The following is a 72,089-nucleotide window of genomic DNA, read 5'->3' as shown; positions in this document are numbered from 1 at the left end:
ATGCTGAGTGTGTGTGTGTGCAATAATGGTTTTGCTACCTCGTTAAGGAAGGCGGCTCAGACGGTGATATGGGTTTTCCCAAGGTTGATTACTTAAATAAAACTAAAATTACTTAAAACTAAATGTTTGGTGTGTTAGACTTGACCTGGAGGGGCTGGAATGCTTCTATAAATGTAAGTATATTTACAAATTACAAATTAATTAAACACTAATAACCAATGAACATTATACCCATCCCCCTCCCCCCGCTAAAATAAATTAATCGGAAGGTATTCGTCTCTTAACGTTAACATTGATTCGTTCAGAAACCTTTTAAGTAATTCTGCAGAAGACAAAAGAGGTAATTATTATGCAATGATGGACAATCTTAAATGATTTTGAGAGGAACTCAATCAGGACCCTTGTTAAGAGATCTTATTTTCTTTGCTCAGTTTGGTATAACTTCGATGTGGAAATGAAGCTTTTGCCAGAGTAAAGTTTTAAAAGACTTTAAAAGACTAAAAACAAGGTATGTTTTTATTACCTTTTCCTCTTGGTATTCCATAAAATAATGTAGAGCACATTTTGTCTCTCCCCTCAAATTTTTACTGTTAAGAAAGATATTAGAAATATTAAATTACTGTACTGTGGGTTCTTGAGGTTATCTTGAGGTAATCTTGAGATGATTTCGGGGCTTTAGTGTCCCCGCGGCCCGGTCCTCGACCAGGCCTCCACCCCCAGGAAGCAGCCCGTGACAGCTGACTAACTCCCAGGTACCTATTTACTGCTAGGTAACAGGGGCATTCAGGGTGAAAGAAACTTTGCCCATTTGTTTCTGCCTCGTGCGGGAATCGAACCCGCGCCACAGAATTACGAGTCCTGCGCGCTATCCACCAGGCTACGAGGCCCCCTTGGGTTAATTAACTTCTTGGTCTGAAATCAACTCGGGTAATTGTATCAACATTACTCTCTCCAGAGAGGCCGTAGGTTTATTTTAACAAGTGCTCTTGTTAAATCAGTTAAACAATCTTGTCTAACAAGATTGTTAACGGAACAATCAGCTCTTATTTTTAAGGATACTTCCCACGCCTGTGAATTCCAGCATCGTTTCCTCCTGCGAGTGTTCCAGTATTGGCAGTTCCAGTTGGAACTTGAAGATAAGGATGCTGGAACAATGGGGTGTACTCACAGAAATCACAATAGCGTGATATATCAAATGAATAAATCCACAAGAGCCGAGTGATCATCCTGGACGTAAGTTCGAACCATCATCACGGACCTTGTGGATTTATTCAATGGGGGTGAACTTTTAGAACTGGTTTACCCCTGTTGTAAACCTTCATTCTCTGACATTAGAAAGTATACTCGCTCAGCAGATCATATCCTCTCTTATGATTCATGCTTTGGCATTGTAAATAATTGAGATCTTTGGTATTAGATTGATGAAGTGGTTGGGCATTAGTGAAGTTCCGTCCTGAGTTGGATAAGAAAAATGTCTCGTCTGTGTAACTTTACATTATTTTGATTCAAGACGATTTTCTTTAACTTTCCCCCTATTTAATGTCTTGGGAATTGATATGTATATATATATATATATATATATATATATATATATATATATATATATATATATATATATATATATATATATATATATATATATATATACGAGCACATATGTAACATTGTATACAAAAGAATTTATTAAACTAAAATTATTTTTTTTCCAGGTAAGGAAACTCCTTATATTGCCAACTGATAATTAATGTAAGTATTGCTGCTTTTACCTTTTAGACAGATGTTTGTTTACACACACACACACACACACACACACACACACACACACACACACACACACACACACACACACACACACACACACACACACACACACACACACACACACAAGCCATGGTTGCTCTCATCATTTATTCTGTAAATATACATTGAAATTTATATATTTTAAACTATTAATTTTGCATATTTCCTGAAGATTGAACTGTAGTCTAGTGTTCAAATTATTATTTTGTATAAAGAGATCGTGTATTTGTTTGCGCAACATTTGATGCAGAGCAAAAGTACTTTTTCGTGTCCATTTTGTATAAAAAGTGAACTTGACAGCAAATATCAGAGCAATAGGCGCAAAATTTTATCTCTATGGAGACCTCGGGCAATATCTGATGGGGGCAACACCCCGGGAGTCGGGACCAAAGAGCTAGAGCTCAACCCCCGCAAGCACAATTAGGTGTACTAGTGGCATAAAATGGCATAAAAGGCCTCCTCGCTGATATTGGAGAGTACGAAGTTTGAAGTGACAATGTGTGTGTGTGTGTGTGTGTGTGTGTGGACTCAACTAGTTGGGCATGCTGGAGTTGAGCTCTGGCTCTTTGGTCCCGACTAGGACCAAAGTGTGTGTGTGTGTTAAGGACCAGTCAACCGCTGCTCTCTCTTCCATCTCCAGACCCTCCCTCCATCCCTTTTCCAGACCCTTCTTCTCTTCACCCGAACCCTTCCCATCCCACAGGCCGGATGTCCGAGCCATCCCTTCCTGCAGGCCACACCCTCCGTGTTGATAACTCTTTAATTTCCTCTCTCTCTCTCTCTCTCTCTCTCTCTCTCTCTCTCTCTCTCTCTCTCTCTCTCTCTCTCTCTCTCTCTCTCTCTCTCTCTCTCTCTCTCTCTCTCAACGTTGTTTAAGATTCAGCTACTGGGAACAACAAGTTCCAAGTAGCACGGGCTATGGTGACCCCGTAGTGGACTTACCTGGCACAGGAGCGGGGCAAGTAGCACGGGCTATGGTGAGCCCGTAGTGGACTTACCTGCCACAGGAGCGGGGCTGTAACTGAACTCTCAACCTAACTCTTATATCTTAATATTTCAGTTATGTTTGAAGATGGCTTCTACAACTTGTTCGTTTGGTTCATTACTTTTTTGTCTTTTGTTTTCATGCTAAAAGAAATTTGTTTATATATTTATATATATATATATATATATATATATATATATATATATATATATATATATATATATATATATATATATATATATATTTTGCTCATCTTTCTCTCGATCTGCTACCCAGGTCCCTCTTGTTAAATTTCTAATCCTTGCGAACATTACACTCTCATTCCCCGGGTAATGCATTTGAGTATTTTATAGGTCTGGGTCATGTCTCTGTTCGCGCTCCACTTTTGCTGGGAGCGTTAGGTCCAGGGCGATCAGTTTCGCTTGTCAAGCCCCATATAATCGAACGAGCCTCGGGCCAGATTCACGAAAGCACTTACGCAAGCACTTACGAACGTGTACATCTTTCCTCAATCTTTGACGGCTTTGGTTACATTTATTAAATATTTTACGAGCATGAAAACTTCCCATTTAACTGTTGGTATTGTTATAAACAGCCTCCTGGTGCTTCGGAGCTCATTAACTGTTTAATAATTGGAAACAAAGCCGCCAAAGATTGAGAAAAGATGTACAGGTTCGTAAATGCTTGCGTAAGTGCTTTCGTGAATCTGGCCCCTCGTTCCCAACCTCTGTACTTTGTCAGGTTTCCGTGTTGAATTTTTAAGGTCTCCACGATGGGGACTGCATACTGTAAGCCTGGTCTCACGTAGATGGTGTACAGCTATCTGATTGTCTCCTTACTGACGTTCGCCAGTTAACAGTATGCAGCTGACATTATCTTTATTTGTTTGTGTTTTTGGAGGTATATAGATAGGGGCTCACCATAGCCCGTGCTACTTGGAACTTTGTTCCAGGTAGCGAATCTTTAACAACATATTACTCCTGGGTATTGTTGCCTAATCGTTAAAGGGAGGTAGTCCTTCACAGTACTGTACGTTTGGTCCCTCATCTCTGCTCTGTTGTATCACCTTACACTGGCTGGTGTTGAAATTTAGTAGCCATTTCTCTCCGACCAATTCTGCGGCTGGTTGAGTCTTCGTGTATTTTGTAAATTCCATCTGTCCCAACTCTTCCTGTCAATGTTGCTTCAGTGGCGTCTGTCAACACGTGGGACTCCCCCCCCCTCCCCCCTCCCACATGTGTGTGTCCTCTCCTAGTTGTAGTAATTGTGCTTGCGGGAGTTGAGCTTCGGCTCTTTGGTCCCGCCTCTCAACTGTCAGTTAACTGGTGCACAGGTTCCTGAGCCTACTGGGTTGAATCATATCTACATGTGAAGCTGTGTATGGAGTCTGCCTTCACCGCGTCACTTCCTAGTGATGTGTGGAGGGTGGAGACCTTCCTATTATATATATTAATTACTCTCACTGAAAAGGTTCCTTCTAATGTCTCTATGGCTCATTTGGGTACTCAATTTCCACCCGTGGCCTCTTGTGTGTGTGTGTGTGTGTGTGTGTGTGTGTGTGTGTGTGTGTGTGTGTGTGTGTGTGTGTGTGTGTGTGTGTGTGTGTGTGTGTGTATTCACCTATTTGTGCTTGCGGGGGTTGAGCTTTGGCTCTTTGGTCCCGTCTTTCAACTGTCAATCAACTAATGTACAGGTTCCTGAGCCTTCTGGGCTCTATCATATCTACATTTGAAACTGTGTATGGAGTCAGCCTCCATATACATACATGTGTGTGTGTGTGTGTGTGTGTGTGTGTGGATGACGAGAAGCCAACATATCCAAGCTGGGGTGGTAATGAGGGGAGGAGGGTTCTGGGTGTAATCAGAGGGCGGATGTAGATGGCTTGTGTCAGACGAGGCCAGTGCCAAGAGTCTGCAGAACACGCATTATCAAAGGCTGCTCCCCCCACCCCCCTGGCGCACTTGTGGCCTTGTCTGCCTTCCTCCCTACCTTCCCCTGCCTTCCCCTGCCTTCCCCTGCCTTCCCCTGCCTTCCCCTGCCTTCCCTTGCCTTCTCCTGCCTTCCCCTGCCTTCCCTTGCCTTCCCTTGCCTTCTCCTGCCTTCCCCTGCCTTCCCCTGCCTTCCCCTGCCTTCTTCTGCCTTCCCCTGCCCTCTCCTGCCTTCCCCTGCCCTCTCCTGCCTTCCCCTGCCTTCCCCTGCCTTCTCCTACCTCCCTCCACCACCCCTCGTCCCGTATACTCTCTCAAATACACTTCGGTATTTTAATGTCATGTCAGGGAAAAAATAATGAGCTTGAACCGTCAACAGAAATTAAGATGATAATCTCGGCAATTTTGGTGAAATTAACTTTAATTTAGCTCTGTTGTGTTGGTAAATATGTGTTGAGGGTCTTGTGGTCCCCGTCAATCCTCCTCAAGCTAAGCCGGTTCCTGCCACTCCGTAACAAAATGCAGCTGTTTTGCCTGACACAAGGAAGGTTCGAACCCTGGCACCCTACCCTAACCTATCGAGGTCTGTGTATAGAAAACGGAAATATTACGATGATTTAATCTGTGTTCTTACGTCGGATTTTCAATGGATTGGTTGATTTCGTACAAATAATCGCCACAATTGACTAGAACCCAACACTGGCCATAACCCACCACTGGCCACAACCCACCACTGGCCATAACCCACCACTGGCCACAACCCACCACTGGCCACAACCCACCACTGGCCACAACCCACCACTGGCCACAACCCACCACTGGCCACAACCCACCACTGGCCACAACCCACCACTGGCCACAACCCACCACTGGCCATAACCCACCACTGGCCACAACCCACCACTGGCCACAACCCACCACTGGCCACAACCCACCACTGGCCACAACCCACCACTGGCCACAACCCACCTCTGGCCATAACCCACCACTGGCCACAACCCACCACTGGCCACAACGTTGTACAGAAATACCTTCAGTTGTCCCATGACGAAGCCGGCAAAGCCCACATCAATACTTCTATATGTGGCCAAAAAATATAGCTGCGAAATTTCAAAAAGCGAAAAATCCTTCATTCTGGAAATACGGAGAGTCGAGTGTAGCATAGTGTCGGGCAGGCAGACGTCTCCCTATGGTACCCTATGGTACCCCTATGGTACCGTACCATGTCCCTATGGTACCTGGTCAACTGAGAAGGATGTTGATTCATTCATATGTCCATTAAGAAAAATATATAATCCCTATTCTTATTTGCGATAAAAAACAGAAAAGCGGTTTCCCCCTAATACCTTGGAAAATATATATATATATATATATATATTTTTGATAGTGCCTCACATTGTATTTTGAGAACACTTCTTTTGACAGACCCTGTATTATTTAACTCACAACATCTGACAGACACTGTATTTTATATATGGCGTTGTCCTGATGCGTTTTAGGGTTAAGTTGTCATTCACAATATATGATGTTAGTGTTATAATTTGTTCTCGTGAACAGTTACTGACCCGAAGCCATTGTTCTGGTGTTCAGCTACATTTTAAATGTGATATTTTCTTCCAATCATAAAGATGAACATTCTTACCTTCTTCAAATTATATATTTTAAGTTCATCAATTATATATTATATATTTTAAGCTCATCAATTATATATTTTAAGTTCATCAATTATATATTATATATTTTAAGTTCATCAATTATATATTATATATTTTAAGTTCATCAATTATATATTATATATTTTAAGTTCATCAATTATATATTATATATTTTAAGCTCATCAATTATATATTTTAAGTTCATCAATTATATATTATATATTTTAAGTTCATCAATTATATATTATATATTTTAAGTTCATCAATTATATATTATATATTTTAAGTTCATCAATTATATATTATATATTTTAAGTTCATCAATTATATATTATATATTTTAAAGATCAAGTTCTGTATACAATAATTGTATAAATTATGACTAATGTTATGAATTTTAGACGTATAACATAAACATAGAAGTATAATTGTACGAATATTATGTAAATTAGGCGTCTTATCCTTAACAGTTAATGGTTGAACAATTTGGAAGCGATGAGCCGTTATCTTTTCTATATATTTATCACTTTTCTATACATAGACTATCAGCATGGGTTACAGTGTCTGAAACAAGGCTCCAGCATGGGTTACAGTGTCTGAAACAAGGCTCCAGCATGGGTTACAGTGTCTGAAACAGTGCGCCAGGATGGGTTACAGTGTCTGAAACAAGGCTCCAGCATGGGTTACAGTGTCTGAAACAGTGCGCCAGGATGGGTTACAGTGTCTGAAACAAGGCTCCAGCATGGGTTACAGTGTCTAAAACAATGCTCCAGCATGGGTTACAGTGTCTGAAACAATGCTCCAGCATGGGTTACAGTGTCTGAAACAATGCTCCAGCATGGGTTACAGTGTCTGAAACAATGCTCCAGCATGGGTTACAGTGTCTAAAACAATGCTCCAGCATGGGTTACAGTGTCTGAAACAATGCTCCAGCATGGGTTACAGTGTCTGAAACAAGGCTCCAGCATGGGTTACAGTGTCTGAAACAAGGCTCCAGCATGGGTTACAGTGTCTGAAACAATGCTCCAGCATGGGTTACAGTGTCTAAAACAATGCTCCAGCATGGGTTACAGTGTCTGAAACAATGCTCCAGCATGGTTTACAGTGTCTGAAACAATGCTCCAGCATGGGTTACAGTGTCTGAAACAATGCTCCAGCATGGGTTACAGTGTCTGAAACAATGCTCCAGCATGGGTTACAGTGTCTGAAACAATGCGCCAGGATGAGTTACAGTGTCTGAAACAATGCTCCAGCATGGGTTACAGTGTCTGAAACAGTGCGCCAGGATGAGTTACAGTGTCTAAAACAATGCTCCAGCATGGGTTACAGTGTCTGAAACAGTGCGCCAGGATGAGTTACAGTGTCTGAAACAATGCTCCAGCATGGCGTTACAGTGACTGAAACAATGCTCCAGCATGAGTTACAGTGACTGAAACAATGCTCCAGCATGAGTTACAGTGTCTGAAACAATGCTCCAGTATGGCGTTACAGTGTCTGAAACAATGCTCCAGTATGGCGTTACAGTGACTGAAACAATGCTCCAGCATGAATTACAGTATCTGAAACAATGCTCCAGCATGGCGTTACAGTGTCTGAAACAATGCTCCAGTATGGCGTTACAATGACTGAAACAATGCTCCAGCATGAGTTACAGTGACTGAAACAATGCTCCAGCATGGATTACAGTGACTAAAACAATGCTTCAGCATGGCGTTACAGTGTCTGAAACAATGCTCCAGCATGGCGTTACAGTGTCTGAAACAATGCTCCAGCATGGATTACAGTGACTAAAACAATGCTCCAGCATGAGTTACAGTGAATAAAAAATGCTCCAGCATGGATTACAGTATCTAAAACAATGCTCCAGCATGAGTTACAGAGTCTGAAACAGTGCTCCAGCATGGATTACAGTGACTAAAACAATGCTCCAGCATGGATTACAGTGACTAAAAGAATGCTCCAGCATGGGTTACAGTGTCTGAAACAGTGCTCCAGCATGGGGTTACAGTGGCTAAACAACTACAGACCTGGACACGAAAATAGTCCCCGCATCACGGAGATCAAAACTCAAGACGTTCTGGCTCCTTTTTGCCCTGTGAGCCGAAGTTATCATTGAATGTGATACCTTTGAAAGACACCGTAATTTCCTCCGTCACCCGAGGCTTTTAAACTTTCCGTAAGAAAACTTCAACTTTTCCTCCATTTATTCTCTCCACGGGCTCGAAGAACGCGTCGAGACGCTTCAAACTCTTATTGACTAAGTAGGGCACTTGTTGCGTAGTCTGGAGCCAGATTCACGAAGCTGTTTCTCAAGTACTTACGAAGCTGTTACTCAAGTACTTACGAACATGTACATCTTTTCTCAATCTTTGACGGCTTTGGTTACATTTATTAAACAGTTTACAAGGGGGAAAACTTACCAATCAACTGTTGTTATTGTTATAAACAGCCTCCTGGTGCTTCGGAGCTCATTAACTGTTTAATAATTGTAAACAAAGCCGCCAAAGATTGAGAAAAGATGTACAGGTTCGTAAGTGCTTGCGTAACTGCTTCGTGAGTCTGGCCCCCAGGTTCGCAAGTGCTTGCGTAACTACTTCGTGAATCTGGCCCTCAGGGTCGTAAGTGCTTGCGTAACTACTTCGTGAATCTGGGCCCCTGAAATTGAAGCAACCTTGGCAAGACTTTAATCGTCCATTTAAATATTAGACAACATAAGAAAATCTCTCAATAGTCTATAAGTAGCTTTATATATCAACAATATATATATTTTTAATATACGGACGAGAGCCTCTTTTATACTGATGATAATTTTATATCGCGAATTCTATTTGGAATTCATTTTTACGACTAATGAACAATAACTATAATTCTAAAATGTGTTCAATAACTTATCAAACGCGACATTATACAAACATTTGCTAAAGACTTTTGAACATTAAGTCAATACAAATGCTGGTGATATTCACCCAGGTTAATTGTCAAGCGTAAATATCACTTTTCACTCCATGGGTTTTTTTTGTAGTTTGAAATGTCAGTTATGCTTTAATTGTGAAGCTAATATGTGCAGTTATTATCATATTCGGCGACTAATTACCTGAGATTAGATAATTATCCATGTTACAGAGATGTGACCTCTGAATTTGTCTGTGGGTGACCTCTGATTTTTGTCTGTGGGTGAGCTCTGATTTTTGTCTGTGGGTGAGCTCTGATTTTTGTCTGTGGGTGAGCCCTGATTTTTGTCTGTGGGTGAGCTCTGATTTTTGTCTGTGGGTGAGCTCTGATTTTATCTGTGGGTGACCCCTGATTTGTCTGTGGGTGACCCCTGACTTTGTCTGTGGGTGACCACTGATTTTGTCTGTGGGTGACCTTTGACCTTGTCTCTGGCGTGACCTCTGACCTTGTCTGTGGGTAACAACCCAACTATGGGTGGCCCCCTGGAAGCCTTTGACGTCATATAAATGTTACAGTGGAATATATTGTAATTTCCTTGTTTCCACACGCACACAATTCAAACGGCTATGAACTAGGTTGTTCGTATTGATTCGAAATAGCTCAGGTTCATTTACATACGTGAATTTGCATACTAGGTAAGTAGAGAGTAATTACAGCTGTTTTTTTTTGCATGCGGGTTATGCAAATGTGTTCAGGGTTCAGGATACTCACTGGTTCACTGGAGGGGGTAGATGTAGAAGGTAGATGTAGAAGAAGGAGGAGGGGAAGGAGGTGGCCATGGAGTCTAAGAAAGATAGGAGTTAAACACGGATGGTTGGTGTAGAGGAGATGGCGGCCTGTGGGGTGTGTAAGTGGATTATGGAGCCCATTTCCCAACAGCTTCCCTTCTCCCCCCCATCACTGCAACACCCACCACACCCATCACCACAGTCAAGCCCACTACCCACCTCCTCATCAACACCGCCAAATCCCCCATCACCACCACTTTTATCATCTATTCAACCCCAGATCTCATAACACAGTCCCAGACCTCATAACACAGTCCTAGATCTCATAACACAGTCCTAGACCTCACAACACAGCTCCAGACCTCACAACACAGCCCTCAGACCTCATAACACAGCCCCCAGACCTCGCCAACACAGCCCCCAGACCTCACAACACAGCCCCCAGGCCTCACAACACAGCCCCCAGACCTCACAACACAGCCCCCAGACCTCACAACACAGCCCCAGACCTCACAACACAGCCCCAGACCTCATAACACAGTCCTAGACCTCACAACACAGCTCCCAGACCTCACAACACAGCCCCCAAACCTCACAACACAGCCCCAGACCTCATAACACAGTCCTAGACCTTACAACACAGCCCCCAGACCTCACAACACAGCCTCCAGACCTCACAACACAGCCCTCAGACCTCACAACACAGCGCCAGACCTCACAACACAGCGCCAGACCTCACAACACAGCCCCAGACGTCACAACACAGCCCCCAGACCTCACAACACAGTCCCAGACCTCACAACACAGCCCCCAGACCTCACAACACAGTCCCAGACCTCACAACACAGCCCCAGACTTCACAACACAGCTCCCAGACCTCACAACACAGTCCCAGACCTCACAACACAGCCCCAGACCTCACAACACAGCCCCCAGACCTCACAACACAGCCCCAGACCTCACAACACAGCCCCGACCTCACAACACAGCCCCCAGACCTCACAACACAGCCCCAGACCTCACAACACAGCTCCCAGACCTCACAACACAGCCCCAGACCTCACAACACTGCTCCCAGACCTCACAACACAGCCCCAGACCTCACAACACAGCTCCCAGACCTCACAACATAGTCCTAGACCTCACAACACAGTCCCAAACGTCACGACACAGCCCCAGACCTCACAACACAGCCCCCAGACCTCACAACACAGCCCCCAGACCTCACAACACAGCCCCAGACCTCTCAACACAGCCCCCATACCTCACAACACAGCCCTCCAGACCTCACAACACAGCCCCCAGACCTCACAACACAGCCCCAGACCTCACAACACAGCCCCAGACCTCATAACACAGTCCTAGACCTCACAACACAGCTCCCAGACCTCACAACACAGCCCCCAAACCTCACAACACAGCCCCAGACCTCATAACACAGTCCTAGACCTTACAACACAGCCCCCAGACCTCACAACACAGCCTCCAGACCTCACAACACAGCCCTCAGACCTCACAACACAGCGCCAGACCTCACAACACAGCGCCAGACCTCACAACACAGCCCCAGACGTCACAACACAGCCCCCAGACCTCACAACACAGTCCCAGACCTCACAACACAGCCCCCCAGACCTCACAACACAGTCCCAGACCTCACAACACAGCCCCAGACTTCACAACACAGCTCCCAGACCTCACAACACAGTCCCAGACCTCACAACACAGCCCCAGACCTCACAACACAGCCCCCAGACCTCACAACACAGCCCCAGACCTCACAACACAGCCCCGACCTCACAACACAGCCCCCAGACCTCACAACACAGCCCCAGACCTCACAACACAGCTCCCAGACCTCACAACACAGCCCCAGACCTCACAACACTGCTCCCAGACCTCACAACACAGCCCCAGACCTCACAACACAGCTCCCAGACCTCACAACATAGTCCTAGACCTCACAACACAGTCCCAAACGTCACGACACAGCCCCAGACCTCACAACACAGCCCCCAGACCTCACAACACAGCCCCCAGACCTCACAACACAGCCCCAGACCTCTCAACACAGCCCCCATACCTCACAACACAGCCCTCCAGACCTCACAACACAGCCCCCCAGACCTCACAACACAGCCCCCAGACCTCACAACACAGCCCCCAGACCTCACAACACAGCCCCCAGACCTCACAACACAGCCCCCAGACCTCACAACACAGCCCCCAGACCTCACAACACAGCCCCCAGACCTCACAACACAGCCCCCAGACCTCACAACACAGCCCCCAGACCTCACAACACAGGAGGAGGACGGGAAGGCACCATCCGTGGCCCCATCTTGGGATTAAAGCCACACATTACCGATCATCACTTGTGCTAAAAGGTCCCCCAAGTATGTTTCTTCATCAGCAGAGCTTATGACCCATTTTGTTATCATTTTCCCCTTGATGGCCTCTCTGGACCTGACCGCCAGGGGGCTATATGTTGCTGTTAGCCATACACGGTGCCTAGCTTTATGCCCTGGGGCTCCCAGGGCCAGTGGCTCCCAGGGCCAGTGGCTCTCAGGGCCAGTGGCTCCCAGGGCCAGTGGCTCCCAGGGCCAGTGGCTCCCAGGGCCAGTGGCTCTCAGGGCCAGTGGCTCTCAGGGCCAGTGGCTCCCAGGGCCAGTGGCTCCCAGGGCCAGTGGCTCTCAGGGCCAGTGGCTCTCAGGGCCAGTGGCTCCCAGGGCCAGTGGCTCCCAGGGCCAGTGGCTCTCAGGGCCAGTGGCTCCCAGGGCCAGTGGCTCTCAGGGCCAGTGGCTCCCAGGGCCAGTGGCTCCCAGGGCCAGTGGCTCTCAGGGCCAGTGGCTCTCAGGGCCAGTGGCTCCCAGGGCCAGTGGCTCCCAGGGCCAGTGGCTCTCAGGGCCAGTGGCTCTCAGGGCCAGTGGCTCTCAGGGCCAGTGGCTCCCAGGGCCAGTGGCTCCCAGGGCCAGTGGCTCTCAGGGCCAGTGGCTCTCAGGGCCAGTAGCTCCCAGGGCCAGTGGCTCCCAGGGCCAGTGGCTCCCAGGGCCAGTGGCTCCCAGGGCCAGTGGCTCCCAGGGCCAGTGGCTCCCAGGGCCAGTGGCTCTCAGGGCCAGTGGCTCTCAGGGCCAGTGGCTCTCAGGGCCAGTGACTCCCAGGGCCAGTGACTCCCAGGGCCAGTGGCTCCCAGGGCCAGTGGCTCCCAGGGCCAGTGGCTCCCAGGGCCAGTGGCTCCCAGGGCCAACAGCAATAACATATCTCGACTTAAACAAACACATCCCCAAGCTTTTCCCTTATTTCCCTAAGCTTCATATTCTAATTTACCAAACTTCATCCCGCTGATTTACCAAGCTTATTTAACCTAATTTGTCCAAGCTCCTTACTCTAATGCACCAAACTTCTCTTCACCCTAATTTACTAAGCTTACTTTCCCTCATTGGCCAAACTACTTACTTTAATTTACCAAGTTTCTTAGCTTCATTTACCAAGCTTCTGCTCCATTAACTGCCCCCCCCCCAAGTCGAACCCTGAACACAAACTGCGTTGATCCAGATTGCGTGTGAGACCTTCAGACCGTTCTCACGCTATCAACAAACGTCACATTTGAAGCGGGTCGAAGCCTCATTGAAACGGCGAACCAACTCGCCGAATCCGAGGCTCTAGTTCGAGGCATCGTGACGATTACAGTGTCATTCGTTACCTCAAAACTCTCTAGAGTTTTAGAGTTTTCTCACAGCGGGTTTGGTGGATTAATGGAGCTTTTACGAGTTCTTGATTTGTCACTCTGGGGAAAAAAAAAAAAACACACACACACACAACTGTTTTTTTTTCTTGAATTGGTGCTGTGTGGGTTAGTTTGGTGTGGTACTCTATATATAGAGCAGTACTCTGTGTACAGCAGTACTTTGTGTACAGCAGTACTCTATTAGAGCAGCAGTCTATGTACAGCACTTTATTAGAGCAGCAGTCTATGTACAGCACTATATTAGAGCAGCACTCTGTGTACAGCAGTACTCTATTACAGCAGCACTGTGTACAGCTGTACTCAATTAGAGCAGTACGCTGTGTACAGCAGTACTCTATTAGAGCAGCAGTCTGTGTACAGCTGTACTCTATTCGAGCAGCACTCTGTGCACAGGAGTACTCTATTAGAGCAGCACTGTGTACAGCACTATATTAGAGCAGCACTCTGTGTTCAGCACTATATTAGAGCAGCACTCTGTGTAGAGGACAGTAGTCTATTAAAGCAACACACCCTTCCCATTACCTACCATCATGATCCATTCTCTCAGGCATCCTAATTGGCCACCCTCCCCATTACCCCCCCCCTACCCATTACCCACCCTCCCCATTAACAGACGGACAAACGGAAGCACTAACAGTGAGAGCGAGAGTAGGGAGGTACCCTTGACCTTTGCGGGTCAAGGGGGCTCTAAGGTAAAGAGCAATGTTTGAAGAGCCGAAGAGCCGTCGACGGCTCTATTGGGTGAAGGGGGGGGGGGTAGTGAATGGGCTCATTAGAGTCCTCTGGAACAGCGTATAGTGTATTGTATTGTCTCTATGCTTTTGGTGATGTGTTGAGTTACAAAAGAGCGCTCTAGTGTTGTTTTGTTTAATTCTCCCTTCGTGGTTATGCGTTTTCACGTTATTCGTCGTCAGAGGGGCCTGACGGCTGAGTGGGCGGCGCTCGGGATTCGCAGTCCTTAAGGTTCCGGGTTTGATCCCCCGGCGGAGGCGGAAACAAATGGGCAGGGTTTCATTTACCCCTGATGCCCTCTGTTACCTAGCAGTCAATAGGTACCTGGGAGTTAGACAGCTGTCACGAGCTGCTTCCTGGGGGGGGGGGAATAGTAGTTAGCAACAGTTGATTGACAGTTGAGAGGCGGGCCGAAAGAGCCAGAGCTCAACCCCCGCAAGCACAACTAGGTGAGTGCACACACACACACACACACATTATATGACAAAGAGTGCTGGGAAGACGGGACACCACGAGCGTAGCTCTCATCCTGTAACTACACTTAGGTAATTACACACACACACACACACACACACACACACACACACACACACACACTTACATACACACACACTTACACACACACACACACACACACACACACACACACACACACACACACACACACACACACACACACACACACTTACATACACACACACATACACACACAAATGGAATGCATTAGGAAGTGATGTGGTGGAGGCTGACTCCATACACAGTTTCAAGTGTAGATATGACAGAGCCCGATAGGCTCATGAATCTGTACACCTGTTGATTGACGGTTGAGAGGCGGGACCAAAGAGCCAGAGCTCAACCCCCGCAAACACAACTAGGTGAGTACAACTAGGTGAGTACACACACACACACCCACACACACACACCCACACACCTGAGAGAGCGTCACCTCACACACCCCGAGACTGGAGGGCGGGCCGGAGTGTTGGTAAACAAAGCCACGTGCTTGAGCCTCATCCTGTCTCATCCTCCACCTTCTGCACTTCGTCACGGCTTCCCCGCGACCCTTCACACTGAGCGCTGGACACACAGCCCGCCTCTCAGGCACGCTGGTCACTCCGCGCTCCAATGTCGGCGCATTATTCGCGCGACTCAACTTCACGGAGTGTTTTGAGTGCGTCAGGTCTTTTGAGTGTGTGGGTCCGTTGAGTGAGTGTTTGGGGAAGTCTATAATATCGGTACATCTATATATGGGTCTTAGATACACTTATCCGGTCTTATATGTCGGTTAAACAATTACACAACACTTTCCCGAGAATTTTAGATATGGGACTTAGGTCATATGTTGCCACGAAATCCTTGGTTGCATGCTGAACCGGTTGGGCTGGTTCTAGGTGGAAAATGTCTCACTTCTCTCACTTCTCTCAACCAAGACAAGACAAGGCGGCAGCGCTAAGGCTCATTGTGAAGCGCCTCCACATTGGTTGATGACCTCCTGGCTCTTAGCCAATTATAGTCCATCAAATATTATCATCTCTTTTACAATTCGTGTTTCGAGATGCGACTGGCGTGATGTCACAGCACGATTTGAAAGGCATTTATGTTCGCGAAATGAGTGCATGAGAGTGCGACTCCCACCACGGGAGAGTGCATGACACTTACAGTAGGAGAGAGTGCGACTCCCACCATGGGAGAGTGCATGACTCACATTGGGAGAGAGTGCGACTCCCACCATGGGAGAGTGCATGACTCTCACATTGGGAGAGAGTGCGACTCCCACCATGGGAGAGTGCATGACTCTCACAGTGGGAGAGAGAGTAAGACTCGACACGCTTCAGAAGCCTAACAAATATCAAGAGTGGCCATAATCTTCAGGTATCTACAGAGGTCAGTCAAGAGCGTGTTGTTAGCGTGCAAGTGCCTTGTTAAACACCACGCCTCGGCACGCTAAATGGCTCCTAGTAAATTATAATTCCGTTCAGCGACTTCCTTTCATCCAGCAGTATAGACCATGCCTCCGCCTCCACGACTTTATGGGATCTCATATACAAATATTTAATCCGGCTCAGGTCTCCTTAGTAATTATTATGTAAATAGGCAATCTTAGCTTTGTTTATGGTAATACGGCCGAATTTCTTTCTATTCCCGGCAGGAGAGGAGAGCCGCTGGGGTCATGGGTTGGTGCATCAGAGTTGGGTGTTTCACCAGTCTAACTTCTACATGCTTTCTTCTAAACAAATTATGTGGCCTTTCTCCTGCGCCACAGTCCTAGGAGCTTAGCTAAGCATCACTACTCTTGCAGGATACCTGGGGCCAGATTCACGAAGCAGTTACGCAAGCACTTACGAACCTGTACATCTTTTCTCAATCTTTGGCGGTTTTGTTTATAATTATTAAACAGTTAATGAGCTCCGAAGCACCAGGAGGCTGTTTATAACAATAACAACAGTTGATTGGCAAGTTTGCATGCTTGTAAACTGTTTAATAAATGTAACCAAAGCCGCCAAAGATTGAGAAAAGATGTACAGGTTCGTAAGTTCTTGCGTAACTGCTTCGTGAATCTGGCCCGTGGGTGTTGCACTGCCGGTCTCAATTGGTCGCCGGAAGTGGCCTGTTAAGCGCTGGAGATATGATCCGATGCCTGCAACATAACTCCTCACCCAAGTTAATAGTTTGTTGTTGTTTTAGCTACTCAGAACGAAGTGTCCATGTAGCACGGGCTATGGTGAGCCCGTAATTGAGTTCGGTTATTCGCGATAACCTTGTTACTCTGATATTTGGGTCAAAGTTTTAAATGGAGGTGGGGTTTCCTCCTTTTTCCCTGTTTCTTTTTCGCTTCTGGTTTAGTCGTGTTGAAAGTTAATAGTCTCCACCCCACGTTATATTCGCAGTGTATGCTGTGTGTAAGTCAGGTGTAGAGCTGTCAGGTGTAGAGCAGTCAGGTGTAGGGCAGTCAGGTGTAGAGCAGTCAGGTGTAGGGCAGTCAGGTGTAGAGCAGTCAGGTGTAGAACAGTCAGGTGTATGACAGTCAGGTATTCGACAGAGGCAGAGAGAGGAGTAGGGAAACAGTTTTCATATAACACATTTACTAAACTGTAAAGTAATTATTAGTCAACATTTACTAATGATTCTGAATTGAGAATCATTAAAACCTTAAGAACAGCTTCAATAGGCTACAGCAGCAACAGAATTTCAGGAGAATTACGTTGCTGAAATCACTGCTCAGAAGAGAGAATAATCTTTCATGAATATTTTACTCAATTACCTTGGCAATAACTCAGAGGCTGTAATGAAATTCAGAAATAATAATGTTACTGTAATGATGCTGTTGTACTTAATGACCAGAACGACTGTAATCCCTCTCTGGCTGCTCCTCACATCGTAACTACACGAAAATAAAATAATTAAGTAATCAGCTATCTCTCCAATACAAATATGGATACAGCAGATTAACAATAATGGAGTTCACAGCATTATGCGAACTCTCGCTTCATTTCATTATCAGCAAACCTAAGATACCATTTGCTGATGGAGGAAGCAGCCCCAGCCTACTCCATATTTAAAAGGTGTTGCTATAGCAACATTCTCCCGCGCCCTTTGGCAAAGTCCCTTTGCAGGAGCCGCGCCCCCTCCTGCAAACGTCAGCCAGCCTTTGGTGCCAAAAGTCAGCGAGATATAGATGCCTGTGTCACCCCAACACCCCAGGGCCATCCTGGCACTCCCAAGATTGCACTTTCGAGTAGCCGAATCTAAAACAACAAAGGGAAGCCGCCATTGGGCGGGGTTCAGATGGTTGTAACTAATCGCATGAGAGTCAATGTTTCAAAGGTGGTGGTAGGTAATGCCAGGATGGTTATATGAAGGGGTTATACCTGCGAGTTATTGGGTTAGCTGTGTTCCTGCAGCAGCAGATGGTGCAGCACAGGGAGCAGCTGCAGGTACATCAGGTGCAGCACAGGAAGCAGGAGCAGGTACATCAGGTGCAGCACAGGGAGCAGCTGCAGGTACAACAGGTGCAGCACAGGGAGCAGCTGCAGGTACATCAGGTGCAGCACAGGAAGCAGGAGCAGGTACATCAGGTGCAGCACAGGGAGCAGCTGCAGGTACAACAGGTGCAGCACAGGGAGCAGCTGCAGGTACATCAGGTGCAGCACAGGAAGCAGGAGCAGGTACAACAGGTGCAGCACAGGGAGCAGCAGCAGGGACAACAGGTGCAGCACAGGAAGCAACTGCAGGGACAACAGGTGCAGCACAGGAAGCAGGAGCAGGGACAACAGGTGCAGCACAGGGAGCAGCTGCAGGTACATCAGGTGCAGCACAGGAAGCAGCAGCAGGTACAACAGGTGCAGCACAGGGAGCAGCAGCAGGGACAACAGGTGCAGCACAGGAAGCAACTGCAGGGACAACAGGTGCAGCACAGGAAGCAGGAGCAGGGACAACAGGTGCAGCACAGGGAGCAGCTGCAGGTACATCAGGTGCAGCACAGGAAGCAGCAGCAGGTACAACAGGTGCAGCACAGGGAGCAGCAGCAGGGACAACAGGTGCAGCACAGGAAGCAACTGCAGGGACAACAGGTGCAGCACAGGAAGCAGGAGCAGGGACATCAGGTGCAGCACAGGAAGCAGGAGCAGGGACAACAGGTGCAGCACAGGGAGCAGCTGCAGGTACATCAGGTGCAGCACAGGAAGCAGCAGCAGGTACAACAGGTGCAGCACAGGGAGCAGCAGCAGGGACAACAGGTGCAGCACAGGAAGCAACTGCAGGGACAACAGGTGCAGCACAGGAAGCAGGAGCAGGGACATCAGGTGCAGCACAGGAAGCAGGAGCAGGGACAACAGGTGCAGCACAGGGAGCAGCAGCAGGTACAACAGGTGCAGCACAGGAAGCAGCAGCAGGGACAACAGGTGCAGCACAGGAAGCAGCAGCAGGGACAACAGGTGCAGCAAAGGGAGCAGCAGCAGGTACAACAGGTGCAGCACAGGAAGCAGCTGCAGGTACAACAGGTGCAGCTGCAGGGGACAACAGATGCAGCACAGAAAGCAGCAGCAGGGACAACAGGTGCAGCACAGGAAGCTGCTGCAGGTACAACAGGTGCAGCACAGGAAGCAGCTACAGTACAACAGGTACAACACAGGAAGCAGCTGCAGGTACAACAGGTGCAGCAGAGGAAGCAGCAGCAGGTACAACACCGAGAGCAGCTGCAGGTGCAGCACAGAAAACAGCAGCAGAGCGTAGACCCAGTCGAGAACAACAAAGCATTGCATGTTGCGTTAGATCAACTTGCAACAGTCTCTGCTTCAAGGATTGCTTCTTGTGAGGAGACTAATGTTTCCTTGGCCAAAGGAAACATCCGGCGGTGCCCCTTTGCATGCAACTGTACCTTGTTGACGGCTTTTCCTCCCCCTCACTTGTTTCATATTTCAGTAGACCGCCTTCAAGATGGTTATTCATTTACACGGAGACGGGTCTTGTCCTTGTTAGAGGGGCTTGTTGATCCAGTCAACGACGAGGAACACAAGACAATCCATGGTGGGTGAGATCCCTGCTTCCTTGGGGATCACTCTAGACCGTTATGTGTGCTTCGGCTCTTTGTTTACATGTTTTGGGGGTCCTCTTAGCCAGGAGGGCCAGATTCACGAAGGAGTTACTCAAGCACTTACGAACCTGGGGCCAGGGTTCACGAAGCAGTTACGCAAGCACTTACGAACCTGGGGCCAGATTCACGAAGCATTTACGCAAGCACTTGCGAACCTGTACATCTTTTCTCAATCTTTGGTGGCTTTGTTTACAATTATTAAACAGTTAATGAGCTCCGAAGCACCAGGAGGCTGTTTATAACAATAACAACAGTTGATTGGCAAGTTTTCATGCTTGTAAACTGTTTAATAAATGTAACCAAAGCCGTCAAAGATCGAGGAAAGATGTACACGTTCGTAAGTGCTTGCGTAACTGCTTCGTGGTGTCTAGATATATATTTATATAAAATATATGAACAATATATATAGGAAGGCTTGATGATTATGTTCATGTGTTCTCTCATTGTTAATTCTAAACATATTTATGACAATGTAGAAAACTAAGGTAGGACAGCGAACGGCAGGTGAAGCACTCCCCTCTACGTCAGGTGAAGCACTCCTCACTACGTCAGGTGAAGCACTCCCCTCTACGTCAGGTGAACCACTCCCCTTTATGTCAAGTGAAGCACTCCCCTTTACGTTAGGTGAAGCACTCTACGTCAAGTGAAGCACTCCCCTTTATGTCAAGTGAAACACTCCCTTTTACGTTAGGTGAAGCACTCTACGTCAAGTGAAGCACTCCCCTTTACGTCAGGTGAAGCACTCCCCTTTACGTCAGGTGAAGCACTCCCCTTTACGTCAGGTGAAGCACTCTCCTTTTCGTCAGGTGAAGCACTCCCCTTTACGTCAGGTGAAGCACTCCCCTTTACGTCAGGTGAAGCACTTCCCTTTACGTCAGGTGAAGCACTCCCCTTTACGTCAGGTGAAGTACTCCCCCTCTACGTCAGGTGAAGCACCCTTCATCACGTGAAGCACCCTACGTCAAGTGAAGCACCCTTCGTCAAGTGAAGCACCCTTCGTCAAGTGAAGGCCCCTTCGTCAAGTGAAGCCCCCTTCGTCAAGTGAAGGACCCTTCGTCAAGTGAAGCACCCTACGTCAAGTGAAGCACCCTACGTCAAGTTAACCACCCTATGTTAAGTGAAGCACCCTTCATCATGTGAAGCCCCCTTCGTCAAGTGAAGCACCCTTCGTCAAGTGAAGCACCCTACATCAAGTGAACCACCCTTCGTCAAGTGAACCACCCTACGTCAAGTGAAGCACCCTTCGTCAAGTGAAGCACCTTTCGTCAAGTGAACCACCCTTCGTCAAGTGAAGCACCCTTCGCCAAGTGAAGCACCCTACGACAAGTGAAGCACCCTTCGTCAAGTGAAGCACCCTACGTCAAGTGAAGCACCCTACGGCAAGTTAACCACCCTATATCAAGTGAAGCACCCTACATCAAGTGAAGCACCCTTCAAGTGAACCACCCTTCGTCAAGTGAACCACCCTACGTCAAGTGAAGCACCCTATGTCAAGTGAAGCACCTACATCAAGTGAAGCACCCTTCAAGTGAACCACCCTTCGTCAAGTGAACCACCCTACGTCAAGTGAAGCACCCTACGTCAAGTGAAGCACCCTTTATCAAGCGAAGCACCCTACGTCAAGTGAAGCACCCTTTATCAAGTGAAGCACCCTACGTCAAGTGAAGCACCTTTCAAGTGAAGCACCCTACATCAAGTGAACCACCCTTCGTCAAGTGAAGCACCCTTCGTTAAGTGAAGCACCCTTCGTCAAGTGAAGCACCCTACATCAAGTGAAGCACCCTTCGTCAAGTGAAGCACCCTACGTCAAGTGAAGCACCCTTCGTCAAGTGAAGCACCCTACGTCAAGTGAAGCACCCTACATCAAGTGAAGCACCCTTCGTCAAGTGAAGCACCCTACGTCAAGTGAAGCACTCTACATCAAGTGAAGCACCCTACGTCAAGTGAAGCACCCTTCGTCAAGTGAAGCACCCTACGTCAAGTGAAGCACCCTACATCAAGTGAAGCACCCTTCGTCAAGTGAAGCATCCTACGTCAAGTGAAGCACCCTACATCAAGTGAAGCACCCTACATCAAGTGAAGCACCCTTCGTCAAGTGAAGAATCCTACGTCAAGTGAAGCACCCTACATCAAGTGAAGCACCCTACATCAAGTGAAGCACCCTACATCAAGTGAAGCACCCTTCAAGTGAACCACCCTTCGTCAAGTGAACCACCCTACGTCAAGTGAAGCACCCTTCGTCAAGTGAAGCACCCTACGTCAAGTGAAGCACCCTACATCAAGTGAAGCACCCTTCGTCAAGTGAAGCACCCTACGTCAAGTGAAGCACTCTACATCAAGTGAAGCACCCTACGTCAAGTGAAGCACCCTTCGTCAAGTGAAGCATCCTACGTCAAGTGAAGCACCCTACATCAAGTGAAGCACCCTTCGTCAAGTGAAGCATCCTACGTCAAGTGAAGCACCCTACATCAAGTGAAGCACCCTACATCAAGTGAAGCACCCTTCGTCAAGTGAAGCACCCTACATCAAGTGAAGCACCCTACATCAAGTGAAGCACCCTTCAAGTGAACCACCCTTCGTCAAGTGAACCACCCTACGTCAAGTGAAGCACCCTATGTCAAGTGAAGCACCCTTCGTCAAGTGAAGCACCGTACGTCAAGTGATAGACAAGCAGCCAACTTCGTACAAATTTCGCCCTGATGCAATTTAATATGGGAATAGGAAGGTAATTTAGCAACCAGAGCCCGGCCAGGGGAAGTATTAGCGCCGACATTGTTATTCATGGGACGCCATGCTGAGCCATACTGCCGTAAAAAACATGTATATGCTGTCACTGTGGCATTCTTAGCAGCATACATGACACCACTAATATGATGTGGTGTTAGTGAGGCAGGCTTTGTGTTATGTGATCCCCAGGTATTTATTGTGGTAAGGGCGTTCCTCCTGCATTGAGAGAGAGAGAGAGAGAGAGAGAGGGAGAGAGAGAGAGAGAGAGAGAGAGAGAGAGAGAGAGAGAGAGAGAGAGAGAGAGAGAGAGAGTGTACTCACCTATTTGTGCCTGCAGGATCGAGTATTGACTCTTGGATCCCGCCTTTCTAGCCATCGGTTGTTTATAGCAATGACTCCTATCCCATTTCCCTATCATATCTAGTGTTAAAATTATGAAAAGAGTTGCTTTTCTGTGTATGTGTGAACTTGAGGCACAGCAAGAAGACCTATACGAGCAGTTAACTAGCCAGCCAAGACTGTGCCAAGTGCCTCACATATCGCTACATCACAAACACATAAACACATAAATAAACAAACAAACAAACACAGGCGAGGCTCACATCAAAAGTCACCCAATACAAAAAAACGTGAAATATAAGATAATTTATAACCAATAAAACGCTCGTTATAGAAGTAAAATTTCTCTCTGATGTTTCAGAATTATTTATAAATAATAATAATTTAATATTTAAGAAAATTATATTCTTTTAATTATCAAATTAACAATTGTCAGAAGATAATGGCGCATGTTAACCACAACGAGCATAAACCCAATTATCTTCCGCCAATTACGCGATCGACATCCACCAATTAGCACTAACTGTACAGTACAACCACTCGTTGCCTCACACCAGAAGATTCCAGGATAGCCAAGACAGGATAGAGATTACTCCAGAATAGTTAAGACAGGATAGAGAATACTCCAGGATAGTTAAGACAGGGTAAAGAATAATCCAAGATAGCTAAGACTGGGTAGAGAATACTCCAAGATAACTAAGGCAGGATAGAGAATACTCCAAGATAGCTAAGACAGGGTAGAGAATACTCCAAGACAACTAAGACAGGAAACAGCTATTAATACATCTATTCAAGGGAATGACTTGAGCATCAGTTGCAGACAAGAAAAAAAAACTGCACAAAATCTTTGACATTTTGAAGTAAGACGTTCTGGAAAAAGATCTTCAAAAGACTGAAGGCACAATCTGTGCCCAGAGCTGCCAAACACAGACAGCTAAATCATAAGATAAAACTGAAGCAGTCACACACACACACACACAACAAAAGCACAATCCACATCTGGATTTATACTTTACAACCTACGTCAGAGGACAAGACCATTGTGAATCTCTGGAAAGGTTAATATATGTCTGTTAGTGACTATCAGTACTATCAGGGTACTATCAGGGGGAAAGCACCAGGCCATTACGACTATATAGCACTTGGAAGGGGTCAGGATACGGATTTGGGATGGGACGAAGGGGAAGGAATGGTGCCCAACCACTTGGGGACGGTCGGGGATTGAACGCCGACCTGCATGACGCGAGACCGTCGCTCTACCGTCCAGCCCAAGTGGTTAAGTGAGGTCGATCTTGTTATGCCTCGCCTCTTGTACCTGTGGCCTTACAATTGAGGTTAAAATTCTTTGTCCAACTTAAGTGAATAATACTTAAGGGAACCTTAAGTAGTGTCCAAGAATACATCAGGACTTAAGTAAGACTTGCGAGAACCTTAGGTGTTGTCCAAGAATAGATGGAGACTTAAGTAACACTTACGAGCACCTTAAATGGTGTCCAAGAATAGATAAAGACTTAGGTAACACTTAGGAGAACCTTAAGTGGTGTTCAAGAATAGATTAAGACTTAAGTAACACTTAAGAGCACCTTAAATGGTGTCCAAGAATAGATCAAGACTTAAGTAACACTTAAGAGCACCTTAAATAGTATCCAAGGATAGACCAAGACTTAAGTAACACTTACGAGCACCTTAAGTGGTGTGTCGGGAAGCATCAGCTCCAGCACACCATCGATGTCGTAACCGCGCTAATAACCTACTCTAACTATACTGATCCACCAAGTTATTGGTATAAACGGGTTGCATGAGGTCGGGCTGAGGAGACGGGTCCTCATCCAGGCCTCACGTCGCATTTTGTTACGTATTGACCAAAACGTTCAAAATGCGACGGAGTGTCAGAGAATAAGCACGTCGCTTCAACGATGCGATCCCTTTAATAAAGATGATTACCTAGTGAAAGTTAACTAGGTAATTACTAGGAAAGTTAACTAAATAATTACTAGTTCAGTTAACTAGGTAATTACTAGCACAGTTAACTAGGTAATTACTAGGAAAGTTAACTAGGTAATTACTAGGACAGTTAACTAGGTAATTACTAGGAAAGTTAACTAGGTTATTACTAGGAAAGTTAACAAGGTAATTACTAGGACAGTTAACTAGGTAATTACTAGAAAAGTTAACCAGGTAATAACTTGGAAAGTTAACTAGATAATTAAGTTAAAAAAGATAACATTATTAAATTAGTGAGTTAATAACTTCTCATTTTCTATGATAATGCAAAATTGTATGATTTATACAGATCAAAGTGTATAACCAGTGTATAGGCGACCTACACAATTATGTGTGGTGCGGACGATGTATAATGTAGAGCAGGAGAGGGTTCGAGTCCCTCTTCTGCTCTTTGTATAGGAATGGTGATTGGGTGTATAGGAATGATGAATGGTGATTATTGAAGATTTGCTCTAAGGTACACTGCAGACTCTAGCATGCTGTCCACGCTTGGTGTCGTTGATTGGTGCAATAGGAGCCAGTTCTACTTTAGGAGGGGGCATGGGGAGCGACCCCTGCCACCCTATGGCACTCGCAACATAATTACAACTCATCATGGCAAGTTGCGTGAGGCTAAGCGCAACAATTTGGCAGCTTATACCACTTGGGGCTGGACGGTAGAGCGACGGTCTCGCTTCATGCAGGTCGGCGTTCAATCCCTGACTGAAGTGTTGGTGTCAAGCTGACATTTCCTGTGGCATTGACTTCAGGTGTCAAGGCTACCCCGAGCCCTGCCGGCCGCCTTGACAGCCTGTCAACTATGCTTGCCACTATGTTCTTGAAGCGTATGTTAAGCAGTTATGGTCCGTTTGCAGTGTACACATTAGGGCCAGATTGGTGTCAACCCGGCAGTCTCTGGCTTCCTGGGATGTATTCTCAGTTTTACATACAATATTGTATTATGCATCCCTTAAGGTTCCGCCCGTCCTCTCTGTTTCCACCTTCGTCAAAAATTCATCTGTTTTGCCTAATTAGAATCGTCAAAAATGTAACTTTTTTACCTAACCAGAAACGCACACACCCATGCAACCCACCTAACCTATCGAAGACCATTCATAGAAAACGTCAGTATTACGGTGCTTTAATTTGTACTAATACGTCGTAATTTTGACGATTCCGTAAAAAATCTGTTGGGTAATAAGGCGGGTGTCACTATACTTGAAGTTACCTTGAACAGATTTCCCAGGATCAATGTCTCTGCGGCCCGGTCATCATGGCTGTTAGGCAAACCCGTTCTCCTAATAGAGCGTCACATTTTTTACGCATATTCTAAGGCCAAAAATGGTCGTACTAGATAATGGTAGCGGCTCGCGGAAGTGACATTGTCCCGTTTTCTGTTTTGGGTCCTCTGGTAGGTTAGGATAAGGGCACTTTAGTACGACAGTTTCTTGACGTTGGGGAAACTTAGGAGGACGGGGCTCCTCTACTCTCTTCTTCCCTCTTCTCTGCTTCCTCCTTCCCTCTCCTCTGCTCCCTCCTTCTCTCTCGTCTCAAGGTGTCTGGAGAGAGATGTGAGCATCAATTAGTGGTTCGACCCTTAAGGGGAAACATTAAAGGAACCTAATTACCCCTTGACACTTGTGTTGTACAATAGATTGTACAGATAGATGTGTGCCTGTTCATGTGCTCCAGCACGAGAGAGAGAGAGAGAGAGAGAGAGAGAGAGAGAGAGAGAGAGAGAGAGAGAGAGAGAGAGAGAGAGAGAGAGAGAGAGAGAGAGAGAGAGAGAGAGACACACACACAGCATCAGCATCTCTCTGCACCGTGGAACATCTCCCTCCTCCCGACCCACGAAGATGCTTAAAGAAACTCGCATGTTTCATCTTGAGACAAAACGTGTGTTGTGTTAGAGTGATGTCCTGGCCAAAGGCCGCTGCCTCTCCCCAAACTGCTTATACACTGATTACGTTCACCTGGGTTGTAAGTGACTCGAACCGTAGACCTCAAGTGTGTGAGGCCACAGTTCTATCGACCGAGCTTATCTGCTTACACTGATGGTTCCCTACACCACCGGACCCTCCAAGGAGTGCCGGACCAACCAGGCTGTGGTGGGTATGTGGGGCCTGCGGGCCGCTCCAAGCAACAGCCTGGTGGACCAAACTCTCACAAGTCAAGCCTGGCCTCGGGCCGGGCTTGGGGGAGTAGAAGAACTCCCAGAACCCCATCAACCAGGTATCCACCATGTGCTGTGACGACGAGAGTGTAACTATAATGTGCTTGTGTCACATGCTGGGCTACCACCCGTGTTAAATAATCCATCCTTAACCTTCCCTGTCAATCCCCCCGTTGAGAATTTTGTATGTGGTGATCATGTCTCTCCGAGATCTGGTGTCTTCCAGCGACGTGAGGTGCAGTTCACGCAACCTTTCCTCGTAGCTCATGCCTCTTAGTTCTGGGACTAGTCTAGTGGCATACCTCTGAACATTTTCCAGCTTCTTGTACTTAACAAGGTACGGGCTCCATGCTAGGGCCGCATACTCCAGGATTGGTCTTACATACGTGATATACAAGTTTCTGACTGATTCCTTACACGTTTCTAAAGGCATTCTCAAGTGGGTGGTGTCAAAGGGCGGTGGATAGGGAAAAGGCCGGTCGCCGACTTGGGCAGGGACGGAAGCTTTTGGGCAGGAGGAGGTGAGCGGGCGCTCGCACGCACGCACCCCACTCACACATCTCTCTTATCAAGCGGTGTGATATCATCTATTTTCTCAAACGAAGAGCGTCAACGGCCGTCGGAGCCAGCAGTATTACGGGCTCACCATAGCCCGTGCTACTTGCCCCGCTCCTGTGCCAGGTAAGTTACGGGCTCACCATAGCCCGTGCTACTTGCCCCGCTCCTGTGCCAGGTAAGTTACGGGCTCACCATAGCCCGTGCTACTTGCCCCGCTCCTGTGCCAGGTAAGCTACGGGCTCACCATAGCCCGTGCTACTTGCCCCGCTCCTGTGCCAGGTAAGTTACGGGCTCACCATAGCCCGTGCTACTTGCCCCGCTCCTGTGCCAGGTAAGTTACGGGCTCACCATAGCCCGTGCTACTTGCCCCGCTCCTGTGCCAGGTAAGCTACGGGCTCACCATAGCCCGTGCTACTTGCCCCGCTCCTGTGCCAGGTAAGTTACGGGCTCACCATAGCCCGTGCTACTTGGAACTTGTTCCGAGTAGCTGAATCTATAACAACAACAACAGCCAGCAGTAGTGGTTGACCTTTGACCTTATGCACCTTTGTGAAGGGACTTAGTGTAACTTTCTCTACACCACAAGCAGGGATTTAATTATTCGAGCCTTAACAAGAAAACTGGTAGAGTTGTTCTTCTCTAAACCACAATAACATTGTTCTGTCCTGCAAGAAAGGATTGACATTTACTTTTTTATATGTAAAAAAGCTTCCCTGATGGCTTACCCTGTGGCTTTCTTTTACCTACACACGAGAGCAGTATTTATTTCTGTTCACAGGAGAGATCCAGAGAATTGAGCTTTTTCTAGACAATAAGAGTTATTACTGGTCGTGTCTGGCTATAAATTGCGTATTTACGGAAGCTTAACGTTTCAAAAGACAGATTGATTGCTTTACTTTGTCCTCAAACGTTGATTGGTAAATAACTTTTCTGGCGTTAAATCAGGTTCATTGGCTCAGTTTAATATGATATCTAACATCTGGGAAGAGTTAAAAGGAAAGGAACTATTAAGGGTAAGCGCCAAGCCATTACGACTATATAGCACTTGGAAGGGGTCAGGATAAGGATAGGATAGGGCCAGAGGATAGGATAGGATAGGGCCAAAGATAGGGCCAGAGGGCCCTCTGGCCCGAGGATAGGGCCAGAGGGCAAACCACCCTCAGGGTCGTTAGAGGACACCTCTCCCCAAACTGCCCACTCAGCTAATAAGGAATATTTTTTCCTATGTTATTGTAATTAACGTCACAAATACAACGTCTTAAGAAACAGTAACGGCTCACATGTACCTTGTTATGCAGACGATGAGTCACAGTAACGTGGCTGAAGTATGTTGACCAGACCACACACTAGAAGGTGAAGGGACGACGACGTTTCGGTCCGTCCTGGACCATTCTCAAGTCGATTGGAGAATGGTCCAGGACGGACCGAAACGTCGTCGTCCCTTCAACTTCTAGTGTGTGGTCTGGTCAACATCGATCTACATTGTTGTGCATCGGAATCTATTGGATCCGTTGGTCGGGCTTGTAAGTTTCCGGGTAGGCTAAATGGTTGGATTTTTAACGCAGTGGTTAATCCAGTGCTGGAACCACTGCTTCACCCGTAGATCGCCACGCCAGAGACCATCAACAAGATATCTTCTGCTACAGGTTTTAACGATAACAAGAGTGTGTTGTTATTTTGGTTCTCAGACGACAAGAACTTTTCTGTTGTTGCATAGGTTGCATGGGGGTAATTTACGGTGGTTGTTTAGTAATTTACTGTGTTAGAAATTGTGATTTATGTTGTTCTTAGTTAGACTACAAAGTGATTTACTTCTGCCAAGACTACACAGGCGGAATTAAGCTGTGTTTCTTATGATTGAAAGGCAATTGATTTAAGATTGTTTCTAAGGCTGTAAGACAATTTACTGTTTTATTTACCCATGGCAAAAAATATGATTTACTGTTGATTCTGTTGATTTACTAGATTTACTGTTGTTCTAAATAAAAGAAAGTGTCTTCATAGTTATCTTACGACATTAGTAATTTAATAAGATCCTTTCCTCTTAGAATGATTTATTTATTAATAAATTATCTATTTATTTTAAATTTCATAAGTGTTTATTTCCACAGGTGAGTGAAGTTGGTGATAGGAGACGACTGCTGACTCCTTATCAGCAAGCTGAGAGCTTCCCTATCTCACAGCTCATGGTAAGTCTTACCACTCTTGTTCAAACAGGTGAATACAGGTGTAGATGACGTCTGAGCCCTGTTAGCAGGTTAATTAAGAGCTTTCTCATAGCTCATGGTAAGCCTTACTCTACTAGTTCCCCCTGGAACACGGCCTGCCAATCGGTTTACAGCCAGGTCAACAATTACAGCTGGGTGAATAGGAGGGTGACTAGTTAGGGATTGGTGTCCATCCAGTGGTCCACGCCAGATCTCGAACCTTGACGAAATCGCTTGGTTTTTGTAAATACCAAGACTCAGATGAGACGAGGATATGAGTTGTACCATTGTTCAGACGAGGATATGAGTTGTACCATTGTCCAGGCGTTTACTGAACACCTGTACGAACATCAAGCAAGATTTTACTAAGAATATCCAGGTAAATTGTGGATATACCTTATACTTGTGGGTTTCCATTAGTTTGAATAGTTGTTCGTAGTTACTGATGAGAATGGTCTCTAAATTGACGAGCCTGACTCCATGAGTCACGTATTCAGATTTATTTTAAGTTTAGCAGACAGTAAGTTAATTTAGAATTTCTGAGTTTATAGATATAGTAAGCTTGTGACGAATTTAATTTTAACGTTATATTCTCTCTCTCTCTCTCTCTCTCTCTCTCTCTCTCTCTCTCTCTCTCTCTCTCTCTCTCTCTCTCTCTCTCTCTCTCTCTCTCTCTCTCCCCCCGACCATTGTTCATCTTCATTAAGGAACTCGTTTCTCATCCCCAGGTATGTTTCTCATCCTCTCGACGTCTTTACTCCTCCTAAAAGTACCTCTTAATATTTTATTCCAGATCCTCGCAAGGAGATATTTCCACATTTTTCTCCTCCCCTCCTCTTTACATTCCTCTCTCTCTCCTTACCTTTGTTTTAACCTAAGACGAGGGTTCGTTAGGAATGTCATTGATGCTTCAAGTGCAATGCAAGCCGAGAGCTGTTGTCTCGCTGAAGTTCAGTTGAAGTTCAGTTCAGTTCAGTTCAGCTGAAGCCCACATCAGTACACTGGCACCAATTGAGCGGCTTTTGCATTCTCTTCCATTGAAGATCACTCTTACAGACTATTCTTGAAGGAAGTTATTAAATAGCTGAAAGGAGGAGACTGAGATACCCAGTGCCTTTGCAAGTTGACAAAGGTGCCATACACGGTCAGAGACTTTGTTATTTTGTCATTTGAGAGTGATTTTTGTCCAATAGCTTCTTTACGAACGTAGTTATCAGCATCCTTTGCAAGTGAAGATTTCTAATAGTCGTTTACAAATGGTTTCATATATTCCGAGAACCAGACGAAGATTATTAGTGTGTTTCCACAGATTATTTCCTTGTGTTTCTGAAGTGTAATGTTGTTGTGGAGGTTTGGTCCCCGGGGCGTCGTCAGCCTCACGCCGCCTCAACTCTCACACTCATCACAAATTAATTGTTTTGTTCTGTTTCAAAAACCCCCGAGTGGCGTCTCTTATTGTTCCTGGGAGTTATTGATGTCCTGGCCTGGAGGTGTGTGTGTGTGTGTGTGTGTGTGTGTGTGTGTGTGTGTGTGTGTGTGTGTGTGTGTGTGTGTGTGTGTGTACTCACCTAATTGTACTCACCTAATTGTGCTTGCGGGGGTTGAGCTTTGGCTCTTTGGTCCCGCCTCTCAACTGTCAATCAACTGGTGTACAGATTCCTGAGCCTACTGGGCTCTATCATACCTACATTTGAAACTGTGTATGGAGTCAGCCTCCACCACATCACTTTCTAGTGCATTCCATTTATTAACTACTCTGACACTGAAAAAATTCTTTCTAACGTCTCTGTGGCTCATCTGGGTACTAAGTTTCCACCTGTGTCCCCTTGTTCGTGTCCCACCCGTGCTGAAGAGTTTGTCTTTGTCCACCCTGTCAATTCCCCTGAGAATTTTGTAGGTGGTTATCATGTCTCCCCTTACTCTTCTGTTTTCCAGGGATGTGAGGTTCAGCTCCTTTAGCCTTTCCTCGTAGCTCAATCCTCTCAGTTCCGGGACGAGCCTGGTGGCATACCGCTGAATCTTCTCTAACTTTGTCTTGTGTTTAACTAGGTATGGACTCCAGGCTGGAGCTGCATACTCCAGGATTGGTCTTACATAAGTGGTATACAGGGTTCTGAAAGATTCCTTACACAAGTTTCTGAAGGCAGTTCTTATGTTGGCCAGTCTAGCATATGCCGCTGATGATATTCTTTTGATGTGGGCCTCTGGGGACAGGTTCGGTGTGATATCAACCCCCAGATCCTTCTCTCTATTTGATTCTTGCAGGATTTCCCCTCCCAGATGATACCTTGTGTTCAGCCTCCTGCTCCCTTCGCCTAATTTCATCACCTTACACTTTCCAGAGTTGAACTTCAGCAGCCATTTTCTAGACCATTCCTCCAGTTTATCCAGGTCATCCTGTAGTCTCTGCCTATCTTCATCCGTCTTGATTCTTCTCATAATTTTTGCATCATCAGCAAACATCGAGAGGAATGAGTCTATACCCTCTGGAAGATCGTTCACATATATTAGATATACATATCTATACATATATACATATCTTAAGATATACATACATAAGATATACATATCTTAGATATACATATCACATATATTAGATATACACACACACACACACATATATATATGTGTGTGTGTGTGTGTGTGTGTGTGTGTGTGTGTGTGTGTGTGTGTGTGTGTGTGTGTGTGTGGGTGGGTGTTTGTGTGTGTGTGTGTTTGTGAGTGTAAGTATGAATGTGTGTGCACACGCGCTCTCGTGTCTGGAGAGAGAGGGGGAGGGGGGTCGCTATAGTGCTTAAGAGGCAAAAACAGGAAAGGAATAAGTGAAGATTGATCCCAAAATAGTCTGGAGTAGCTATGAAGGTCGGGTAGACCCGAGGGGCGGTAAACACGCAGAGAGAGAAGGACGAATCAAGACAACTTATTGGGCAGCATGGCATAAGGTCAGACCACACTACCGGGCCAGACCCCCACCACCAGGGCCAGACCCCCACCACCAGGGCCAGACCCCCACCACCAGGGCCAGACCCCCACCACCAGGGCCAGACCCCCCACCACCAGGCCAGCCCATACAAACAGGGGCACACCACACCAGAGCCAGACCACACTACCAGACCCACAACACACTACCAGACCCATACCACCAGGCCAGACCACACCACACTAGGGATTAGAACTTAGAGAAAATGGGGGGTTGAGAAGACAGCCATTAAGTAACAGAAGTTTGAGTGAAACCCTACCGGAGAAAACGTGACAAGACAAGGCTTCCTTCCCAGATGTGTCCAAGAGTTCGGTTCATCTTTAACAATAATGGAAATCTAAGAGGAGCCCAAATCAAGGCCTTGCAGTATGACCAGAACTGTAGCGAAGGCATGGACCCGTTATTGAATGATGTCCACGAGGGAACTAAGCCGTAAGTGCAGACGAGGAGTCACAATAACGTGGCTGAAATATGTTGACCAGACCACACACTAGAAAGTGAAGGGACGACGACGACGTTTCGGTCCGTCCTGGACCATTCTCACAATCGACTTGAGAATGGTCCAGGACGGACCGGAATGTCGTCGTCGTCCCTTCACCTTGTAGTGTGGGGTTTGGTCAACTTAAGCAGTAATTACTGGAAATAAGGAGATTGCTGAGGCACTGACAGGTGGGAGTGAAGGAACACACTTGTCCGACTCACGTCTAGGAGAAGAAGAAATCCTAGAATCAGTTGTGTTGTTGAACAAATGAACAAAATTTGAACAAAATCGTTACGGCCCTTGTGGATTTGTTCATTTGATGCATCACGCAATTGTTATTTCTGTGTGTAATACAGCTGTTGTTGTTGCTTTAGATTTAGCTACTCAGAACGAAGTGTCCATGTAGCACGGGCTATGGCGAGCCCGTAATTGAGTTCGGTTATTCGCGATAACCTTGTTACCGCCTAGAATTAGAGTCTAAGGCAGTATATATATATGTAATGAGATGTACAAGCAAAGACGTTATAAATGGCATATTGTTGTTAAAGATTCGCTACCTGGAACAAAGTTCCAAGTAGCACGGGCTATGGTGAGCCCGTAGAATGGCATATGTCGCAGCTGGCTAAGATAAGATACGAGATGATAATCGTATTGGGTCATAAGAGATTAGACTTTTCGTTCTTTAAAAATGAATTCTCGGGATGAACTCGCGTCTCCAAGTTTACTCCACAAAAAAGTGTGCATGTAAACAAAATATTTGTAGAGGCTTCACGCAGGAAGTAAAGTGGAGACCAAGGTCACTAGGTCACAGGTGGCCAGAACCCAATACCTAAAAATATACCTTAAAATAGAGAATACCTAAAAATAAACCAGGAGGAACCAGATGCAACAAACTCAATGGGACCAGACCTAATATATATATATATATATATATATATATATATATATATATATATATATATATATATATATATATATATATATATATATATATATATATATATATATATGTATATATATATATATATATATATATATATATATATATATATATATATATATATATATTCAATCGTCTTGAGAATGGTCCAGGACGGACCGAAACGTCGTCGTCCCTTCACCTTCTAGTGTGTGGTCTGGTTTACTTTAGCCACGTTATTGTGACTCCTCGTCTGCCTGTATACCAGTAGCTGGTGGTAAAGGCGGCAGAGATAATTATCCACACACATACTGTAGTAGTATTAGTAGTAGTGGTAGTAGTAGTAGTAGTAGTAGGCATCCATCAGTCTCAGGAGACTATGGAGTTGTGCTCTGGTTATCGGTCTGGAGTGGCCTTTCCAGAGCGTAAAGCCAGGGTAGGTTGATTCGGGGGGGGGGGGGGAGAAGCTGTTACCCATGCAGCAGGTGATATTACACAGTGATGTCGGCAAAAATTCAGGATTTCCTATCTCGGGTGATATATTGACAATTACAAATAAAACACCCGAGGTAGAACATCCTAAATTCTGGAATAAGGAAAACGTAGTCCCTCTATTAAAAAGAACGGGAAAGAGGTGTGAAATTTTGTGAAAATTTTGAAAAAAATGTGTGAAAACTGAGGCATTACATATCAATGTCCCTGACAAGTGTTTGATATCAGGTGATGGAGGTTATCTAATCTTGAGGTTATCTTGAGATGATTTCGGGGCTTAGTGTCCCCGCGGCCCGGTCCTCGACCAGACCTTCACCCCCAGGAAGCAGCCCGTGACAGCTGTCTGACTCCCAGGTACCTATTTTTACTGCTAGGTAACAGGGGCATCAGGGTAAAAGAAACATTTTGCCCATTTGTCCCCGCCTCCACCGGGGATCGAACCCGGTGATGAAACTATAGGAGAGAGTAATCAAGTTGATAATTTGCAGAGTATAAACTTTGTACAGAAATGTCAGCTCCCGCCAAACACACACCGAAACTACGACGTTGGTACAACGTTCGAACAAGTTTTAACACCTAACCAGTTATAACAACCAATATAGCAAGTTGTAACAACGTTCTAACACGTCGTAAACACGTTAAGCCAAGATGTAACAACTTTATTACAAGTTGTAACAAGCGGAAAATAAAGACAGTTACAGTTTGTGTTTCCAGGACATGGATTAGAGGAGGAAAATCACCCCTGACAAACGTCATCCAATTCTATGACAGAGGAAATGAAATAAGGGAAAAATAATTTGATATTCTTTCTCAAGACAAACTGGAGTAAAAGAAATGAACTGGGAGTGGTCAAACACTTAATTGGATAAGCATCTGAAGAATAAGAAACAGTCACAGTCAGAAACAGGGATTCGAGCTGGATAAATTTAACAAAAGGGGCTTCCCTCCCCTCCCCTCTCCCCCCCAAGACTAAATCCTAGAATCAATACTATTCCTATTTGCTGTGAATGATTTACAAGTGAGTGAGGTCGTACTTGCCAAAGATCGAAGACGGTACAGAATGGTATCGTCAAGTTTTTTCTTGGGAATTATATGTTTAACAGATCTCTAACCCTGTCCATGGAGGACAGAAGAAAATGTATGTATTCTGGTTAGCATGGTAAATGTCTGGCCACGTATGTGGTAGAAAAAAAACACACCACCATTAATGACCACTACCACTGAACACCAGTGAACACTGACCACCACCATCACCACCACCATCATCACCACCACCATCATCACCACCACCACCACCACCACCACCATCTCTGACCAGCCAGGCCAGGGGATCACTTATCAATCTCTACTACCCATTTACTTCATCTCTCACCACTGACATCATTAGTCTAAGCTCAGAGCCCCGCTCCAGGAGCTAGAGCTCCGGGAGCTCTTTCTTTGTGGTCTTCGCTAAATAATTACACTGTCAACTGTTGTAGAACAAAACGATCTTCGCTAAATACACATTAGAAATCAAGAGCCACAATAGTAAACAAAAGCCACACTGTGACAGTGGTAAACAGAGCCACACTGTGACAGTGGTAAACAGAGCCACACAAGGACACACACTTGTAAACAGTTCAGGCGAGGAGTCACAATAACGGGGCTAAAGTATGTTAACCAGACCACACACTGGAAGGTGAAGGGACGACCACGTTTCGGTCCGTCCTGGACCATTCTCAAGTCGACAATCGACTTGAGAATGGTCCAGGACGGACCGAAACGTCGTCGTCCCTTCACCTTGTAAACAGTGTAAACAGGGACACACTGATTCACAGGAGCTGCGCAGGGACACTGGTAAATAGAGCTGCCAACACTGTGACACATTGGTAAACAAGAGACACACACAGGGATAGACTCAACTGGCAGTTGTGGTGACGTGAACACACACTCACACGAGGCACTTGTGGTAAGTGCCAGAGTCGTCAAGGTTGGCTCTATTGACACTCCATGCCTCTCAACCACCCACCCCACAACCCCCACACATCCACCCCCACTCAACCCACATTTCCCAACCTCCATACACCCACTTCCACGCACCCAATTCATCAACACCTACATGACATTTACACGCACTTAACTTATATTATCTATATCTATAAATTGGAATGTTTGTCAGAGGTTTGAAGCCAGATGCTTGGCGCTAAGTTCTCCCAAATGTTAATTGCTGTTGGGTACGTGGCCAACATGGATGACTCAGGATTGGACATCAGTGAAACGAGTGCCACTTGATAATCTGCCAAAGCGATCCCCCAAATTAACATCTTGCAATACCATATTAACTCAACTCAGAAGTAATATTTTGAGTTCTTTATTTTTCCTTGCAGCATTGTAAAATATTACACAGTGATGTCCGCAAAATTAATAAAAAAATATCAGACTTTGCCTGTAATAGGTCAATATATATTCACGCCTGGGTCTCCCTACCACTACTCTCTCTTCCATCCCTTCATATCCACCCTACCGATAGTCAGCATTTTGCTTAATCATGTGTCCGGAACGAGGCGAACTACACACTGCTGGTGATACGTACGTTCAAGTCCTCCCTCTCTCCAGCCCTTTTCAAAGCAGAGACAGAGACACACACATACAGAGACCAAAATGCTGAGACAGAGAGAGACAAAGAAAGCCAATTTAGCCAAGAGACACAGAGTGTGAGAGCATCCTCCCAGGTCCTCCTGAACACGTCCTGAGCATGTCCTGAACGTGGGCTGAGTGGGGCAGCAGTGAGAGCATGTCGCCACCCACAGTCAGTTGTTCCAACAACAACTTGTTCCAACAACAACAATTGTTCCAACAACAACTTGTTCCAACTACAACAATTGTTCCAACCGAATAAATAGGAAGAAAACAAGTGAACAAGTCAAATGAAATAGCAGTAACGGAGTCACTCTCTTAAACAAACAAACAAACGGACTCTTGAAGGATGTTAACTTGAATCTCTGATCGCAAATCGTTTTAAGCTCGCGTGGTCAATCTTGCTCGGTTTATAAGAATAGAATCGGAAACTTTAAAGAAAATAACTTTCATTCTAGGTAGAATTGTAGGATTGTAAACATCTGAAATTCTAAGTTTTGTTGTTGTTGGAGGGGGTGGGAGGGCGGGTGGAAAGGACTCTTGTAAAATATTACACAGTGATGTCCGCAAAATTAAACAAAAAATGGTTTTCTCTTTATATATTTTCTGAGCGTTAACCGACGGAATGTACACATAAAGTTACACTTTGGCAACTTTTATGTCTCAAACGCCTTCCGCAAATGGGAATTTATAGCGCCCAGAAAGTGTAGAATTTATTGGCGAATACCGAGTTGTCTTGGGTCACGAAATGTCCCCCCCCCCAAACGCCATGATGTTAGTCTCTGAAATAGACTCCGGGCTCACCATAGCCCGTGCTACCTGAAACTTTTTTGTTCCAGGTAGCGAATCTTAAACAACAGTCTCTGAAATTCGTGAAAGCTGCGACCGTGTGGCATAGTAATCACGAGGTATTCAGGCCACATGAGAATGGTTTGAATTTATAATGCCCCCAAACTGAAGCTCTGGTGGCTCTTAAGAGCAGGCTCTTCATACCTGTAACTTTAATTAACTTTACTTAATCTCCCAAACTTATAAGCTCCACACACACACACACACACACACACACACACACACACACACACACACACACACACACACACACACACACACACACACACGCACACACACACACACATACACACATACACACACACACACACACACACGCACACACACACACACGCACACACACACAGACCCGTATCACTGACAAGCATCCCCTGCAAAATACTTGAAAGAATAATTAGGCTAAGACTTGTTGAGCACCTGGAGAGCATTGGGTTTGTAAACAAGCACCAACATGGGTTCTGGACAGGGAAATCATGCCTAACAAACCTTTTAGAATTCTATGATAAAGTAACAAGGATAAGGCAGGACAGAGAAGGCTGGGCAGACTGCATATTTCTTGACTGCCAAAAGGCCTTTGATACGGTACCGCACATGAGACTGCTATACAAACTTGAGAGGCAGGCAGGAGTAAGCGGAAAGGCCCTAGTATGGGTGAAGAACTACCTAACAGGAAGGAGCCAGAGGGTAATGGTAAGGGGCGAAAAGTCGGACTGGCGAACAGTAACAAGTGGAGTACCTCAAGGATCGGTGCTGGGACCAATCCTCTTTCTAATTTACGTAAATGATATGTTTACAGGAGTGGAATCATACATGTCAATGTTTGCAGATGACGCAAAATTAATGAGAAGAGTTGTGACAGACGAGGATTGTAGGATCCTCCAAGAGGACTTAAACAGGCTGCAGAGATGGTCAGGGAAATGGCTACTGGAGTTTAACACCAGTAAATGTAAAGTTATGGAAATGGGATCAGGTGACAGGAGACCAAAGGGACAGTACACAATGAAGGGGAACAGCCTACCTGTAACGATTCGAGAAAGAGACCTGGGAGTGGATGTGACACCTAATCTAACTCCTGAGGCACATATAAATAGGATAACGACAGCAGCGTACTCTACACTGGCGAAAATTAGAACTTCATTCAGAAACCTAAATGAGGAAGCTTTTAGGGCGCTTTACACTGCCTACGTGAGACCCGTCTTAGAGTATGCCGCGCCATCATGGAGCCCCCACCTGAAGAAACACATAAAGAAACTGGAGAAGGTTGAGAGGTTTGCGACGAGGCTTGTCCCAGAGCTACGAGGGATGGGATATGAAGAGCGGCTGAAGGAACTGAACCTTACGACACTAGAGAAAAGAAGGGAGAGAGGAGATATGATAGGGACATATAAAATACTCAGGGGAATTGACAAAGTGGAAATAGATGAAATGTTCACACGTAATAATAACAGAACGAGGGGACATGGGTGGAAACTGGAAACTCAGATGAGTCACAGAGATGTTAGGAAGTTTTCTTTTAGCGTGAGAGTAGTAGAAAAATGGAATGCACTTGGGGAACAGGTTGTGGAAGCAAATACTATTCATACTTTTAAAACTAGGTATGATAGGGAAATGGGACAGGAGTCATTGCTGTAAACAACCGATAGCTAGAAAGGCGGGATCCAAGAGTCAATGCTCGATCCTGCAAGCACATATAGGTGAGTACATATAGGTGAGTACACACGCACACACACACAGCAAGGATGAACAGTAACGTGTGGGAGTACCCCAGAATCCTACATGATTGGTGGCAGCGTCGCTCTGTCTAGAGACTGGAAGGAGAGAGAGAGAGACAGAGAGAGAGAGAGAGAGAGAGAGAGAGAGAGAGAGAGAGAGAGAGAGAGAGAGAGAGAGAGAGAAGGTTAAGAAGGGAAATGAGTGCTGGAGAAAATACCAAGGCATAGTGCTGCCAAGTTAGAAGGAAGGCACGTAGGAAGAGGTGATGATTACTGAACTACATTGATCTTAAGGAGGACAAGAGCTTTAGAACAACATACAAATATAGAAAGCTGCAGAAAATATTGACCCATGCGAGGCAGCTCCTATTTACACCACACCAAATTCATTCCCTGAGACTAACTACTCTTGAAAGAATTCATTTTCTTTTATTATTATTATTAAATTCCAATTACCATTTCTTGATAATTTGTTCCATAATTCAACACCCATATCATACCAGTATTTTATCCATTGTTTTGTGTTCTATTTTGTGTTCATATTGTTAATGCTTTATTAATATCCCTCATTGTTATACCGTATCATACATATGTATACTTCAGTCAAATTATTCCTCTTACCGTGAACTAAATATTCTCGATATAATATTTCCCATATCCGTGGATCAATAACAGTCCATTGTGCCTTACCTCAGCTCTTCAGTAATATCAACACCAACATTTACGTGCCTGATGTTTGCTCCCTACTCTAGGTATTATCGATTGTCAGCTAAAATAGCTTCACAAGTCTCCGCTCATCGGAGTTTTTCACTGTAGCAAGCTTGAAATATCAGACTCGGTCACTGCAAAAATATTTTCCAACTTATAGTAACATCAAAGCAGAGGTTGCATAAGTGCATGTACCTGCGTGCTGCAAAACGTGTCCACATGTGCTGCAAATCTTGTAGACAATCTTATATTCACTTTTCACTATCTCTGGCAAACGAGGGGAAGCTTAGTTTCCGCAGTCCATAATTGTGTGGACGGTGGTACAGTTCTGTTGTCTTGGTTCGTGATCCAGCACAGTGAATTGGAAATGAAACAATGCTTATGGGGGCCTTTGAGCTTTAATTGACGTGTATTTACATTCATATCAGTTGAGTCATGTAGGAATTAATGCATTACTGTCCATAATTTTCCCCCCCATATTAGGTGACCTAAAGTAGTTGGGCACATTGACATATTCACTCAAGTCACAATCGACTTGAGAATGGTCCAGGACGGACCGAAACGTCGTCGTCGTCGTCCCTTCACTTTCTAGTGTGTGTGGTTTGGTCAACATATTTCACCCACGTTATTCTGACTCCTCGTCTGCAACATTGACATACTTTTAAATAAAGCCACGTTCAGTTCCTGATTGCAAAACCATTGCGTTGCAATGACTGCCTGACATCAGCGAGTCGTCGACATCACCAAACACTTCGAGTACCTTCCCCCTTAGTGATGTTCTCTGCCAGGCCTCTTTTCCACCCCCCATCTTCAGCGCCTATTACCATCTGGAACATTTCGCCTTCAGTTTTGTCTTGAGCAAGTGACACACATAATTGACTTGATACAGTTGCCAGCAAGGCAGACATCTCGTCTGCTTTCATGACTAATGTATCCTGTTTCCAGTATACATTAGTCATGTATCCTGGATAGCCGGTATCCAGGTATCCTTCACATGTACCCGTTTCGCCTCCATCTTGGATTCCTCCTCCACCAGGGGAAAGAAGGGGACGAAGAGTGACAGGAGATCAAGAGCTGTCAGAGGGAATGGAAGGGAAGAGGAAGGGAAGGAGTGCCAGGGCTGAGAGTAGGAATGACTCCATCAGATCTGGAAGGACAAGTGGAAAAGTAAGGCTGGCGTGATTGGTAAGGGAAGGGGTGGGAAAGAGAGGGAAGGAGGAGAAGGGAAGGGGGAAGGGGGGTAAGGGGATGGGAAGGGAACAGGGGGTGTCACTATAGTGAAGATGACTGGTAGGGTCAGGCTCTTTGACAGTGTGGGAGCGAGGTTGGTTTGGTGATAGGGTCGGGTGTTTGGTGATAGGGTCGCGTGTTTGGTGATAGGGTCGCGTGTTTGGTGATGGGGTCGCGTGTTTGGTGAGGGGGTCGCGTGTTTGAGGAGGGGTTCAGGTGTATTTGGAAAGGAAGAGGAGGAGGGGGGGGTGGCTGGATAGAGTGGAGGGATTAGCATGAATACCAGAAAGAAGAAATATAACAAAACCTCTAAGTTACCTAAACAAAAAAAAATCTTTCCTAATAGGGAAGTTGAGTCACTAGAACGCCGTAATAACCAGTCATGGAAGGTCATCCCCTATTGACCTCTGACCCCTGCAACTCTCGGCTGTAATTGACTTGAATTACAATAATTACTAATTGCCGGGTATGGTCGCATGACATTGTTCTGTATGATGACAATTGTATCTGCTTCCGCGAACCCTTCTTGTGATTGTGTGGGGTGAAATCACAATAACGTGATGCATCAAATGAACAAAGTTCAGTAGAACTTCGGTTTCAACTCTTTTGACCATGTCGTAGCTCAGTCGATTAAGGCAGCGTCTGGGATGCTCTTGGACGCAGGTTCGAATCCTCGTCACGGCCCTTGTGGATTTGTTCATTGTGTGGAGATTGTACGCTGTTGTGAATTTGGTGAATTTGGAAGCAAACTTGGCATCTGACAGCTTCACATACCTCACAAACGGGTCGATAGACTGTCAGAAACAAGAATTTAGAGTTGACCAAACCACACATTAGAAAGTGAAGGGACGACGACGTTTCGGTCCGTCCTGGACCATTCTCAAGTCGATTGTCAATGGATTGAGAATGGTCCAGGACGGACCGAAACGTCGTCGTCCCTTCACCTTCTAGTGTGTGGTCTGGTCAACATATTTCAGCCACGTTATTGTGACTCATCGCCTGCAAGAATTTGGAGCTGCAGTTAAGACAGGAAATTCTCTGTTTGAGACGCTCAGTCCCATACTCAATTTTATCAACAGAGGTGAAGAAATGCCAGACAGACCACTGGAACATTATCTAACACAGTGCACAGTTACAGCCACAACAGACCACTGGAACATTATCTAACACAGTGCACAGTTACAGCCACAACAGACCACTGGAACATTATCTAACACAGTGCACAGTTACAACCACAACAGACCACTGGAACATTATCTAACACAGTGCACAGTTACAAACCCATTAAGATTTCAACTTAGAGTCAATAGAGCAGAAGAATTTGTTAAACACATATGGCAAAATCTTACTGAAGCGACCATACGAGTCATAAATACTCATACTCCGCCCAAGTAAAACAGAAACAAGCAACACTTAGTGGGCCAGCCAGAGTCTTAGGGCCCGCGCAGGAATATCCCTGCAAAAAAAAAACAGAGGTGCAAGCCGTTCAAGCGGCTTTGCAACATGGTCTTGTTGAACACCGACAACTTGTTATCATGCATAACAAGTCGAGAACTGCTATTTAAACCTTGCAACAAGACCACTTACGAGACCACATCTCTCTAACCACCATTGTTATAGCCACGATGCAAACACTCCACCGTCGTCAAGGTCGTCGGACGATTATCAACTGGGTGCCGAGTCATGTAGGAATGCCAGGAAATGACATTGCAGATGAGCGGATAAAGCTGCTAAGCTGGCAACTAAGAGGAGGAATGTAGACATTTCCATGCAACAGTCTAGCTCAGATTAAGGAAATAATTAGAGATAGAGCAATGAAGATGCCCACGGAGCAACACGCAGCACCAGGAGCATCAAGATCTGTGAGCTGGTACAAGGATTCAACTAACCACAAACCACTTATTTTCTTGAAAGTTTTTTTTTAGTACTGTAACATCACTTGAGAATAAACCATGTAGGTTCGAAGCGTCGTGCGATTTTTTTAATTAGAGTAATACATTCTTTAGTTATTCAACTCTTTTTTTTCTTCACCTTGAAAACAACATGACTTTTGGTGAACTCCTCTTCATTTTCTTGAAAATGTTCATTGGAAAAACAGCAGTACACTGCCCAACCACTTGGGCTAGACGGTAGAGCGACGGTCTCGCTTCATTGCAGGTCGGCGTTCAATCCCCGACCGTACAAGTAGTTGGGCACTATTCCTTCCCCCCCCCCTGTCCCATCCCAAATCCTTATCCTGACCCCTTCCAAGTGCTATATAGTCGTAATGGCTTGGTGCTTTCCCCCTGTTAGTTTCTTTCCCTTACATAGCCTCAGGCTTGGAGTGCCATGCGCAATAAGGCTTGCAGGTTGCAGAAGAACAGAGGAAATGTCAGCTTTGTGAAGAAATACCCGGCAGACCCTTGCAAACATTATATGACACAATGCTTTTTACCATGTCGTGGTGTAGTGGTGTAGGGCGTTAGCTTGGGTGTACAAAGTGAGCGGGTTCGAATCCCCTTGATGGCGCTCACTGATTTTCTCATCTAACTCGGTGTAGCGTTACAAACCTCATCCATTTTCAACTGAGAGTTAAGAGCCGAGAAGCAGTTGTTAAACTCATTGAATATAATCATACTGAAAGCAACATGTGAGTTAGAAACGTGAGTAAGCATGATGATTTTAATTTTAATTATCAGGGGGAAAGCGCCAAGCCATTACGACTATATAACACTCGAAAGAGATCAGGATTAGGATTTGGGATGGGACGGGGGAAGGAATGGTGTCCAACCACTTGGACGGTCGGGGATTGAACGCCGACCTGCATGATTCCATGTCGCTCTATCAACCAGTCAAAGTGGTTGGTTAAGTATGAAGAATAACACCTAGAGGGGTAGGCAGAGGCTGAGGGCCCGCGAAGGGAATAGTCTTGCTAAGAAGAAAAACTTCCTCCTTACCTTGAGGTTACCTTGAGGTGCTTCCGGGGCTTAGCGTCCCCGCGGCCCGGTCGTCGACCAGGCCTCCTGGTTGCTGGACTGATGAACCAGGCTGTTGGACGCGGCTGCTCGCAGCCTGACGTATGAGTCACAGCCTGGTTGATCAGGTACTCTGTCCCAAAATGCTTGTATCTCCCGTCTCCTTGACTCAAGCTTGTCTCTGCTGTCCTTCCCTAATTTCTTCAGCTTCCCTCTCTACTATCCTGACTCCCTCCACTCCATCTATATATATATCTTCCCTATATCATTCCCTCCCTCTCTCTCTCTCCCTCTTTCTAAACACCTCAATTTACCTGTTGAAACGAGCGTGACAATGTTGGGGGGGACTGGCTTAAGTTGCTAAATGTGGGGTGTCATGACCGCCTTCACGCTGGTGGACACGGAGTTATTACTGTCTTCCCCTCCCCCGTGTCTTAGGACATCCTTGGAGGGACACGGGGTTATTAATGTCCCCTCCCCCGTGTCCTGGGACATCCTTGGAGGGACACGGGGTTATTAATGTCCCCTCCCCCGTGTCCTGAGACATCCTTGGAGGGACACGGGGTTATTAATGTCCCCTCCCCCGTGTCTTGGGACATCCTTGGAGGGACACGGGGTTATTAATGTCCCCTCCCCCGTGTCTTGGGACATCCTTGGAGGGACACGGGGTTATTAATGTCCCCTCCCCCGTGTCTTGGGACATCCTTGGAGGGACACGGGGTTATTAATGTCCCCTCCCCCGTGTCTTGGGACATCCTTGGAGGGACACGGGGTTATTAATGTCCCCTCCCCCGTGTCCTGAGACATCCTTGGAGGGACACGGGTTTATTAATGTCCCCCCTTCCCCCATCCACCCGTGTCCTGAGACATCCTTGGAGAGGACACACATGTGTTAATTTGCTTCCCCCGTCTCTGTCCTGAGACACTCGTCCCAGGACACGGGATTATTACTGTCCCGCCCGTGTCCTGGGTCTCCATAGTGTACGTGGGACTCATCACTCTACCCGTGAACGTGTCGGATAGGTGAGGTCCCGTTGCCTCGGTGAAGAAAACAAAATGGCATTCGAGCGATTGAATTTGGATGCTGGAGTTATTATTTTAGCGAGTTCTTTTGGTTTTAGCCTTTTATATAGCAAATTGTTCAAAATGTTCATGTTCTAGAGTCATGGGGGCTTACAGGTGTGTCACGAGGAACACCTGACCTCATGACAGGTGTATATCTCTTGCTATGAGGACAGTGAGTTGACGGGCTCACCATAGCCCGTGCTACATGGACACTTCGTTCTGAGTAGCTAAATCTAAAACAACAACAAGAACAGTGAGTTGGGTAGTGAGGATAGTGAGTTGGGTAGTGAGGATAGTGAGTTGGGTAGTGAGAATAGTGAGTTGAGTAGCGAGGATAGTGAATTGGGTAATGAGGATAGTGAGTTAAGGTAGCGAGGATAGTGAGTTAAGGTAGTGAGGATAGTGAGTTGGGGAGTGAGGATAGTGAGTTAAGGTAGCGAGGATAGTGAGTTAAGGTAGCGAGGATAGTGAGTTAAGGTAGTGAGGATAGTGAGTTGAGTAGCGAGGATAGTGAGTTGGGTAGCGAGGATAGTGAGTTGGGTAGTGAGGATAGTGAGTTGGGCAGCGAGAATAGTGAGTTGGGCAGCGAGGATAGTGAGTTGGGTAGTGAGGATAGTGAGTTGGACAACAGCAGCAGCGTCATCATCTTCAACAGCATGAACAGCAATAAACAGCGCCAAATAACCATTCGACACAGCTCTCACAATTTAACTAATGGGTTTGGAAGTGGTGTAATTGGTGAGGAGCCCCGGAGCAGCCTCCGACATAAGCAGCTTATATAATTGCATGGGGGTGATTATCTTGCATTGGGGGTGATTATCTTGCATGGGGGGTGATTATCTTGCATGGGGGTGATTATCTTGCATGGGGGTGATTATCTTGCATGGGGGGTGATTATCTTGCATGGGGGGGTGATTATCTTGCATGGGGGGGTGATTATCTTGCATGGGGGTGATTATCTTGCATGGGGGTGATTATCTTGCATGGGGGGTGATTATCTTGCATGGGGGGGTGATTATCTTGCATGGGGGGTGATTATCTTGCATGGGGGTGATTATCTTGCATGGGGGTGATTATCTTGGATGGGGGGGGGTGATTATCTTGCATGGGGGGTGATTATCTTGCATGGGGGGGTGATTATCTTGCATGGGGGTGATTATCTTGCATGGGGGTGATTATCTTGCATTGGGGTGATTATCTTGCATGGAGGGTGATTATCTTGCATGGGGGTGATTATCTTGCATGGGGGGTGATTATCTTGGATGGGGGGTGATTATCTTGCATGGGGGGTGATTATCTTGCATGGGGGGGTGATTATCTTGCATGGGGGGTGATTATCTTGCATGGGGGTGATTATCTTGGATGGGGGGGTGATTATCTTGCATGGGGGGGTGATTATCTTGCATGGGGGGTGATTATCTTGCATGGGGGTGATTATCTTGGATGGGGGGTGATTATCTTGCATGGGGGGTGATTATCTTGCATGGGGGTGATTATCTTGCATGGGGGGGTGATTATCTTGCATGGGGGGTGATTATCTTGCATGGGGGTGATTATCTTGCATGGAGGGTGATTATCTTGCATGGGGGGTGATTATCTTGCATGGGGGGTGATTATCTTGCATGGGGGTGATTATCTTGCATGGGGGGTGATTATCTTGCATGGGGGTGATTATCTTGGATGGGGGTGATTATCTTGCATGGGGGGGGTGATTATCTTGCATGGGGGGGTGATTATCTTGCATGGGGGGGTGATTATCTTGCATGGGGGTGATTATCTTGCATGGGGGGTGATTATCTTGCATGGGGGGGTGATTATCTTGCATGGGGGGTGATTATCTTGCATGGGGGTGATTATCTTGCATGGGGGGTGATTATCTTGCATGGGGGTGATTATCTTGCATGGGGGTGATTATCTTGCATGGAGGGGTGATTATCTTGCATGGGGGGTGATTATCTTGCATGGGGGTGATTATCTTGCATGGGGGGGTGATTATCTTGCATGGGGTGATTATCTTGCATGGGGGTGATTATCTAGCATGGGGGTGATTATCTTGCATTGGGGGGTGATTATCTTGCATGGGGGGTGATTATCTTGCATGGGGGTGATTATCTTGCATGGGGGTGATTATCTTGCATGGGGGTGATTATCTTGCATGGGGGGTGATTATCTTGCATGGGGGGTGATTATCTTGCATGGGGGGGTGATTATCTTGCATGGGGGGTGATTATCTTGCATGGGGGTGATTATCTTGCATGGAGGGTGATTATCTTGCATGGGGGGTGATTATCTTGCATGGGGGGTGATTATCTTGCATGGGGGTGATTATCTTGCATGGGGGGTGATTATCTTGCATGGGGGTGATTATCTTGGATGGGGGTGATTATCTTGCATGGGGGGGGTGATTATCTTGCATGGGGGGGTGATTATCTTGCATGGGGGGGTGATTATCTTGCATGGGGGTGATTATCTTGCATGGGGGGTGATTATCTTGCATGGGGGGGTGATTATCTTGCATGGGGGGTGATTATCTTGCATGGGGGTGATTATCTTGCATGGGGGGTGATTATCTTGCATGGGGGTGATTATCTTGCATGGGGGTGATTATCTTGCATGGAGGGGTGATTATCTTGCATGGGGGGTGATTATCTTGCATGGGGGTGATTATCTTGCATGGGGGGGGTGATTATCTTGCATGGGGTGATTATCTTGCATGGGGGTGATTATCTAGCATGGGGGTGATTATCTTGCATTGGGGGGTGATTATCTTGCATGGGGGGTGATTATCTTGCATGGGGGTGATTATCTTGCATGGGGGTGATTATCTTGCATGGGGGTGATTATCTTGCATGGGGGGTGATTATCTTGCATGGGGGGTGATTATCTTGCATGGGGGCTGATTATCTTGCATGGGGGCTGATTATCTTGCATGGGGGTGATTATCTTGCATGGGGGGGGTGATTATCTTGCATAGGGGGTGATTATCTTGCATGGGGGGTGATTATCTTGCATGGGGGTGATTATCTTGCATGGGGTGATTATCTTGCATGGGGGTGATTATCTTGCATGGGGGGGTGATTATCTTGCATGGGGGGGTGATTATCTTGCATAGGGGGTGATTATCTTGCATGGGGGTGATTATCTTGCATGGGGGTGATTATCTTGCATGGGGGTGATTATCTTGCATGGGGGGTGATTATCTTGCATGGGGGGTGATTATCTTGCATGGGGGCTGATTATCTTGCATGGGGGTGATTATCTTGCATGGGGGTGATTATCTTGCATGGGGGTGATTATCTTGCATGGGGGGTGATTATCTTGCATGGGGGCTGATTATCTTGCATGGGGGCTGATTATCTTGCATGGGGGTGATTATCTTGCATGGGGGGGTGATTATATTGCATAGGGGGTGATTATCTTGCATGGGGGGTGATTATCTTGCATGGGGGTGATTATCTTGCATGGGGGTGATTATCTTGCATGGGGGTGATTATCTTGCATGGGGGGGTGATTATCTTGCATGGGGGGGGTGATTATCTTGCATAGGGGGGTGATTATCTTGCATGGGGGTGATTATCTTGCATGGGGGTGATTATCTTGCATGGGGGTGATTATCTTGCATGGGGGTGATTATCTTGCATGGGGTGATTATCTTGCATGGGGGGGTGATTATCTTGCATGGGGGGTGATTATCTTGCATGGGGGGTGATTATCTTGCATGGGGGGTGATTATCTTGCATGGGGGTGATTATCTTGCATGGGGGGGGTGATTATCTTGCATGGGGGGTGATTATCTTGCATGGGGGTGATTATCTTGCATGGGGGGGTGATTATCTTGCATGGGGGGTGATTATCTTGCATGGGGGTGATTATCTTGCATGGGGGGTGATTATCTTGCATGGGGGGTGATTATCTTGCATGGGGGTGATTATCTTGCATGGGGGGGTGATTATCTTGCATGGGGGGTGATTATCTTGCATGGGGGGTGATTATCTCATAAACACTCATCCAATCAGTCCCTATTAATTCATATTTAACCCAGATACAATTTTTTTTCAGCTTAGTGTTTATTTTCAGGTAAAAGCTTATGCGCGATATTAACATTATTCTGAGCACAATAACATATATATGTTATTGTGCTCAGAATAATGAGCACAATAACCTCGATAATGAGCACAGGACCTCGATATATATATATATATATATATATATATATATATATATATATATATATATATATATATATATATATATATTTATATATATATATATATATATATATATATATATATATATATATATATATATATATATATATATATATATCGAGGTCCTGTCAGTACTCAGTGGGGTCGTAGTTCTAAAGGCTCTTGTTCGATTCCCCGGCGGAGGCGGAAACAAATGCACAAAGTTTCTTTCACCCTGATACCCTTGTTCACCTAGCAGTAAATAGGTACCTGGGAGTTTGACAGCTGCTACGGGCTGCTTCCTGGATGTGTGTGTGTGTGTGTGTGTGTGTGTGTGTGTGTGTGTGTGTGTGTGTGTGTGTGTGTGTGTGTGTGTGTGTGTGTGAAAAAAGTCAGTTGATTGAATGACAGTTGAGAGGCGGGCCCAAAGAGCCAGAGCTCAACCCCCGCAAGCGCAACTAGGTGAGTACTCACAGAGACAAATTGAAGTACAATTTATCACAAAAATGCATAAATCAAACACACTATTTAAACCCATTCAGTTCAACTATATATTTCCAAATATATGCAAAGTGTGTCTTTGCATAAATTTGCATATCATTGGCATTTTTACGCGGAGAAAAATATATTTAAAAGCGAATTCAACTTTCAGTTATAGTCCGGTACAGCGAGCTGTAGCTAGGCTTCCCTGGGTAAAAACGTACAGACTTCCCGGGGTAAATACTTACAGGTTTCCCGGGGTAAAAACTTCCAGACTTCCCGGGGTAAATACTTACAGGTTTCCCGGGGTAAAAACTTCCAGACTTCCCGGGGTAAATACTTACAGGTTTCCCGGGGTAAAAACGTACAGACTTCCCGGGGTAAATACTTACAGGTTTCCCGGGGTAAAAACTTACAGACTTCCCGGGGTAAATACTTACAGGTTTCCCGGGGTAAAAACTTCCAGACTTCCCGGGGTAAATACTTACAGGTTTCCCGGGGTAAATACTTACAGGTTTCTCGGGGTAAAAACTTACAGACTTCCCGGGGTAAATACTTACAGGTTTCCCGGGGTAAAAACTTCCAGACTTCCCGGGGTAAATAATTACAGATTTCCCGGGGTAAAGACTTCCCAGGGAATACTACCTACGTAATATAAATCAACTACAAATATATTCACGCGCTTAATTATGGGTAAATTGTGTTTAAGTTTGTCTCTCTCGCCTCGCCTTTTTTGCATAAATGTTTTTCATATTTATGTTCTTCAAAAGTGTTCTGTTCTTCAGTGCCATTGGGGGTTGAAGAACATGTTGATAATAGTGCTTGAGGATAGAGAGCCTGGGACCGACTCTGGCAGACCCTGCTCCTTGTGGAAGAGAAACTAAGACGAGAACTTATGTCTCATGTGTAATTTGTTCTTGTAACTTGCATGGATTTGGTTGGCTGAGATCCTGATACTGTTGGTGATGTGGTGGTGGTGGTGGTGCTATTAGTGGTGGTGGTTGTGGTGCTATTAGTGGTGGTGGTGGCTGTGGTTGTGGTGGTTTTAGTGGTGGTGGTGGTTGTGGTGGTTTTAGTGGTGGTGGTGGTGGTGGTTGTGATGGTTTTAGCGGTGGTGGTGGCTGTGGTTGTGGTGCTTCTTAGTCTGTCTGCTATCCTCCGCCCCAGAATAGGGGCTTCACAAGCCACAAACATCTGCCATCTAGACTGCCTGCCACTTTTCATTCCCTACTCTTCAACACACACTATTTTCCCCCTACCATTATCTTCACACATCTGTAAACACACGCGCCTCGTCTCTCACGGGATATCTTTGATATATATTTCGTGTACAAATCCACAAGGACCGTGACGAGGATTCGAACCTGCGTCCGGGAGCATCCCAGACACTGCCTTAATCGACTGAGCTACAACAGGGTTATAAAAAGAGTTGAAACCGAAGCTCTACTGAACTTACTGGATCCTGTAGCCTATCCTGTCGAGAGGCTACGATCAAATCTACAAATTTGTGGCTTTGTTCATTTGATGCATCACGTTAGTGTGATCTCTGTGTGTATATTTCGTGTTTTTTTTTTTACACTTTTACGATCTTCGTACCCAAGGAAAAATTAGTATTCATTTGTAATCTAATAAAACTTTGTCTTTGCGGAATTCAAACTCATTTCAACACCGAGTTGCTATAATCATTTGTCGCGTTGATTGCCGAGATGTTTTCAAAGTTTATCTTCTAGCGTAACTTAATGGTGCGCCACTTAAGGTAAGGTACTTACACATACAATAAGTTGGTTCTGAAATATAGAAATATCTTCTGTATTTTAAACCGTGCCAAAGGTGCTGTACCAGCAAGGTATAGAATTGCACTATCAACATACTTAATACAGCCCCCAATCGTGTATTCTCATCACGTATGAGGGAGTTTGAAATTGAAATTGAAATTGAAATAAGTTTATTGAGGTAAAATACACACAAAGGGATGAGGTAGCTCAAGCTATTCTCACCCCGTTCAGTACAACGTGTTAATACATACATATAAACACATCACAAACAATAAACATATTACCAAACATTCTGAGAGATAAACATCTACATTTTCTTGAGGGAGTTAATGAGTTGGTAACTAGCAAACAGGCGCCTGTCTACGTGGGTGTGAGGGACCTCACTCCTCCCACCATACTTCCTCACAATTATCTCTCATCATCGGTAAACTGTTGTGTAGTTAGTATACAATTGTTAAAATTTGTTCCTAGGATGTGTGTATGTAATATGATCAAATAACATGTCATTAATGTATACAAATACAGGGGGGTGGTGGTTCTGGAGGGGGGGGGGGGTTCTGGAGGGGGGGGGGGTTCTGGAGGGGGGGGGGGGGGGTTCTAGAGGGGGTGGTTCTGAGGGGGAGGGGGGTTCTGGGGGTGCCAGCCCCCCATTTTGGTAGTTAGAGGTGTGTGTGTGTCGTCAGTGAACTACTGTACACATCGCTATAATGTTCAAACTATGCGATAGTTGTTAATTAACCAGAGTTTGCTCTAAGGTAATTACCATCAGAGTTTCCTCTATATAATAGGGTAATTAGGTTGGGCCAGTAGGCGCTGGCTCGCCTATAGTTCAGAAACGCTAATGGTCGGTAACGAGGTTGTTAGACTCTGTACGATGGACTAATTCGTTCGTTGAAGATATAATTACTAAAAGTAATTTTGATTTGGCTTATGCGAAGGGGCAGTAGCAATCTGGGTTATCTTGAGGTTATCTTGAGATAATTTTGGGGCTTTAGTGTCCCCGCGGCCTGGTTCTCGACCAGGCCTCCACCCCCAGGAAGCAGCCAGTGACAGCTGACTAACACCCAGGTACCTATTTACTGCTAGGTAACAGGGGCATTCAGGGTGAAAGAAACTTTGCCCATTTGTTTCTGCCTCGTGCGGGAATCGAACCCGCGCCACAGAATTATGAGTCCTGCGCGCTATCCACCAGGCTTCGAGGCCCCCTGCAAGTTGCAATTCTTTTTACCATGTTGTGGCGCAGTCGACTAAGGCGCGTCTGGGATCACCCTGGACGTAGGTTCGAATCCTCATCACGGCCTTGCGGTGTTTCCTCGCATAAATGTACGCGCGGGTCGAGCTTTAGCTCCTTGGCTCCTCTTTTTCAGATCCTGTGATGTAATGACTTCCGGTCAATATTCGTTCCGTTCTCGCAGTCGTTCCCAGCGTCCAGAAACTGATGTACTAAAGTGCCTTACCCTAACCTGCTAGAGAAGCTACGAACAGAAAACGGGCAGTATGTCATTTTCTACCTACGACAGTTTTTGGCCTTAGGAAACTTATACGTCCAAATTGCACGTGGTATTAGGATAACGGGTTGCGATATCTCCCTTATGATAGCGTCTTCTCTTGAGAGAGGAAAGGTAGGTAGATTATCTTGAGATAATTTCGGGGCTTAGTGTCACCGCGCCCCGGTCCTCGACCAGGCCTCCTTTTTGTTACACACACCCCTAGGAAGCAGCCCGTAGCAGCTGTCTAACTCCCAGGTACCTATTTACTGCTAGCTGAACAGGCTGAAACTCTGCCCATTTGTTTCTGCCTCCACCATAAATCGAACCCGAAAGCTTAGGACTACGAATCCCGAGCGCAGTCCACTCAGCCATCAGGCCCCAAACCTGTTGCAGGATTTCCACCCACCATGTAACACACACACAGCTGTAGCGAACCTTTAATACACACTATGTAACCATTCCTGAAATTAACACACACCGAAACTACGACGTTGTTACAACGTTCGGAACAAGTTTTAACACCTAACCAGTTATAACAACCAATATAGCAAGTTGTAACAACGTTCTAATACGTCATAAACACGTTAAGCCAAGATGTAACAACTTTATTACAAGTTGTAACAACGTTCTAATACGTCATAAACACGTTAAGCCAAGACGTAACAACTTTATTACAAGTTGTAACAAGCGGAAAATAGAGACAGTTTCGGTTTGTGCTTCCAAGACAGTGTATAAGATTGAGGTTTGTCTCGGTGTCTTACAAAGGAAGAGAGTAAGAGGTGAATGAGGGGGTATTATGAGGCCGGGAAACTTCTGTAAATCTTGAAAGACTTTGACGACGTCTTCGTTACGGCCTCACTAAATGACTTCTGGTAATTATGCTGATGAGTCGACTTCTTTTTTTTATCTTACCGCTGAGAGAAAGTTTTTCTCCAAGAAATTCTGAAGGATTTGGAATAATGAACTGTTTGGTCAAATTACTTTTCTGCAGGACGGAATTTTGTGCATGAATTTGTGATAAATATGTCCAAGCACATATTAATATGTGACTGTGCATAGCAGCACAGTCCTAGCACACAGGCATAGCAGTACAGGCTAGTCCCAGAACTAAGAGGCATGAGTTATGAGGATAGAGTCTAATAGGCTCAGGAACCTGTACACCAGTTGATTGACAGTTGAGAGGCGGGACCAAAGAGCCAGAGCTCAACCCCCGCAAGCACAAATACCTGAGTACAGTCCTAGCACTCAGGCATAGCAGCTCTGTCCTAGCACACAGGTATAGCTCTGAAAATCTGGTACATCAATGCCGATGGATTGCCAAATAAAGCAGATGAACCCAAAGAAAGGACTGAGGAAACAGACCTTGATGTAATAGCATTAGTAGAGACTAAACTATATGGAGGAGGAGGAAGGTGAGGTGTGACGCTGCTGGTAAAAAGAAACTGGATCTTGGAAGAGTTTTCCTTACAGGTGACAAGCAACGCCAGAGGCTGCAGTGTGGGGATTACTTCGTTGGATGGTGAGACACTGGTTGTGGATGTAATCTACAACTCCCCAGAAAACCCCAATAAACCACAAGGCAAGAATATTAAATTACAAACAAAGCTTGCTTGGATATCGTCCAAGGGGTGGATATCCTCCAAGTGGTGGATATCCTCCAAGTGGTGGATATCCTCCAAGTGGTGGATATCCTCCAAGTGGTGGATATCCTCCAAGTGGTGGATATCCTCCAAGGGGTGGATATCCTCCAAGTGGTGGATATCCTCCAAGTGGTGGATATCCTCCAAGTGGTGGATATCCTCCAAGTGGTGGATATCCTCCAAGTGGTGGATATCCTCCAAGTGGTGGATATCCTCCAAGTGGTGGATATCCTCCAAGTGGTGGATATCCTCCAAGTGGTGGATATCCTCCAAGTGGTGGATATCCTCCAAGTGGTGGATATCCTCCAAGTGGTGGATATCCTCCAAGTGGTGGATATCCTCCAAGTGGTGGATATCCTCCAAGTGGTGGATATCCTCCAAGGGGTGGATATCCTCCATGGGTGGTGAGGCTGGCTAACATCAGAAGTGCCTTTAGAAACTTGTATAAGGAATTATTCAGAACCTTGTATACCACGTGTGTAAGACCAATCCTGGAGTATGCGGCCCCAGCACGGAGCCCGTACCTTGTCAAGCACAAGACGAAGCTGGAGAAAGTTCAGAGGTATGCCACTAGGCTAGTCCCAGAACTAAGAGGCATGAGTTACGAGGAAAGACTGCGTGAATTGCACCTCACGTCAGTGGAAGACAGAAAGAGCAAGGGGAGGCATGATCACCACTTACAAAATTTTCAGGGGAATTAACAGGGTAGATGAGGACGGATTATTTAACACGGGTGGTACACGCACAAGGGGACACAGGTGGAAACTGAGTGCCCAAATGAACCACAGAGACATTAGAAAGTACTTTTTCAGTGTTAGAGTAGCTAACAAATGGAATGCATTAGGCAGTGATGTGGTGGAGGCTGACTCCATACACAGCATCATATGTAAATATGACTGAGTTAAATAAGCTCAGGAACCAGTACACCAGTTGATTGACAGTTGAGAGGCGGGATTAAAGATCCGAAGCTCAACCCCCGGAAACACAATTAGGTGAGTACATGCCAAGAAGTACCGGAAACTATCACAACTTAGTCATTGAGAAATATGTGAGCAGCGCTGAGTAGGAGGACTCCAAGAGGAAGAAGCAGGCGGACAAAGTAAATATTTACCCCGGGCAAGGGTTATCTGTGGACTGTCACCTATCTTTCCCCTTACCCTTCACCTCTTGACCTATCCACGCTTACAGATATACCCTGTTTATCTATCCTCTCCCTTCTGCCTCCCATTCCTCTCTGTACTGAACTATCCTCACGCTCCTATTGCTTCTCACGGCCCCTCCACCTGTGGGTCTGTCAACACCCCCCCCCACCTGTGGGTCTGTCAACACCCCCCCCACCTGTGGGTCTGTCAACACCCCCCCCACCTGTGGGTCTGTCAACACCCCCCCCACCTGTGGGTCTGTCAACACCACCCCACCTGTGGGTCTGTCAACACCCCCCCCACCTGTGGGTCTGTCAACTCCCCCCCACCTGTGGGTCTGTCAACACCCCCCCCACCTGTGGGTCTGTCAACACCCCCCCACCTGTGGGTCTGTCAACACCCCCCCCCACCTGTGGGTCTGTCAACTCCCCCCCACCTGTGGGTCTGTCAACACCCCCCCCCCCACCTGTGGGTCTGTCAACACCCCCCCACCTGTGGGTCTGTCAACTCCCCCCCACCTGTGGGTCTGTCAACACCCCCCCCCCACCTGTGGGTCTGTCAACACCCCCCCACCTGTGGGTCTGTCAACACCCCCCTCCACCTGTGGGTCTGTCAACACCCCCCCACCTGTGGGTCTGTCAACACCCCCCCCCCACCTGTGGGTCTGTCAACACCCCCCCCCCCACCTGTGGGACTGTCAACACCCCCCCACCTGTGGGACTGTCAACACCACCCTCCACCTGTGGGACTGTCAACACCACCCCCCACCTGTGGGGCTGTCAACACCACCCTCCACCTCGCAGACAATATTGTCCTCGCGGTCAATACAACACTATCAAACAGCTCTCACACTCGCTGTTGCATCTTGTATTAATGACCGGAACACTTGCTAAGCCGTCGGCAAAGTCACACACACTCTTTTTGCCAAATTGCTATCAAAGGAGCGGCTAATTTGCTTGTTAACTCGACCCCAAAAGTTGGGGGCTAAAGTGTGATAAATAATTACCTCATTGAAACCTCGGTAAGGGATGAAAGGGGGGGGGTTAGGGGGGAGGATTGGGGTGGGAGTAGTTGCGGGAGAGGGGGGGGGGAGTAGATGGGGGAGAGGGGGGAAGTAGTTGGGGGAGAGGGAGAATGCTTTCCTTCCAAGGGGAATGGCCTGTTGGACCAAGTAATCACTAGTGGAGTCTGGCCTCAGGCCTGCCTGCTCGGGGGAGTAGGAGAACTCCCAGAATCCTCTCTCTCCAGGTATGCTGCAGGTATGCTGCAGGTATGGTTGATACCTGGTTGATACCTGGTTGATGGGGTTCTGGGAGTTCTTCTACTCCCCAAGCCCGGCCCGAGACCAGGCTTGACTTGTGAGAGTTTGGTCCACCAGGCTGTTGTTTGGAGCGGCCCGCAGGCCCACATACCCACCACAGCCCGGTTGGTCCGGCACTCCTTGGAGGAATAAATCTAGTTTCCTCTTGAAAATGTCCACGGTTGTTCCAGCAATATTTCTTATGCTTGCTGGGAGGACGTTGAACAACCGCGGACCTCTGATGTTTATACAGTGTTCTCTGATTGTGCCTATGGCACCTCTGTTCTTCACTGGTTCTATACTACATTTTCTTCCATATCGTTCACTCCAGTACGTTGTTATTTTACTGTGTAGATTTGGTACTTGGCCCTCCAGTATCTTCCAGGTGTATATTATTTGATATCTCTCTCGTCTTCTTTCTAGTGAGTACATTTGGAGGGCTTTGAGACGATCCCAATAATTTAGGTGCTTTATTGCGTCTATGCGTGCCGTATATGTTCTCTGTATTCCCTCTATTTCAGCAATCTCTCCTGCTCTGAAGGGGGAAGTGAGTACTGAGCAGTACTCAAGACGGGACAACACAAGTGACTTGAAGAGTACAACCATTGTGATGGGATCCCTGGATTTGAAAGTTCTCGTAATCCATCCTATCATTTTTCTGGCTGTCGCAATATTTGCTTGGTTATGCTCCTTGAACGTTAGGTCGTCAGACATTATTATTCCCAAATCCTTTACATGCTGTTTTCCTACTATGGGTACATTTGATTGTGTTTTGTACTCAGTATTATGTTTAAGGTCCTCATTTTTACCGTACCTGAGTACCTGGAATTTATCACTGTTAAACATCATGTTATTTTCTGATGCCCAGTCGAAAACTTTATTAATATCAGCTTGAAGTTTTTCAATGTCCTCAGCCGAGGTAATTTTCATACTGATTTTTGTGTCATCTGCAAAGGGTGATACGAAGCTGTGACTTGTATTTTTGTCTATATCTGATATGAGAATAAGGAAAAGCAGCGGTGCAAGGACTGTACCCTGAGGTACAGAGCTTTTCACTGCACTTGGACTAGATTTTATATGGTTGACAGTTACTCGCTGAGTCCTGTTTGACAGAAAACTGAGTATCCAGCGTCCTACTTTACCGGTTATTCCCATTGACTTCATTTTGTGTGCTATCACGCCATGGTCACATTTATCGAAAGCCTTTGCGAAGTCCGTGTATATCACATCAGCATTCTGTTTCTCTTCTAATGCCTCAGTGACTTTGTCGTAGTGCTCAAGTAGCTGTGAGAGGCACGATCTTCCCGCTCGAAATCCATGTTGGCCTGGGTTGTGAAGGTCATTGGTCTCCATGAAATTGGTGACCTGACTCCTAATCACTCTCTCAAATACTTTTATGATGTGCGATGTTAGTGCAACTGGTCTATAATTTTTTGTCAATGCTTTGCTCCCTCCCTTGTGTAGAGGGGCTATGTCTGCTACTTTAAGTGCATCTGGTATCTCCCCATGTCCAAGCTCTTCCTCCACACTATACTGAGTGCCTGTGCTACCGGCACTTTGCATTTCTTTATAAATATTGAATTCCATGAGTCAGGACCTGGGGGCCGAGTGCATGGGCATGTTTTCAATTTCTTTTTCAAAATTTAGTGCGCTCGTGTTTATATCAGTTATATTTACAGGGGTTTGAATATCCCGCATAAAGAATGCTCCAGGTATACTTTCCTTGTCCTGCGTCTGTTGGGAGATGTTTCAGGTGAAGTCACTTGCATCTGTCATGATTAGCATTCTTTACACTCGTAGTGGTGGGCTTTCTCAAGGTTAAGAAGTGTGAGTGTTACTCTACGACACACTTGTGTTCATCACGGTACCTCTGGGGTTTGTGTTGATCAGTTAGTCTGTTGCCCTTTTGTGTTGTCTGCGCGTCCTGTCACTGTGTTGTCTGCGCGTCCTGTCATTGTGTTGTCTGCGCGTCCTGTCACTGTGTTGTCTGCGGGTCCTGTCACTGTGTTGTCTGCGGGTCCTGTCACTGTGTTGTCTGCGCGTCCTGTCACTGTGTTGTCTGCGCGTCCTGTCACTGTGTTGTCTGCGCGTCCTGTCACTGTGTTGTCTGCGGGTCCTGTCACTGTGTTGTCTGCGCGTCCTGTCACTGTGTTGTCTGCGGGTCCTGTCACTGTGTTGTCTGCGGGTCCTGTCACTGTGTTGTCTGCGCGTCCTGTCACTGTGTTGTCTGCGCGTCCTGTCACTGTGTTGTCTGCGGGTCCTGTCACTGTGTTGTCTGCGGGTCCTGTCACTGTGTTGTCTGCGGGTCCTGTCACTGTGTTGTCTGCGGGTCCTGTCACTGTGTTGTCTGCGCGTCCTGTCACTGTGTTGTCTGCGCGTCCTGTCACTGTGTTGTCTGCGGGTCCTGTCACTGTGTTGTCTGCGCGTCCTGTCACTGTGTTTTCTGCGGGTCCTGTCACTGTGTTGTCTGCGCGTCCTGTCACTGTGTTGTCTGCGGGTCCTGTCACTGTGTTGTCTGCGGGTCCTGTCACTGTGTTGTCTGCGCGTCCTGTCACTGTGTTGTCTGCGCGTCCTGTCACTGTGTTGTCTGCGCGTCCTGTCACTGTGTTGTCTGCGCGTCCTGTCACTGTGTTTTCTGCGCGTCCTGTCACTGTGTTGTCTGCGCGTCCTGTCACTGTGTTGTCTGCGCGTCCTGTCACTGTGTTGTCTGCGCGTCCTGTCATTGTCTTCTCTGCAGACTTGCTGCTGTTATAACCCACTCGGTTATTATTAAGGCCGTTTATGTAATCGACCTTGTGTGTGCGTACTCTCCTAGTTGTACTTACCTACGTGTGCTTGCGGGGGTTGAGCTTTGACTCTTTGGTCCTGCCTCTCAACTGTCAATCAACTGGTGTACAGGTTCCTGAGCCTACTGAGAAATATTGCCGGAACAACCGTGGACATCTTCAAGAGAAAACTAGACTGTTTTCTAAAAGACGTTCCGGATCAACCGGGCTGTGGTGGGTATGTGGGCCTGCGGGCCGCTCCAAGCAACAGCCTGGTGGACGAAACTCTCACAAGTCAAGCCTGGCCTCGAGCCGGGTTTGGGGGAGTAGAAGAACTCCCAGAACCCCATCAACTAGGTATCAACTAGGTACTGGGCTCTGTCATATCTACATTTGAAACTGTGTATGGAGTCAGCCTCCACCACATCACTGCCTAATGCATTCCACCTGTTAACTACTCTGACACTGAAAAAGTTCTTTCTAACGTCCCTGTGGCTCATTTAGGTACTCAGTTTCCACCTGTGTCCCCTTGTTCGCGTACCACCCGTGTTAAACAGTTTATCTTTATCTACCCTGTCAATTCCCCTGAGAATTTTGTAGATAGTGATCATGTCTCCGCCTTACTCTTCTGTCTTCTAGTGTCGTGAGGTGCATTTCTCACAGCCTTTCCTCGTAACTCATGCCTCTTAGTTCTGGGACTAGCCTAGTGGCATACCTCTGAACTTTTTCAAGCGTCGTCTTGTGCTTGACAAGGCGAAGTTGAATGGTGTGTGTGTGTGTGTGTGTGTGTGTGTGAGTGTGTGTGTGTGTGTGTGTGTGTGTGTGTGTGTGTGTGTGTGTGTGTGAGTGTGTGTGTGTGTGTGTGTGTGTGTGTGTGTGTGTGTGTGTGTGTGTGTGTGTGTGTGTGTGTGTGTGTGTGTGTGTGTGCACATATACCAATGCGGTTAAGGGTGTTGCTGAAGCCTCCGAGCTATAATAGGAGCTCATTACCGGGTGAAGTGAAGACACGTTTGTCAGGGTTAGTGGCACCAGGTGTCTGGGGGTGTAGGGGGTGGGGGTGTAGGGGGGAGGAGCAGGTGTTTGGGGGAGCTGGAGAGGGGGGGAGTAGGTGGGTGTCCTGGGGTGCAGATGGAAGGGGGGGGGAGCATCAAGCGAGATAACAGGTTGCCAATATCTGCCTATGTAGACTAACAAACTGTAACTAATTCATCACTGTACCAAACCAAATTATCAATGAACTGGGGCTTATTCCTAAGCCAAGCATGAGGCTCTGTAACCATTCAACTACCGTCCAGCACGGCCCAAGAGCTTAAACTCGATTCTACAGGCACTAATAGTTGACTAAGATTAGGTGAGAAAAGGATGCTGATCGACTTGACGGTATTTGAAGTTAATCAAATCTATAAGCTTCTTCTGCCATGTCTCGTGTGTGTGTGTGTGTGTGTGTGTGAGGGAGCAGCCAGTGAGAGGGTAGTGTGTGTGTGTGTGTGTGTGTGTGTGTGTGTGTGTGTGTGTGTGTGTGTGTGTGTGTGTGTGGGAGGGAGGGAGCAGCCAGTGAGAGGGTAGTGTGTGTGTGTAGGATGGAATGGGAGTGGGAGGGAGCAGAGATAGATGGATAACGGAAAAGGGAACGCTCAGTGGAAAGGGACGTGGGATAGAAGTCATCTTTATAAACCAACCTGGGTTCGAGACTCACCTGTATATATATATAAATTTACGTCAAGTCCAGGTGTCGCTCAAGTGACAGGTGTGAGAGGCTTCTCAAAGAGGTTCTGAGGACCGTCTTGAAGGATGAGATGGTGTCTTAGAAGTGTCACTCAAGTACTGACTAAACCATGACATGACAGCTGTAAGAAGCGTTTGTTCTGATTGGGCATTATATTCTCGGGCCACCAGGCCGAGTTTAACCCCCCCCCCCCTCCCCCCATCATAGAGTAATAGGCTTAACGCTGTCTCTACTTAATGAGGGGATTTTAATCCCATTTAAAAATAATTCTGAGTAAAAAAAATTAATTTCATAACATATAAGAGCTAAATTTTGGATGCAATTCATTTGCATTCAGTAGATGAGTTGGATTATAATAATTTACAATTTTAAACTTTGTGCTTAATTAGTTTTGTCGTTCATGCATATTTTTATCTGTTTTGCTCTATACATGTGTGTGTATATGTATAGAGCAGCTTATAGAGTGCTCTTTACATGTTTCCCACACTCATCAGCCTGGCATTGTAGGATATTAAGAGAATTACAGGGGGAGGAGCCGGTCGGCCGAGCGGACAGCACGCTGGTCTTGTGATCCTGTGGTCCCGGATTCGATCCCGGGCGCCGGCGAGAAACAATGGGCAGAGTTTCTTTCACCCTATGCCCCTGTTACCTAGCAGTAAAATAGGTACCTGGGTGTTAGTCAGCTGTCACGAGCTGCTTCCTGGGGGTGGAGGCCTGGTCGAGGACCGGGCCGCGGGGACACTAAAGCCCCGAAATCATCTCAGTATATCCTCAAGAAGGAGACGGCGCACAGATACCAGCCTCAGGTTCAACACAGAGCATGCCCAACCACTTGAGCTGGACGGTAGAGCGACGGTCTCGCTTCATGGAGGTCGGCGTTCAATCCCCGACCGTCCACAAGTGGTTGGGCACCATTCCTTCCCCCCGTCCCATCCCAAATCCTTATCCTGACCCCTTCCTATTGCTATATAGTGGTAATGGCTTGGCGTTTTCTCCTGATAGTTCCATTCCATTCAACACAGAGCACACGAGTCAGCTGATGGTTGAATAATCCCCCCCCCCAGACACACAGTTGAGATTAAATTGTGGATACGGAGGTAGAGAGACTCGTTAACTCCTCGTTAACTGCTTGTTCCACCAAGGAGATGACTGCTACGTGATGTTCACCCACTTTGGGCTACTCTCGGCTTTGAACGAAGACCACATCGCCAAGTGAGGTGGTATTACTTAGTACCTGGAAATCCCCCCTTACTTGATTACGGGCTCACCATAGCCCGTGCTACATGGACCTTTCGTTCTGAGTAGCAAAATCTAAAACAACTCTACTTGAACTGTACAAGACAGGTCATATCTTGCCACTTTTCTGGTCAAAATACGAGTTATTGATTTAACTCTATTCCTGGGGACTTAAACAACACACTGTTACCTATGTTGGTGATATGATAAGACATACCACAGGGTATACTTACACCCAATATATTCTTAACTCTGTATTAGACTCATGGCAGGATCATTCATCTCAGCAGAGAAGAAATAAGATACTGACTCAGCATCCATCCCAGACCGTGGGAATTATTCGTAGAGTGTAACAGTTTGACGGATTCGAGCTTAGTTATGTAAGGTGATTCAGACACCTTGGTCTTCAGGTCCCTCTGTGGCGGTTATTTACAAAGACAGACAGTGAAGTGAAGCCTCGAGTCTTTGGTCCTGTGGCAAGCTATAATGCCATCTAAGATGTAGTGCCAATGTCAGAAGTGTTGATACAATACACTTGTCAAGTATTGCATTTTTAGTGGCACCCCTGGCTGCTCTTGTGCCAGAAAAAATTGTTGGAGGGTTTGCAAACAAATGCAAAACGAATCCAAAAGGATTATCCTTGGGTTTGCCCGTACCACAGAGATACTTAATATCAGGAACTGTGTATTACTCACAGAAGCCTTCCAGACCTTCTTTATTGAAGGTCAATATTTATATAAATAGATCACTAAAATTGAAATTGAAGACGATGAGTCACAATAACGTGGCTAAAATATGTTGATCAGACCACACACTAGAAGGTGAAGGGATGACGACGTTTCGGTCCGTCCTGGACCATTCTCAAGTCGATTGTGACTTGAGAATGGTCAATTCTCAATTTGAAATTGAACTCAGAATGCATGAGAGTGACAATCGTGTCCCAGAGAAATAACTGCACCACTGCTCTGTTCCGTTAGTGAGAAGCTCTAGTATCAGAATTACTAGAATTACAGTATCAGAATTACTAGAATTACAGTATCAGAATTACAGTATCCCAGCTGTAATACTTCCCTTCTCACCTAAGCAGCAAAATAAAGATCAGCCCAAGCTTCGTCTTGAGACAAAGTGATCTTAAACTTGATTAATACTCTCCCCAAACCAGTATTGGTCTCCTGGTGGCAGACTGAGAGCTTGTCCCTTCTCATGGCTCATAAGTCTTACCCTTCTAGTTTTCCTTGGAACTCGACCCACCAATTGATTAACAACCAGGTAACTAATTCCTACTGGATAAACATTGACTAACAGTTAAGCATTAGCCAGGACTCGAACCCAGACCAAATCGGGGGTCGAGACTAGGAACGAGTGTGTTTACACTGCGCCACCAGTTACCCAAGTGTTTGGAGACAGCATCAGATAGTAATCATAGCTGCTGGAGACGTTCCTAGCATTTAAAACGTTCTTTTCTTCGATTTGTCTTCAAGATGCCATTTTTTCTCTTGAATATGTAAAAAACATATTTTCCTTTTGTTAGCTCAGTCGATTAAGGCAGTGTCTGGGATGCTCCCGGACGCAGGTTCGAATCCTCGTCACGGCCCTTGTGGATTTGTTCATATTTTCCTTTTGCTGTGAAAAGACGAGGAGAGAGAAGGCGACAATATTTTTCAGTATACAATGCAAATAATCATTTATTTCATGACCTTTACCCGTTTATTTGAATAACTTTTTTAATTATACAAAAAAATTCAATTTGATAAACAGTTCAGTAATATAATTAAGTTTCCGTTACTGACCAATGGAGCAGCTAATGGAATGTGACTTACATTTTTATACACTACCAAAATGTCATTATTCCTCGACTGTATAAATGAATCAGTTATTTTATCGCTTCATATAATTTTTTTTGAGTTATTGTATATATTACCATAAACGGATTTATATATTCCGAATGGATTGCAGTATTACCCTCATCCACTGAACTATTTGGGGATACAGTTATCTCTCTCTCTCTCTCTCTCTCTCTCTCTCTCTCTCTCTCTCTCTCTCTCTCTCTCTCTCTCTCTCTCTCTCTCTCTCTCTCTCTCTCTCTCTCTCTCTGGGAGTTATCAAGCTTTAGCTCTGATATGTAACATAGAGGTACACTATCATGTTTTATCTCCTGTATATAGCAAAGAGTATCTCTGCCAAGCTTTAGCTCGTATTACTAATGAAGTTACACTATCAAGATTAAACTCGTATATGTAAGAAAACTACATAATAAAGCTTGAGTTCACACATATAACACAGACAGGTACATTATCAACCTTGAGCTCTACATATAACAAAGCCACATTAGTTAAGTTTCATAAAAAAAATGGGAATTTAAGACATTTTATTGAAGCAAAAGTTGATTTTAAACACCATGGATTAGGATCCACCTGGTGGATGCGGATCTTGTGGCTCTTAATCCACATTTTGGCGGATTTAAAGGTCTCCAGATCCTGTGATCGTGTAGTTGAGCTGTGTTTAATATAGGATATTGGGTAGGGGCTCCCGCCAGCCTGCTAACGACGACCACCGTTAACGACCACCACCGTTAACGACCACCCTCCAATTAACGGAAATCGTTAGAGCGTGTCGTGTGACGGATGGCTAATGAGCAGTTAGGGGGGCCAACAGCTCTTGTCAGGTCGACCACAAGCCGGGGAGTTATGACTGACATGGATCCATCATTCAGGCTGTCCCGGTCCCCCCCAACCTCCCCCCTCTGAAGCTCGCCACACTACCTCCCCTGAAGCCCGGTTCCTCCACCACTACTCTGGCACAGACTCGGGGCCAGATTCATGAAGCTGTTACGCAAGCACTTACGAACCTGGGAGACAGATTCACGAAGCAGTTACGCAAGCACTTACGAACCTGGGAGACAGATTCACGAAGCAGTTACGGAAGCACTTAGGAACCTGGGGCCAGATTCACGAAGCAGTTACGCAAGCACTTACGAACCTGGCGGCCAGATTCACGAAGCAGTTACGCAAGCACTTTACTAATTGGCTCAAACAAGCATAGACACAAACAAACACACTCTCAAACATAGACCCCAAAAAACACACTCTCAGACATAGACCCCAACAAACACACTCTCAGACATAGACTCAAACATAAACCCAAACAAACACACACTCTCAAACATAGACCCAAACACACACACACTCAAACATAGACCCAAACAAACACACTCTCAAACATAGACCCAAACACACACTCTCAAACATAGACCCCAACAGACACTCTCAAACATAGACCCCAACAAACACACTCTCAGACATAGACCCAAACACAAACACACTCAAACATAGACCCAAACAAACACACTCTCATAGACCCAACACACACTCTCAGACATAGACCCAAAAAAACACACACTCAAACATAGACCCAAACACAAACACACTCAAACATAGACTCAAACAAACACACTCTCATAGACCCAACACACACTCTCAGACATAGACCCAAACAAACACACTCTCAAACATAGACCCAAACACACACACTCTCAAACATAGACCCAAACAAACACACTCTCAGACATAGACCCAAACAAACACACACTCAAACATAGACCCCAACAAACACACTCTCAGACATAGACCCAAACAAACACACACTCAAACATAGACCCAAACAAACACACTCTCAGACATAGACCCAAACAAACACACTCTCAGACATAGACCCAAACAAACACACTCTCAAACATAGACCCAAACACACACACTCTCAAACATAGACCCAAACAAACACACTCTCAAACATAGACTCAAACAAACACAATCTCAAACATAGACCCAAACAAACACACTCTCAGACATAGACCCAAACAAACACACTCTCAAACATAGACCCAAACACACACACTCTCAAACATAGACCCAAACAAACACACTCTCAGACATAGACCCAAACAAACACACTCTCAGACATAGACCCAAACAAACACACTCTCAGACATAGACCCAAACAAACACACACTCAAACATAGACCCACACACACACACACACACACTCAAACATAGACCCAAACCTTCTCTAATAGCTTAAGACATTAGAGGGTTAGAGAAACTTTGTGTATAGTCATTAGACTTGAGGCAAAGTCCTTCCCGAAGTCGTCCAAGACTCAGCGAGGCGACAACAGACGGCGGAGACCAATCTCTGTCCATTTGTAGGAAGTTCGAGAAATAAAAAGGTGATTACAGATTAAAAGTCACCTACCAGAAGGACTTTTTCATTCGAGGAATGAGCTGCCGTGCAGTGCACTTTGCCTCTCGAAATTCAGGAGAGTGTACGTATAGTCCTTCGTGGCCCCTGGTGAGTGTACGAATAGTCCCTAGAGGCCCTTGGGGAGTGCACGAATAGTCCCTAGAGACCCCTGGTGAGTGCACGAATAGTCCCTAGAGACCCCTGGGGAGTGTACGAATAGTCCCTAGAGACCCCTGGGGAGTGTACGAATAGTCCCTAGAGACCCCTGGGGAGTGTACGAATAGTCCCTAGAGACCCCTGGGGAGTGTACGAATAGTCCCTAGAGACCCCTGGGGAGTGTACGAATAGTCCCTAGAGACCCCTCAGGAGTGTACGAATAGTCCCTAGAGACCCCTGGGGAGTGTACGAATAGTTCCTAGAGACCCCTCAGGAGTGTACGAATAGTCCCTAGAGACCCCTGGGGAGTGTACGAATAGTCCCTAGAGACCACTCAGGAGTATACGAAAAGTCCATAGTCGTTGTAAACCTCATTAAGGTTTACAACAAACCGGTTGACCAGACAACACACTAGAAAGTGAAAGGACGACGACGTTTCGGTCCGTCCTGGACCATTCTCAAGTCGATTGAGAATGATCCAAAACGGACCGAAACGTCGTCGTCCCTTCACCTTCTAGTGTGTGGTCTGGTCAACACATTTCAGCCACGTTATTGTGACTCCTCGTCTGCAACGAACCGGTTGCCATGTTGCCGGTTGCCATGTTGCCGGTTGCCATGTTGCCGGTTGCCATGTTGCCAGCGTCATTATCAGTAACTAAGTTGCAATATTAAACGTCAGGAAATGATGTGGTTTTAATTATGTAGTAAGTATTTGCAAATTAAAATAATTATTTGTATATATATATAAGTGGCTGAGTATTAATGACATTAGACAGGTGAGGCCTCAAAGCAATTTGATGTACATTTAATTGGTTTAGGTAAGTGTTGAATGACTTAATTAGCTTTAACGAGCCCTCTGAATCCCACTGATTGGCCTTCCTTGATTTTAGATTAGGTTAGGTTACATTTTAGAGTATAGCAAGATTAGTATTGAAGATATATTCACATTTATGCATCCTGTTCCATTCTTTTAAACATTATGTTAAAAAAAAAATTAAAATATTATAATAATAGTAATAATAATAATTAATAATTAAGAGTGCATTCATTTCATGCAAGACACAGTGGAGAATTCGTAGGTAAAAATGTATATTATTTAAAGCCCCTAACATCTAGGAGGGCTCAAAGGTGCTGAGAGAGAGAGACAGACAGACAGACAGACAGAGAGAGAGAGAGAGAGAGAGAGAGAGAGAGAGAGAGAGAGAGAGAGAGAGAGAGAGAGAGAGAGAGAGAGAGAGAAATATCTTTACCCTCAGGGCACAGAGCTACTCGAACCAGTTGGGCATGTCTTAAGATATCACCGTATAAGATGACCTTAGACACCTTCCTGGATGGACCTTATATAAAGGACTTCTTAACCGATACTTACCCTGGGAATTCTGATATTGTTACTTATATTGTGTATTGTTACTTTTAAAAGTAGCTGACTGTAAGTGGCAAATGTTGCAATAACAAATGGAATGGGCACTCTGATTGGTCAATAGCATGGGCACTCTGATTGGTCAATAGCATGGGCACTCTGATTGGTCAATAGCATGGGCACTGTGATTGGTCAATAGCATGGGCACTCTGATTGGTCAATAGCATGGGCACTCTGATTGGTCAATAGCATGGGCTCTCTGATTGGTCAATAGCATGGGCACTCTGATTGGTCAATAGCATGGGCACTGTGATTGGTCAATAGCATGGGCTCTCTGATTGGTCAATAGCATGGGCACTCTGATTGGTCAATAGCATGGGCACTCTGATTGGTCAATAGCATGGGCACTCTGATTGGTCAATAGCATGGGCACTCTGATTGGTCAATAGCATGGGCACTCTGATTGGTCAATAGCCTTGACCACCTGGGGATGGACAGCTATCAATCCTTCCCTGGATATGGGGAGGATTGATAGCTTGCAAGTGTTGCAATGTGTGGTGGAGGGTAAATTGAGCATTCTCTTTTCCCTTCAACTCTCCAAGAGCTTCCCTTCAACCCTCCAAGAGCTTCCCTTCAACCCTTCAACTGCTTCAACTCTCCAAGAGCTTCCCTTCAACTCTCCAAAAGCTTCCCTTCAACCCTCCAAGAGCTTCCCTTCAACCCTTCAACTGCTTCAACTCTCCAAGAGCTTCCCTTCAACTCTCCAAGAGCTTCCCTTCAACCCTCCAAGAGCTTCCCTTCAACCCTTCAACTCTCCAAGAGCTTCCCTTCAACTCTCCAAGAGCTTCCCTTCAACCCTCCAAGAGCTTCCCTTCAACTCTCCAAGAGCCTCCCTTCAACTCTCTAAGAGCCTCCCTTCAACTCTCCAAGAGCTTCCCTTCAACTCTCTACGAGCCTCCCTTCAACTCTCCAAGAGCTTCCCTTCAACTCTCCAAGAGCCTCCCTTCAACTCTCCAAGAGCTTCCCTTCAACTCTCCAAGAGCCTCCCTTCAACTCTCCAAGAGCTTCCCTTCAACCCTCCAAGAGCTTCCCTTCAACCCTTCAACTGCTTCAACTCTCCAAGAGCTTCCCTTCAACTCTCCAAGAGCTTCCCTTCAACCCTCCAAGAGCTTCCCTTCAACCCTCCAAGAGCTTCCCTTCAACTCTCCAAGAGCCTCCCTTCAACTCTCTAAGAGCCTCCCTTCAACTCTCTAAGAGCCTCCCTTCAACTCTCTAAGAGCCTCCCTTCAACTCTCCAAGAGCTTCCCTTCAACTCTCCAAGAGCTTCCCTTCAACTCTCCAAGAGCCTCCCTTCAACTCTCCAAGAGCTTCCCTTCAACTCTCCAAGAGCTTCCCTTCAACTCTCTAAGAGCTTCCCTTCAACTCTCTATCACCCTGACGCGCGACAGGTCAACATAGACTACTAACTCAGACTTAAACATGGAAGATGAAAGCACTGAAAATTAATTTTTAATTCTTTTTTTGTGTGGAACAGGAAAAACCAAGAGGACGAAGAATACCCATGAAAATAGAGAATGAGGAAGAGGGAGAGAGGGGGAGACTAAAGGATATTGATCACAACCATCGCTAAAACTGGCTCAGTAACGAACTGGGAGATTCAAAAAATCCCGCGTATTTTTTCCCGCGCGCGCCAATTAGTGTCTGCAGCTTCTTACGTGTCGTTCGGTGACCGTGACATATCTCTACACATTTATATATATATATTTTTGTGTTATTTTACCGTAGAAAACAATTTCATTTTTGTCTGTAACGGTTTCAATAGTAAACAATATAAATGAGAATATATGAGTGTCTGTTCGTTCGCGGTGGGAGGTCATACGTTTGGGACTGGTTTCAATCAACTTTGCACCCTAATTTCTGTGGGGTACGTGCCCAACATGGTCGGGGTTGGGATTGGCACAAGAGAAACGAGTGCCAATTGACATGGTGCCAATGGGAACCCCCCCCCCCCCACAACAATTTTCAGAGTATCTTATCAAGTGGACCTGGGACTGCAACCCGTTCTCGCAAATTCGTAAAGTCAATATTGACTTATTAACTACGTGCATAGGTGATATACTAAACATAATAGATACCCTTAAAAAGATTCATAGAAAACACCGACCTTACCTAACCTTGTTAGTATCTTAAGATAAGCATCTTATTGCTTCGTAATTACAATTATTACTTAACCTATACCTATAATAGGTTAAGTAACAATTGTAATTACGAAGCTATAAGATGCTTATCTTAAGATACTAACAAGGTTAGGTAAGGTCTGTGTTTTCTATGAATCTTTTTAAGGGTATCTATTATGTTTAGTATGTCACCTATGCACTTATTTAATAAGTCAATATTGACTTTACGAATTTGCGAGAACGGGTTGGGGACTGTTTTCATTGTTTTCTCAGTTTTTTTATAATATATAACATTTGGCACTCAT

The 72,089-nt window shown here is 45.9% G+C and overlaps 1 protein-coding gene across 1 annotated transcript; it reads left to right on the top strand.

Annotated features, from left to right (window-relative positions):
• The first annotated feature begins 18,382 nt into the window (after positions 1-18,382).
• LOC138359483 (putative uncharacterized protein DDB_G0271606) lies at positions 18,383-20,062 on the top strand. Its single transcript, XM_069318748.1, has one exon. It carries the CDS (start codon positions 18,383-18,385, stop codon positions 20,060-20,062), a length of 1,680 nt encoding a protein of 559 aa, XP_069174849.1.
• The last annotated feature ends 52,027 nt before the right edge of the window (positions 20,063-72,089 follow it).

Source organism: Procambarus clarkii, chromosome 8 (genome assembly GCF_040958095.1).
Source record: "Procambarus clarkii isolate CNS0578487 chromosome 8, FALCON_Pclarkii_2.0, whole genome shotgun sequence".
NCBI classification, from domain to species: domain Eukaryota; kingdom Metazoa; phylum Arthropoda; class Malacostraca; order Decapoda; family Cambaridae; genus Procambarus; species Procambarus clarkii.
Note: the sequence above shows the minus strand (reverse complement) of the source record. Positions and strands in the feature narration are given on the sequence as shown.

Bases quoted from the DNA above. Each gene is read 5' to 3' on its own strand.
- LOC138359483 (XM_069318748.1), top strand. From the start codon at position 18,383: ATGAAGGGGTTATACCTGCGAGTTATTGGGTTAGCTGTGTTCCTGCAG.